This window comes from Vulpes vulpes, chromosome 8 (genome assembly GCF_048418805.1).
Source record: "Vulpes vulpes isolate BD-2025 chromosome 8, VulVul3, whole genome shotgun sequence".
Lineage (NCBI taxonomy): Eukaryota > Metazoa > Chordata > Mammalia > Carnivora > Canidae > Vulpes > Vulpes vulpes.
The window spans coordinates 73,137,761-73,207,515 of NC_132787.1; the positions used below are offsets into that span (position 1 = coordinate 73,137,761).

At 39.0% G+C, this 69,755-nt stretch overlaps 1 protein-coding gene across 1 annotated transcript; it reads left to right on the top strand.

Moving 5' to 3' along the window:
• The first annotated feature begins 6,286 nt into the window (after positions 1-6,286).
• On the top strand, positions 6,287-60,706 carry KDM3A (lysine demethylase 3A). The gene is made up of 26 exons (XM_025994399.2): positions 6,287-6,918; positions 7,549-7,764; positions 14,900-15,055; positions 16,123-16,233; positions 19,449-19,551; positions 20,397-20,521; positions 20,774-20,846; positions 20,960-21,048; positions 27,036-27,199; positions 29,187-29,701; positions 35,079-35,283; positions 38,940-39,154; positions 42,314-42,466; positions 42,595-42,690; positions 43,078-43,205; positions 45,651-45,846; positions 47,650-47,822; positions 48,192-48,428; positions 49,870-50,041; positions 52,403-52,490; positions 53,176-53,306; positions 57,098-57,217; positions 57,297-57,436; positions 58,646-58,822; positions 58,901-59,035; positions 59,990-60,706. The coding sequence occupies exons 2-26, from the start codon at positions 7,579-7,581 to the stop codon at positions 60,068-60,070; spliced, it is 3,969 nt and encodes a 1,322-aa protein (XP_025850184.1). The 5' UTR covers positions 6,287-6,918; positions 7,549-7,578; the 3' UTR covers positions 60,071-60,706.
• The last annotated feature ends 9,049 nt before the right edge of the window (positions 60,707-69,755 follow it).

The window sequence follows — 69,755 nt, forward strand, 5'->3', positions numbered from 1 at the left end:
TTGATCTCAGCAGATCTGTACTGTAAGATCTACTAAAAGTTCATCAGTATAAAAGAAGTGCTGGGCTCTATCTGAAGGGCATCAAAAACTAATCATTTGGTTATATTTACAATAAACCAAGTTAAACTTATTATGTGAGAAGAAAAATTAAGATCACTTACTTGAAAACAAAGATGAAGCCTCACCTTCCAACTTTCTTTCTTATTAGTTCCTTCCAAAGAAGGTCTTAAAGCTGTGACTGACATTTTTCTCATAATGAATCCTTACAGAGCATAGTTTAGCTTGTGGTAAGCACAAGGGGAGAGGAAGACATATTTAAGAGCTTTACTATCAGTATAATCACTTCTAGTTGAATGTTGGTCTCCTCTTATTCCATTAAGTCAAAACACAAATCAGCACTGCTACTCAGTTTTTAACATTTTTAAATGTAGTTACTTATGGAAAGTATTCTTCATACAATTGTATATGTATTGCTTATATACCTCAAGTTAAATTGATGTCTTTGGTGTATGTTCTAAAACAAAATGAATAATCCAAAAATTAATATTATTAGTTGTAACTGTGAGATGAGTCCTGACATCAGTGCTGAATACATTTTGTATCTTTCCCCTTATGTTCTCTAGAGTGTAGATACTCCCCAAATCATTGAGCTGCTCTTAAAAACAAAAAAGAAAAACAGCTTGACATTGTGTACATATTTTTTTTTTGTTGATCAAATCACACATATGGAAACCCCAGGTAATGAAACTAAGTGGAGTATATATCAATCTTGGCTTAGTATTATAGGTGGGCAGAATTGCACAGTGCATATTATTACATTATTCCTTTGATTGAACCTTATGCTATCTAAATTGCTGAAAAATCATTAATCCATTATAAAAGTTCTTTAAGCTGAAGAGAAATTATATTGGCCAAAAGTTGACTTTGAAGGAAGGAATAAGGAATAGCAGAGTTAAAATATAGAAAATATAAAGGCAGAACAGATAAGACCAACAAAAATAAAACTTAGTAGACTTAAAGTCAAACAGATTCATAATTATATTACCCATAATAGCCAAGAACTGAAAACTGTTCAGATATCCATCAACAGAGCATGGGTTTAGAAACTACGGCATATTCAGACAATGGAATACTATCAATGAAAGGGAGTAAACATCTTATAGATGTAATGACATGGATGGATCTTGAAAACATGCTGAGTAAAGGAAGCTAGGCATGAGAGTACATACTGTATTATGTCATTTAAATAAAATTCAAGAACAGGCAAAGCCAATTTATGTGGATATAAATTGGAACAAAGGTTACTCTGGGCAGGAGTATTGACTTGAGAAAAGCACTTAGAAACATTCAAGGATGATGGAATGTTGTCTACCATGGTTTGGCAAACTTTTTCTGTAAGGGGATGGAGAGTAAATATTTTAGGTTTGAGGTTCATGTGATCTCTAGTGCAACTATTTAACTTTACCATTGTAACATGAAATTAGTCATAGATAAAACATGAACAAATGGATTGGCTGGGTCCTAATTTTACTTATAGACACTAAAACTTGAATTTTATATAATTTTTATGGTCATAAAATATTATTCTGAATTTTTTCAAACCTTGAAAAAAATGTAAAAACCAATTTTCACAGGCTTTGGAGAAGTAGGTGGTGGGCCAGATTTAGCCTGTGGGTTGTAGTTGGCTGATCTCTATTCCATATCTTTTTAGGGGTGTAGGTTATAAGGATGTAGGCCTTTGTAAAACCAATGAAACTGTTCACTTAACGTCTGTGCATTTCTCTAGATGTGAGTGAACAGGAAAAGTCCTTATAAAAAAGAAGCAAGGAGCTTAGTACTGATGTTCTGTTTGTTTCATTAATTGTCACAGGTGCACTGCATTAACAGAAATAGCATAAGATATTTACATTTTCATATAAACACACCATTCTTGTCCTACTTAAGGAAAGAAGTTTTTTTTAATTTTTAAAATTTTATTTATTTATTTTTAGAGAGAGAGAGAGAGAGAGAGAGAGTGTGTGTGTGTGTATGCATCCATGAGCAGTAGGGGAGAGGGGCAGAGAAAGAAGGAGAGAGAATCTTACATAGGCTCCACACCCAGGGCAGAGCTGATGCAGGGCTTAATCTCACGATCCTGAGATCATGATCTGAGCTGAAATCAACAATCTGATGCTTGACTAACTGAGCCACCCATGTGCCCAAGGAAAGGAGATTTAGGCAGGAAATATTGTATTCTAATTGTTTTGCAGTTGAGGAATCAAGATCCAAATGAATTCTATATTACTAGTTGCTAACTTTCTTAAAGACTTTAAGAAACTTCTGATGTCCTTTGGGGTAAAAGTCAACTCAACTGGTTAGTGACAGGATTTTGACTGGAAGGTATATGTATGCTGGAGCTTATTAACCAGTAGAAGTGATTTCTGATAATACCTCCAGGCTAACATATGTGTTGGAAGTGTCAATAACCTGCTGCTCAGTTCTTTATCTGCCTTGACCTCAGCATATCTTTTGATTTCTCTGAATAGTTCTCCAAATTGGTATTCTGTCCTGCTTTCTTTCCAGGATGCCCTCTCTCCTGGTTCTCCTCCTGCTCGAAACATCTCTCTTGGTCTTCTCGCTGTCTTTTTCAGGTCCCTGTGTGAATGCTCTCCTCACTTTCCTTAGGCTCTAATACCCTGTGCCAGGCTTCCTCCCAATGTGGGTAGTCTCTTCACCCTGATTGGATTCTAACATATCACCCTAGGTGACTCCCATTCATGAATGCTCTCCTCACCTCACTTGGGCTCTAGATATTCTTTGCTGGGCTCACCTTCTGTGTGTCTACCTTTTTCACCCAACTTGGGCTCTCCCTCTCCATGCCAGGCTACTACTCTTTACTATTTCTAGTTGGATCATTCCATATAAGGCAACCTGTCCTTATGAAGTCATACTTTGCTTTGCACTCTTACTGCCTTTAGGACTGAAATGTCCAGGAAGAGGAAGGGAAAGAGAAGGGAGAAGGAAAGGGAAATAAATTTTAATTACTAAATTTTTATTTAGCTCTTTGATCCATATAACTTAAAGCATATATTGATTAGTTTATTTACACTCATTTGTAATGATGTATTAATCATAAACCAATTTTTTATATATGCATGGATCTGCTTATATATTCCCAACAATTTTATATTTCTATTTTAATTCTTTCATCATATTGTAGTTTAAGGAGAATCAACATTTTTACCAAGTCATATAAGGAAACAGAACTTTTCAAATCTTCTGTTATGCCTGTCAGGAAAGTCTTACAGTTTTCCTCATATACGTTTTATTGATTTCACCTTATGTTTTTCTTAAGTATTTTTAGTTTTCAAGATCATCAATAGTTCCTTTTTTCTCATTGTATGTTCCAGTAGATGCTAAAGAAATAGCAATTCTTTTGATTTTAAAAATTTTTTATATTGCACCAACTTTTTCACTCTTAATATTAGCTTTAACAACTTGGCATAAATGCTTTTGGGTGTTAATGTAGTAGAAACCATTCATAGGACTTGAAAATTAACTTTCAGGGGTGCCTGAGTGGCTCAGTTGATTGGGTGGCTTACTCAGTTTTGGCTCAGGTCATGATCTTAGGGTTCTGGGATCAAGCTTGTGGGTTTTCTCTCTTCCCTTGTCCCTCCTCCTGTTCATGCACTCAATCTCTCTCTCTAAAATAAATAAATCTTTAAAAAATTAACTTTCAAAAGCAACATGAATACATCTGCCTTACAAAAGTGAGAGAATTACAAATAATGCTAAATCACCTTTGACCAATACCCCCAATTCTACTGTGCCCCTCAACTATTATCATGAGGTTAAGTATATGTTTCATAGAACATATATACCATTGGTGCACATTTTCAAATATTATGAAATGCAACTTTCTTTTTTCATCCAAAATGTGTTTTGCTAATCTATCCTTATTGGTACATCTAAATATATTTCACTAAAAGAACATAAATATAATTCATTTCCAAATGCTCTACAGCTTTCTATTAGATGTATTACATTCCATGTATTCATTTTATTTATTCATTCCCCAACTGAAGTACATTTAGATTTTGAAGTTTTTACAACCACAAACAATGCTGAAATGAACAAACTTGTTGATGTCTCCTAGTTTACATCTGTGGATGTTTTTCTAGGGTAGATATAAGACTCTGGGAAGTTTAACATTATTTAAAAAAATCATTAGTATAACTATGTGTGTCTCTTAACATTCCTGACATTCTAGGTAGTTCAGTGTACGATAGGAATGTTTAGTCTTTTCAGCCTCTACTAAAATGAACATATGATTTTTCTCTTTTAACCTGATTTGGTGAATTGTAGTAATTTTCTAATCTTGAAATATCCTTGTATTCATATGATAATCCTAATTAATCATGGTGACTTAAAAAATACTGGTTTTAATTTGTTGATAAATTTTATTTTTTTAAGATTTTATTTATTTATTCATGAGACACAGAGAGAGGCAAAGACATAGGCAGAGGGGGAAGCAAGCTCCCTACTGGGAGCCTGATATGGAATTTGATCACAGGTCCCCAAGATCAGACCTGAGCTAAAAGCAGATGGTCAACCACTGAGCCACCCAGATGTCCCAGTTTGCTGATATTTTATATAAAAATTTTCCATCTATGTTCATGAGCCTCATTGACCTAAACTTTTCCTTTTTTGTATTCTCCTGGCCCAGATTTGATAGGAGAGTTTTGCAAGTTTTATAAAATGCTTCAGATATTTTTCCATCTTTCCTATGTCCTGGAATCACAAGTATAACATAGGAATTATATGCTCTTTGAACCTTGGTAGAACTCATCCCTAGTGATTGTTTTTCCAATTAATAGTTAATTATGTAATCAAAGTCCTCCATACCGCCACTTATTTTTAAAATCTGAGATACCTATTTCCGGGGTAGTTATATATTTGTATCTCCTGCTTCTATTACAAATTGTCAAAAATTTCCCATAATTTTAATATTTAGTCTTAGCTATGTTCTTAGAGTGACAGGAGTTCAGGTGTATATTTGTAGAATTTATCCTTTATTAATATAAAATCCAGGGATCCCTGGGTGGCTCAGTGGTTTGGTGCCTGTCTTTGGCCTAGGGCACGATCCCAGAGTCCAGGATGAGTCCCGTGTCGGGCTCCCTGCATGGAACCTGCTTCTCCTAGCTCCTATGTCTCTGCCTCTCTCTTTCTCTATGTCTACCATGAATAAATAAATAAGTAAATCATATATATATATATAAAAGATCCTTTTTTCTTTTGATTTTCTTTTCAATTATATTAACATTGATATATCCATCTTTTAACCTAGTATTTTCAAGCTTTCTGTGTCATTGTTGGAGCTTGCTTGCAGTCAAGTTATAGCTGGATTTTTTTAATCCAGTGTGTCTTTTTAATTTACGAGTAAAATTAACCCATTTATATTTATTGTAAATACTGATGTTTGGACTTACTTCTCTCGTCTTATTTTTTTCTATTTACTGTACTTCCATCTTGTTTCCTTTTCTCTTCTTGCTCTCATTTCTGACTTTTTTTGGACTGGATAGGTTTTCTTTGTTCCATTTCCCCCCTTCCTAATAGTCTGTGAATTATAAATCCAATTTAATTCTACAATTTGTATTTAGACTTAAAAAAGTATTGAATGTCATATAGTCAGAACATATATGTTAAAGGTCAACACCTGGAATTAGCCTGTATCTATAACCCCTTGAAAACCTTTCTGAACTTCTTCTGATTCCCAGTTTCACACTTGTAAAGCTGGGACCTTGAGTTATTCACTTAATTTTCATTTATCTTAAGGATTAAATGTGACGTCATGTCAAGCTCTAGCCTTTATTAAACAAGGGGTCTTCAATTCCTTCATTCTCTTTCTTCTTCATTCAGCCAAAAAACTTCGGGTCCAATAGACACAATCACCTTTTTTCTCCTTTGTCCTTCAAAGTCACCTCTTCCTATTTCTTGCATCATTATGGCCTTCATCTAGTCTTTCAGTTTCTATGTAAGACTCATAATATCTTCTCTTCCCTTTACATAAAAAAAAAAAAAAAAATCCCATTCTGCATTGTACTGAATGGCCTCTCTTGCTCTAGATTCAACGAACGTCATTTCCCAATGACTCCATGCCTTTCTTCATTTTTCCTTCAAAATGGCGGACTTCAGACGTTCCACGAATAACACCACGTGCGCCTGCGCCTCCCGCGGCCATTTCGCCCAGCAGCCCAAACTCCAGCCTCTGCTTCGCGAAGCGCCTGCGCAAGAGCCTCCAGAGCCCGGTGGCTCCTCCCCCTAGCTGAGTACGCTTGAAACCGCACGTTCCCGTCCCTTCCCTCCCCCGCTGACTCTGCACCGCCCTCACCCCTTTCCTGTGAGATTCTTCCGCCAAGTGGAAAGCCCATCTTCCGTCGACAGCCTACGCAACTGAAGAGCAATCCAATAGGCACATACAGCTCTGGGGCTCGTCATTCAGTCTTATCTATGCACCCCTGCAGTTTTCCTCTGGGCCCTAAAGTTGATAAGCGATTTCGCGGGACTCTTTTGCATACCGTAGGCAACAAATGGAAAGAATGGCTGTGGCGGAGGGATCTCTCGCTTACGCTCTGTGTACTTTAACCTAATGGGGGTCGTCCGGGAGTCGGAAGGGGGAGGGGAGAGGGAGGAGGCAGCCAAGGAATTGTTTTTTTCTCTCGCCCCGCCTGCGCCAGGCCGGCCAATGGCGGCGGGTTGTTTACCCAGGAGCCTCGCCCCGCTTCCTGGCCGGGGCCAATGAGCGGCGGAAGCGGCTCCGAGGGGGCGGACCCGAGAGGCTGTGCGTGTCTTGTGAGAGCTCTTGAACCAAGTCAGAGCTAGAGCTGGGCGGCTGGAAACGGCGGCCGCCGCCGGTGACTCAGGGAGGCAGGAGGCGGGGTAAGAGCGCCGCGGCCTCGGCTGAGGGGAGAGGAGGAAGAAAGATGAAGGCGCCGATCCCGCGGCCCCGCCGCCCCCGCGCCGCGGCGCAGGCCGGGGCGACGGACGCCCGGGGGTCGGCGGCCGGGAGAGCGCCGTGTCGGGGCGGGGCGGGGCGGCGGGGCAAGTGCGGAACCGCGGGCCGGCCCCTCCCGTGGGGCCGCCCGGGGCGGGGACGCGGCCGCCCCAGACGGGGCCCTCGCTTCGGGCCTTTTCTTTCCCGGAGTGGGGGGGCGGGGGGGGGCAACACTTTAAAATCCACTTAGGCTGCAGATAATTCTCCCCTCACTCCCTCCTCGTTTAGGTTTAAGGTTTTGGGAAAGCGAAAGTTGGGAGAACGAGGGTCACGCGGCGGTTGGGCCCGTGTTTGCGGTGGGGGAGGGATCCGGGGGGCGGGGGAGGACGCCTGTGGAGATCGGGTGTTGGGTCCTCCCTCGCACCGGCCGCCGCCGCCGCCGCCTGGGGTCTCGTCAGCCGAGCGGGATTGGGACCCATCCGTCTGCTCCTCCGCCGCCGCTTCCCCCGCGTCCTCTTTTCCCGACCCCCTCCCACCGGCAGCCCCCACTGCATTTTGTTTTTGTATTTTTGCAGGGAGGAGCCCTTCCTGCAGGCGTGGAAACCATGGTGCTCACGCTCGGAGAAAGTTGGCCAGTATTGGTGGGGAAGCGATTCCTCAGTCTGTCCGCAGCCGACGGCGGCGACGGCGGCCACGACAGCTGGGACGTGGAGCGCGTCGCCGAGTGGCCCTGGGTCTCGGGGACCATTCGAGCCGTCTCCCACACCGACGTTACCAAGAAGGACCTGAAGGTAAAATCAGCTCCCGGGCCTCAGCTGTCGGACGTTTTGTAGTTACCTTGGTAACGAGACAGCCAGCGGGGGCCCCCCCTCTCCCCTTTTCTGAAAGGGCGATCAGAAAGTTGGCATCTGATCTGAAGGTGCAGAAAACGAGACCTTGAAAGTCTTTGAAATGGTTGTGTAGAACCGAGGTGTGTTTGGCCTACAGTTGCCTGTGTTTAATGACGGCCTTGGGGTTGCTCAGACACGCTTCGCTGTTGCCCGCTCTGTGCCCTAATAGGACTGTATGGTTACTCCTCCGAAGGGGGAGTATCGTGAATATTAAGATTGGTCAGGTAGATAGATGACGTGAGGAATCATTAAGAATTGATGGCTAGCGCTTTCGGGTGGTTGGTTGGTTTGTTTGTTCCTCTTAATTTCTTCGGCCAACTTGTTAAACTTTCAGACTTGATGGAAATGAAGTGAATGAAGAGGGAGGAGCTTAGTTCTGTTTGGCATATTAGGGTGGGTACTTGTCCGTATATGGTGGGTCACGGTGGAAGTGGGTTCCAGGTCTTTTCAGTGAGGAGTCCGTAGGTAGGTGTGGGCTTTGACCATATATGGAGGGCAGGGGGTGGAGCCGACCCTTATATGGTGTGTTAGAGGAATGGCTTTGAAATATATTCCACTTTGGTGTTTGGGTGGAGGGAGAGAAACTAGTACAAGTGTGGACAGTGATTTTTAATCAAAATGACACTCAGAAGAACCTTTTTCAGTTACATCTTTTCAAAAAGAGGTGGAATTCTAATTGCACTGTCTAATAGAAAATTTTTGGTGGCAAAGGATTGTCTGGGAACAACCAGTAAGGAAGCTAGCTATTCTACCAACAAAGACTCCTTTGTGCAAAAATAACTGGAGAAAGGTCCCTAACAAAGACTCCAAAGTGGTGATAACTTGAAGGAAGCCTGTTAGAACAGAAGAGATTTCCACCCTGGGTAGTGGATATGTTTCAGCATCTTCACTTGGTCATTACTGCTTTTTCTTGAAAACTATATTCAGATTGGGAGGAAGTTTTAGCATTGGCAGTTGAATACATGTTGATTTCTGACACATCATTCATTTGAACACTTGAAGGTGACAGTACATGCCAAAACCAGGTTTAGTCTGCAAAGGATTGTTGGAAAAGAATATGTATTCATACATTTTTAAAGTTTTCAGCTTGTGTTGTCTTCATATTGAAAAGGAGTGACTGTTGAGCACTTATCCATATGCCAGGCATCATACTGATGGCATACTTCATAGCCATGATCTTATGAATCCTTACAGCAACTCTTCGGGAGTAGGTACTAATATTGCTGCATTTTACAGACAAAAATATCTGGCTTGGGGAGATTAAGTATCTTACCAAGGTCACATACCTAGAAATTGGCATAGCCTGTGTTCTCACCCAGGAGTTTTGTTACCACTATCTTTACCAGTATGCTCCCTGTGCCACAAAAGAACTCCTGTCATACACTGTGGAGTTTGGTTTTTCTCCTTTTCATTCTTCCCAGCAAATGGAGTTTTGTGGGCGAACCTATTTGCTTTAGGCTAATAATCTTTCTCCATAAAGTGGGCTTTGTGTACCAGATTTCAATCATAGTTGTTGTGGTTTATTTCACCTGCCAAGTAAAAATTTTTCTAGTGCATTTGTTTTTATCTGATTTGAATGGAAACAAGATTTGAGTCTTTAGTTCTTTGGCAGATGATGACAGACTAGGTGTTCTCTTCCCCAACAGGACCTAATTATAGACCTGTTGGATTAAGAAGGCAATCTAGGAGGTCCTTTTTGTGTATTCTTTTTAATTTCCACTTTTCTGCCACCCTCAGTCTTTGAGGTGGTGGTAATAACTCCCATTTGCAGAATGAGAAAAATAGATTTGGGAAAAAGAGTCTTGCCCAGATTTGCATAATTAGCTGCCCAGTGATGGAGGGAGAATTTGAATTTAGGTTTGGCTGTGTCTTTTCCATTGCACTAAGGTGCCTCACCTGATGATAAACAGGGATTTTCATTTCAAGAACAATTCTAGCTGTAATTGATTTTTGCTTTACCTGCAGACTTTGAAATTCAGCCTTCATGTAAGGTGGAAATTACTTGATTTCTTTTATGTAGTCATGATTTATCGTTACATTCCTTAATTGAGTAGCAGATGGTTTAAGTTTAAGGGCATATTGTATTAGCAAAAACATAGAATTTCAAAACTCTAGAACTAAATTGTGCTTGGGGAAATGCAGGCAGGAGCTAGTAACTTAAGACCGTGCTTGCACTTGAGCTTAAGGTATTGAGTTTTTGAGGTTGGAGTGAGACTGGGGTCTAGATGAGTATAAATGAATACAATTCCAGTTGTATGCAACTGGTTTGGTGTTAGAAGTACACGTTTGTCTAGTTTGATTTGCTATTAGTTGAAGATGATGTAATGAGGCCAAGGCTTGTTAACTTTGTTTCACCTTGAGGGAGAGTTTATAACAAAGTCACTCACTGAGATACAGTATGTTTACTTGTTGGTTACAGAGAGTCAAGGTGAAGACATAATGATGGTTAAGTGCTTATTATGTGGCACCTTATTTAATTCTGAAAAATATTCTAGATGATAAACCATATTTTTTAGTGTTAGAAAAAGAGGCTTGAAGAAGTTAAATAACTTGCCTAAATTTGTCTCTAGATTTTAAACACCAGGCTTTTTAATATTCAGGTAGAGTGAGATTAAAGCACTGTCTTTAGTGGGCCTTTATATTCTTAGCACTTAGAACACTGCTTGGCATGTAGTGTTCGCTGAAGTATTTGGACGAATAAATGGAAGGAATCAAAATTATCCTACATTGAAAATCAGTTTTAGAAATAATCTGATGGAGCAGTGGCATCCTCTTTCCCTGGAATAACAGCAAATCTTTATTAGGTGTGGTTATTAGAACCTCTTTTTATCCTATTCTTTCTTCTTAAGAGTGAGACAAGGGTCTTCATTCATTTTGCATGCTGGAACTGTCTTTCTTCCCCAGCTTGTCTGTTTAGGTCTCTTCCAATTCCCTTTCCTTTGAACCAAACTTATCCTTGAGTCTTCTGCTCCTTCTTAGTCCTTAGGGATATCCCTAACTAGCACACGAGTAGTACTAGCCATTTCTGTGTACCATTTTCTGCTGTTAAAAATTTCCTTTTTGGCAGTTGGGTGCCTTGACCAATGCCTAGCCTTTTCATCCCTACATACAATTGGAATATGAATATTGATAGATTCTGTTGCCAGTCGAACCATGTAAAATGAGAAATTCCTAGCAGTGTAATAAAGTCTGTTTACCCCCATAATTGAATGCTACCCAGGTACCCCTGTTGTTCTTTTTATAGAAATTTTTGCATAAGAGCCTGGGGGGGGGTGTCCCTGGGATTTTAGATAAGTATTTTATTTCGGTGTAGGAAGACATAGAAACATAAATAATTTCCTCATTTGTGGAGACTGAAATAAGTGATAATCTATGTTATAGTTCTGGGCACAGAATAGATAAGTCATTAAAAACTTGACTAAAAACTATGCCATTCTGTAAGTGCCTGCTTTTAAACTTGGAAATATTTTACTTGGCATTTCTGATGGTTTTCCTAATCATATACTCAGATGAGATTAATGTATGTTAAGAGTGAGAGGTTTGAGATTAGCTTGATTAGATACAATATTTGTGTATTAAAAATTTTTTCTGTTGGGGAAAATTAACTTGAAATAATTAATTTGAAATATTCAACATTTAGTCCAGATATGTATAGGCTAATAAGTACACATTTACAAAATGTCCTATTAGAAGAATGGCAAGTTTGGAAATTGTAGGTAGCGAATCATAATCAACCGGCCTCTCTTTGGGCTTTGGAATCAGACAATATAAATAACATCTATTTTGTGTACCAAAGGAACATGGGGGGAATAATACAACTTATTTTTAATATTTTCTTTGTCTGAGAGTGAGCAAGAGAGAACATGAACAGAGGGAGAGGTAGAGAGAGAGGGAGCAGCATACTCTCTGCTGAGTGGGGAACCTGATGATGTGGGGCTCAATCCCAGGACTTGGGATCTTGACTCAGGGTCTGCAAAAGGCTAGTGCCTAACCAACTGAGCCACCCAGAGACCCAGGAATAATACAATTTAAATGAGAACTAGTGACATCAATAAGCTTGCAGAAGCTTGGTCAGGTCACTTTAGTTCCCCATAATTTGAATTTTTTTTATTGGTGTGCCTTTTGGAGGGGAATGGATCAGAGGGAGAAGGAGGGACAAAGAGAGAATATTAAGCGGATTCCACACCTAGTGCTTGAGCACAGCGTGGGGCTCCATCTCAAAACCCTGAGTTCGGGCAGCCCCAGTGGCACAGCGGTTTAGCGCAGCCTGCAGCCTGGGGTGTGATCCTGGGAAGCCGGGATCAAGTCTCACGTCGGGCTCCCTGCGTGGAGCCTGCTTCTCCCTCTGCGTGTGTCTCTGCCTGCCTCTCTCTCTCTCTCTCTCTGAATAAATAAATAAAAAATCTTTAAAACAAAAACAAAAACAAAAAAACCCCCTGAGTTCATGACCTGAGTCGAAATCAAGAGTCCAGTGCTTAACCCACTGAGCTACCCAGGCACCCCTGGTGTTCTTTTTATAGAAATTTTTGCTTAAGAGCCTTGGGAGGGGGGGGTCCCTTATAACCTCAGGCTTCAAGACACAAATGGGAGAGACATTTGTGGTTATGATAGGAAACTTTTGAAAGAATGAAGAGAGTTCACAACTTGTTGGTTTCATTATATTTTTTAAAAGTCACCTTTTTTAAAAGTCAAGTTAAAGTGAGTTTTTGACCGGTGGAATCTAATACTCTGAAGCCATAAACTAAGTTATTTTTAAGGAGCTAAACTTAATTTTTGAATTATTAAAAATTGGGATATAAAGAAGAAGGGGCTCTGTCTAAATTTTGGTTTAGGGTTGATCATAAGCTTTATAGAGATTTGATAAGAATTGTGATGTTGCTTAAGTTTGGGAAAGCTACTGAAGATTTCTTAATCCTTTACTTTTTTTTTCCCCCCTCAATAGATATTGGATAATTTTATTTAGGATCTTCTCTCCCCCAACTGAACTGATACCCTGATAAATTAAGATTTGAATTACCATTGAAATCTTAAGACTGCCTAATCTCCTTGCCAGATACTTTATGTACCTTGTCTTAAAATTTTACCTAATGATTCAGTGAGAGGTAGGTGTTAGCACTTTCATTTTGTAGCTAGCAAAACTAGTTTCAAAGAACTTAGGTTTAAGCAAGGGTTCTTAACCTGGCATGCAGGCTAATTGGTTTTCTTTGTAATGCTACATATTTTATGTGGTTAAAATCATCCTAAAAAAGCTTCAGCATAGCTGGGATTCAAACCCAGATTTCTCATATATGCTTATTCCTCTTATACCGCATTGATGGGAAAACTCATCTAAAGCTAGTTTGGGTTTGAGGTTGATGTGATATGGAGCAGAAAGACTATCTAATTTAGGGGAGCTATCATAAGACCTGTATTCTGTGACTGAGGAGGCAGGAAGATGAACAGTCTCTAAACTCTGTGAAGGACCATTTGATTGGGCGTAGTGATGGATGGAATGCACAGAACCAAGGAGAGCGTACACAGGGACTTGTCACATAATAGGTACTTACACATTTATATGGGTTCTGTGATAACTGCAAGATTAAAAAGCCTGCCGTACCAAGAAGATATGCATATTGTGAGAGAAAGTTACCTGAAAGTTAGGGACACAGATTTTACTGTTGGGGGAGAAGGATGGGTTTTAAATTTCATTGATTTTTTTTAAAGATTGGTATTTATAAAGCCATAAAATTAGAGAAGATTTGGGATTAGGGCTAGTGGTATACCAGTTGGGAATGTCCTGCCTTCTAAATGTCTGAGAGTAACTGAAGGTAAGAGGCCAATTCAGTGAGGAAATTTATTCATTCAACAAGTATTTCAGTACTGACTGGGGACTGGATACTAGTGAAATACAAAGGTAAATAAAAACATATAGTTTGACCTATTAGAACTTACGTCAATCAGTTAGCCACAAATAAATAATACAAAGTGTGGGTACATGGTGAAGGAAAAGTATGGGGCTTTGAGTACATTTAACAAGGAGGAATTCTCTTTGGTGGGGAATGGAGGCTCTTTGGTTAGGGAAGGCTTCTTTGAGGAAAATATTTTTTGAGTTCTGCAGATGAATGGAAGTTAACTTATTTAAAGTTAAAGCTTGGAAAGGGAAGTGTGGTTGTCTATGAAATTATGAGAGGCTAACCCTAACCCTAACCCTCTTTAGTAAGAAAGGGGTTTTAAATAAAAATAGTGATTTTACATCAAATATTGAGGGAGTTTAGCTCTGGTGTCAGTTTATCAACTATTTGTTTCTATATTTAGCAAAGTAGACTTTGACTCCAAACTCCCAGTTTATTCAACTCAAAGGGATGTTGAGGATGTGCTGTCTTCTAGGCCTTGTAAGTCTGAATCCTATGCATACCAAAGGGATTCAAAACAAGGGATTATGGTGATGGGATGGTCTTCTTAAGCCCACAGTGTCATTTAGAATTACAATGACATGCAATAAGTAATTCTTTTAGGTTTCAAATTTCTTTCTTTTGATTCTCAAAGCTCTGATGTCTGACATGTGTAAAAACTTTCTACATGGGGGTTCTTTGGCTTTCTACAAGTTACTTTTGAGGCAGAGACTGGCTTCCAAAAGCCTTGACTGCCGCTTCTCAAAGTGATTTGGGAACCAAAGCTTGATGGTTAGATTAACATGTCTGATTGGTTTATTGTGGACTGGGAAGGGAAGTAAGAGTGGGAAAGAGGGACAAAATATTCAGATAAAAGATTGAAGTAGAGGGGCGCCTAGGTGGCTCAGTAGGTTGAGTCTGCCTTCTGCTAGGGTCATGATTTCTGTGATCTCGGGGTCCCGGGATCGAGCCTCGCATAGGGCTCCCCGCTCAGTGGGGAGTCTACTTCTCTCCCTGGCCTCCCCGCCACCTTATAGTGTCTCTCTCTCAAATAAATAAAATCTTTAAAAAAAAGATTCAAGTAGAATAATGGTATAATTCAACTTTGGTATTTTTCATGTTTTTTTTTTTGTTAATTGAATCTGCTTTTTTTCACTTCTGTTTAGGTGTGTGTGGAGTTTGATGGGGAATCTTGGAGAAAGAGAAGATGGATAGAAGTCTATAGCCTTCTAAGGAGAGCATTTTTAGTAGAGCATAACTTGGTTTTGGCTGAACGAAAGTCTCCTGAAATTTCTGAACGAGTTGTTCAGTGGCCTGCAATAGTGAGTACAACTTGAGGTTATGAGACCAGGGATTTAATCCATTATGAGTGAAACAAGGGAAACGTATATGTAATGCCTGTATTTGGCCTCTGGAGAATAGTACAGATAAGGAATCTCCTGTTAGCCCTGCTAGGAACCCTGTAACTCTGTGCCTTTGACTTTTCAGCCCTCAGTTTCTTCACTTGAAGAATGGGGTTGGAGGTAATGTGGGGGAATGTCTAGGTCAGAGGTGAGAAACAATATATATGTATATGTATATTTGGATTGATTTTCATAACATTTTAAGAAAGTTTGAGTTAGTCATCTACTTTTAAAATATGGAAAGTATACCTTAAAATCTGGCTGTTGCCTAGCTCCTGTAGGTGTTGCCAGTCTTGGCCTCATGATCTCTAAGGTTCTCTCTGACTCATGATATTCTTTGGCTCTGAAAGTACTGGCAGTCAGTACATGATTATGCCATTTCCACATCATAAATCTGATGTAGTAGATAAGAGTGATCATAGTGTCTGGAGAGGACAATTCAGGTTTTGTGAGACATAGGGCATAACAGTAGAAGGGCAAGATTTAGACAGAAAGGCTAGGAAGGTGGCTGAAAGGCTGACCAGATTGTGAAGGGCCTAGCATACTGTGCTAGCAAAGTTAAGATTTTGCCCATGGGTGAGAAGAGCTGCTGGAGGTTTTTGAGTGGTATAGATTTTGGTTAAAGTTGTATTTTTCTCTTTGTATCCCTCTCTCCCCCAGCTATTAAGAATTTGCCAAAAACATGGCCCTATCTCCCCCAGAAAAAATGTATACACACAGTTTTTTGCATAAATTTTGGAGAAGTCGTGTATCTCTGGACCCAGACCTATGTGTTAATGACTCCCAAATGTGTATCTGGTTTAAATGGTTTTGGATAAAAATTGTGTGATCGCGTTGTGGTTGCATAAGTAGTTGTTATTGAGATGCCAGCAGTAAATAAAATTAGTGGTTTTATCTCTTTCTGCATATGTGGAAAATTGCTAGTCACCATTTTCAGAATTATTCTGACAGCAGTTGTGATGTCAGACCCTTTTGTTTTGTTTTAGGTGTATAAGTCTCTGTTGGACAAAGCTGGTTTGGGATCCATAACCTCTATTCGCTTTCTGGGAGATCAACAAAGAGTATTTCTTTCTAAAGACCTTCTGAAGCCTATACAGGTAAAGCATAAAAAAAATATTAACCTCTAAAGATAGAAATATAAATTTTTTAATATGAGAACTAAAAGTATTGACGTTGATTGCTCTAATTCTGATAAATACCTAACACAGAAATAGACCCATCTCATTAGCAGTTAGTTGTTAGACATTACCCTTCGGTGTTAGCCATTGGGGTTGGTATTGTCTATTTGGGATTGGAAGTTCAGAAGTAGTACAGTTGATGATCTGTATTTATATATGGAAACACCTAGATGATATGAAAATAATTTTTGAAAGATTGACTATCATTCACATGTATGGCAGTCATTATTTATGTATTGTATAATGTGGGAAGTTGCCTACTTGTTAGAATATATTTGTAACCCCCAAATCAGTTCTTAGGCACTTTCATGGTCATTCATAGACATTGGCAGAGTGGTAAAAAATTTGAGTTACCTGACATATGTTCCCAGCTGAAGTCAAATAAGGTGACATTCTGCTGGCTTGTTTCCTCTCTCATTCTGTAAACAAGTGTGGTTTATGAGGTCTATTTATTAGTGCTGAATTTTTGTGATTTTTTTTTTTTTTTTTTTTTTGGGTGGTGGTGGTAGTTTCACTGTACCAAGTATAGTGCTGAAGTGCTCTCTAGTGTTCCTAAGTGTAAGGTCAGGATGTGTCTTAGGGAGGAAATATATATGGTAAATAAGTTTCATTGAGCCATGAGTTACAATGCTATTGGTTGTGATTTCCAGGTTAATAATGCAGCAGTATATATTTAAATAATGTGTCTTCCACAGAAACACACTTAACACATGGTTGTGTATAGGTTGGTTAATGAAACTGTGACCAAGAGGCTCAAAGGAACCTAACCCTATTTTTCCACTAGGGGCAGTGGTTCACTATTCACTAATTCATTGTTTGTGATGACTTAGTGAAACATAACTACCATAAATGATGAGAATTGAGATCACGTGTGTGTTTTTTCCAGTTGGCTTGCAAAACTCCCACCCTTTTCTGCATAACATTTAGGTTCTTGGGTCTTGCTTACATACAGTTATTTTCTTTAGGAAAATGTCTGAAGACCGGGAAGGAACACACAGATTATCTCTAGATTATTCCCTTGGAAATAATGTTGGTCATATAATACCATGTATCTTTTAGATGTAATTTATGAAACTTCATCCTTTTACCCACTTCCATTTGGTGACCTGTCTTGTTTCTGTGGACTGTACGAAACTTAAAGTCACTTATTTGTCATAAGGCAGTTCAGGGCCCATGGTCATTGCCATTGGTATGCCTGTATGGGAAAACCCAAAGCACTGGATTTTCCTCTACTTAAGTCTAATTTCTGTATCATGAAAGTTCTGAACCTTATTTTAATGTTTAACTAAATAGAACAAAGAAAGTGCTTTTGCTTCAGTTAATTTCAGGTGCAAGTTACCTTTGTGATGTTAGGTAGGAATATTGATATTTTTCCTAGCTTAAAAGAATGACTTGCTCTTAAGGACCAAAGAACATAGTGGAGGGGCTTTCGGATAACTTACTTTGCTTCATGAGAGTAGTTTTTACTTCTCACCATTGTTTTCTGGACAGTTCTGTTTCATATCTTTTGTGTGTCTAAACCTTTCAGTCAAAATTTCCTGAGGTTGAAAAGGCAAAATCTAGATCAGTTTTTATTTCTTCTCAGGGAGATGCACTGTGGCTATCCATGTGAATATACTATTAATTGAGGAAGGTTATGTGTGCTCTTGACTTTTACTGATGATGATAGTGCCAAAATTTAGTGCATTCTCCTATATATATATATATATATATGGATGATTATATCAGGGTTCTGCTGTATGAAACTATGTTTAGGGATATGATTATTATAGTAGAATGCTTGCCCTAAAAAATGCACAGAGAACCTGAAAATCATTTAGCATATATAGAAGTTGGAATTGAAACTTAAGGTCTGTTCTTTGGATTGAATTTGAATTATTTATCTGTGGTTAAAAAAAAGATGAAGTACTCAAGTCAGCTATCTGGCATTCAAACTCTCCAAGGTAGAGTAGAATTATTCTACCTTAAGAGCCATTTGTGGCTCTCCCCATTAATATGCTATTTCTTAGTAGGAATTAAAGCACACATTTACATTTTTTTTAAATTACAGCAGCATGAGGGAAAAAAAACCCCACACACGGGCCATTCTGATAATTAATGTTGAGCTCTTCTGAAGACCCTAGGTTAAGTCTAATGTTATTTGGCATAAGAAATGCATTTTTCCAGCATAGCATCTTTTTTCTTTTTTTTTTTTTTTTTTAAGATTTTATTTATTCATGAGAGAGAGAGAGAGAGAGAGACCAAGACACAGGCAGAGGGAAAAGCAGGCTCCATCAGGGAGCCCAATGTGGGACTCAATCCTGGGTCTCCAGGATCAGGCCCTGGGCTGAAGGCGGCCCTAAACCGCTGAGCCACCAGGTCTGCCCCCAGCATAGCATCTCTAAAGCACTATTCTTCCCAGTGGGAGAAATGGATGAACCATTTTTGAGCACTATGTATCCATTTCACAGTAGCACAAAAGCCTTAAAGGCCTGGTATTAGAAGGGCTTCTGTGCTATATAGCTTGTATTTGGCAGGCTATTCGTATTGACAGTCTCTGTATACATTTATCATAAGTTAGTGTGTGCACAAGGCCAAAAGACTATGGGACTGTGCCCAAAATGGAGCTCTTGCCAAAAACTGAGTGTTTCAAAACTGGTTTGCTGAAAACCTAGGCTGTTCATTCAGGTTTTGTCCCTTCCCATCCCCCCTTTACCATTTGTAAATAAGAATGCATTTGGAATGCATTTCTAGTCAGGTTAAATCAATCTGTGTCAAGTGATTCATTAAAAACAATTTCAGTGAATTTACACTACATAACTGTGTGTTTTTATGTATGTGTTTTCTATCCCTGGGAATTCTCATGAATTGACCAGCTAGTTTGTTTTCTTATATTTCCATAGTCAAAGTTGTGTTGTATTTAAAATTGTGCTTTGAGCCACTCTTAGTATTTGTCATCCTCTTAGCTTAGGGTGACTCCACTTTAGTCTCCCTTACATCTACTGTTTGACCTATTAATAAGTTCATTGGAGTTGCAGTGGTTTGGTGCCATCAAATGGCTAATGACAGTATTTAACATTAAGCTGATTGAAGCATTCACTAGAATTTAAACGACTCTTTGTTACCTTAAAATATAACGATCTTCCATTTTTCAGGATGTAAACAATCTTCGACTTTCCCTTATGGATAATCAGAATGTCAGTAAAGAATTTCAAGCTTTGATTGTGAAACATTTGGATGAAAGCCATCTTTTACAAGGTATGGAGTTTATTTTTTGGTGATAGTTTATGAGTTGACCAATGGTTAGCTTTGTAAGAAGCTGCATTTGAGTCCTCATTCTCCTATTGAGATTTCTAATTGTTTGGAGATTCCTTTTACTTTCCGCATGCAACTAGATGATTGATGAACTTTATTTTAAAGCATCTGAAATTTGGAAAGCTCAGGACCCATGTGTAAACTAGTAAGGTAGATATTTAAAAAGCTCGGCTGTATTTTGACATGGAATTTGATGTGTTTGAAATTTCAGTCTTATAAAACTGGTAAAACACGAATTTGGTACTGCTGATCTCCCTTATACTGTTACTGAATTTCCTGGTCAATTTCACAGTCACATAAGTATTTTATAAGACTTAGCAGTTCTGGGATCCCTGGGTGGCGCAGCGGTTTAACGCCGGCCTTTGGCCCAGGGCGCGATCCTGGAGACCCAGGATCGAATCCCACGTCGGGCTCCCGGTGCATGGAGCCTGCTTCTCCCTCTGCCTGTGTCTCTGCCTCTCTCTCTCTCTCTCTCTCTCTGTGACTGTCATAAATAAATAAATAAAAAATTAAAAAAAAAAACAGACTTAGCAGTTCTGTTGGGGTTCCTGAATTTGGATCCCCTAAAACTCTGCACAGGACAGTGAAGGCTCAGTGAGTTATCTGGTACTACTTGGTCTTATACAAATGCTGGAATAAATATATTGCTACTTTTTACTCCATTTTTCTATTAATTTACCTAAAAGTTTAAAATTAAAAGTTTCTTCTAGCTTTTTGCTGAAAATGTTGTCTTCTCATGTTTATAGCAATATCTTTTAATGTTTATTGTTGTCTACTTTTTTTTTTAGGTGACAAAAACTTAGTTGGTTCAGAAGTAAAAATATATAGCTTGGACCCATCTACTCAGTGGTTTTCTGCAACCATTGTAAATGGAAACCCAGCGTCGAAAACTCTGCAAGTCAACTGTGAGGAGGTAAAAGATGATGCTAATTGCATGTAAGATAATTTGACAGAAAGAGAATTATAAAAAAGAATTATATTTTATAGGATCTAAAGCAGTTCTATTATCTTGATTTTAAAATATTAGAGTAGAAAAAAGAAATGCAGTGATTGTTTTTAAAAGAAATTATTTTTAAGAAGCTTCCTTGTATGTTAACAGCTCATTTCTGGTATGTTTCTGAGCATTTTTAAGTTTTCTAGTATCTTTGTTTTATTTATTTTTAAGATTCCAGCACTGAAAATTGTCGATCCATCACTGATTCATGTTGAAGTTGTACATGATAACTTTGTGACATGTGGTAAGATATATTATTTGATTAAAGCCTTTGTTCTCCTTCCTATCTTTCATCTTTCTCCTTTTCATGTTAAGAAAAATAGGGAAGCCAACCTACCTATTTTTTAAATATTCTAGGTAATTCTACAAGAATCGGAACTGTAAAACGCAAGTCTTCTGAAAATAATGGAAGCCTAGTTTCCAAACAAGCAAAATCTTGCTCTGAGGTAACCTGATTAATGTTTGTCACTTGTGTAGTTTCCTTAACTCTAACGGTGTGTGGCCAGCTTTGTTAGTGTTTATAGAGTTCTCTTCTGTGCTCTTCTTTGCTATCTTGTCTACTCTTTGCTGGTTCCAGATCTTGGCCATAATTTCTACACTCATGCAGATGGAGATAATATAAGTTTCTGATCAACTATTTTTTTGTGTAAAACATGTTTTATTTTTTGATAATGCTGAAAATTCTCAATAGATTTGACAATTTCACCCATAAGAAGTGTTTTTGAGGTAAACTGAGTTGTGTTATCTAAGTAGAAGAAAGCCTGGCATGAGTGGAGGGGGAGGAACCTTAGAAATCTGAGTAGGTATTGAAATAGGACTCCCTTTTCTCAGTAATAGAGAGGTTTGATTGATAATTTATGACAGGTTAAACAAACATACTAGTTTTTTAAAGGAAGTGGTTGGTTTGCCATTACTAATTTCTGCCCAGAACAGGATAGGTTTGTATGAATCCCACTGTGAATTCAAGTATTGGATTTAATTCTATTCTGAAGTGATTAGGATTTAGATCAAGAAACTTAAGGCTTTTAGGTGGGTTGAATCCTTAGGGCCTATTACAATACAGATAAGTTTTTTTACAACTTAGATATCCAGATGCACTTGTGAAACAGTGACAAAAACACTTTTAGGATGCTCTGCTCCAGGCTGGAGTTGAGAATTTTAAAACTGATCAAGTTGGTGTTAAGATTGTTGGAAGCACTTTAGAGGGAACTTTGGAGTCTGTGGGAATAAGGCAAGGAGAAATGGTGTGGGAATGGGCCAGAGTCAGTTAAGGAACCTAAGGTTCTGGATCAGAGCAGACTGGACTGCAACATCAACTAGAACCAAAGTAAGCACCGTGCTACGCAAATATATATGAATCTGAGTGGGTAGGATAATTGGCTTTCCTGAGTCTTAAGCCTCTGTATAGGCAACAGGAACTTTGTCACTTGACCAAAAACTTTGTTAAGTGTGTAGGCCTGACCTCAGGTGGTTCAGGAAAGAATAAAGAGGTTATTACTTGAAATTAATATTACTACTTTCATTTTTACCTTAACAAGGGAGAAATAATATAGTAGGAACTGTAAAGTGAAGATGTCAAGTAAGTGATTCTTGTGTCTTGGAGTTAAGCTCACAGAGAATATTTTCAAGTAATCCACAGTATCAGATGCTGAGAAACAGTCGAGTAAGAACTTGTTAGGTTTTGACATCGGATAAATTGTTAGCGATCTTGAGTAGAGGTAATAAAGCCCAATTTGGAGAAGTTGATTGGGTGTATCCTGTCATGAAAAATGCATCAGTTTAAATAGTTGGTGAGATGAAAAGGAGAACCACATGACATATTGAGGAGGGGGCCAGAGAATAGAAAATGGCATCCTGATGGATCATTGAAGAATCATCCTAGGGTATAGTGTGTCCTAGGGTATAGGCAGGACTGGGGTCAGGGATACTCCTATGGAAGAAGGTGCCAGTTCTTCACAATGACAAGTTTATCAGTGATGGGACACATAATTGAGCAAGTAAATGTATAGCCTTCCAAGAGGCATGGATATAATGTAGTAATATATACAGTTATGAGTGACCCCCTCTGCTTGACTCATACTCTTCAAGGGCAGGGAGCATGTCTTTTTGATCTCTTATCATTTTGTCCAGCTCAGTAGGTTTGTCTGCCACTGAACTGATTATTGGGCGGGCACAGTACAGGCTATTTTTGAAAAAAGCCTAAACTTTGGCTAGGAGATAAGTTCCCATAACCTATTTGAGCCTTATTTCTGCACCTAAAATGAGAAAGTAAATTTGATGTTTTAAGAATGTTTCAGCTCTTAAACTGTGTACTAGTCAAATTGTTATTCTCAGGATGTTGAGATGGTAGATTTGGCTGGAGATGGGTATTGGGATTTTTTGAAATTCTCTTTATTGTTACTGTAAAGGTTATACTTTATACTGCATTTATTTGTCAAGTAAAGATTCTCACATAAAACAGTTACTCTCATTTTAAAATTTTTAGTTAACATAAAAAACAGAAAAGGAAAAGAAAATTGCTTACAGTCAGACTTTTCACAGACTGTCACTCTTCACATTTTGGAATACCTGTCTTCTTCCTGCCCACCCCCCCCCCCCCCCAGGTTTTTCCTGTATAACCATGGAGGCCTTTTAAAAAAATACAAACTAAAAACTATACTTTTTATAGCCTCCATGATTCCAGTATGTTGTGAGTATTTTTCCATATTAGTAAATGTTCTTTTTTATCCTGGGTGGTTCTAGTAATCAGGCGAATTTTGGAAATGCTGGTTGGGGCTAGATTCAATAGCACTAGAGAGGTAAAGGAAGAGGTAGGGAAGGAAAATTCATTTAAATATGGGAGTGAAAGGTGAGTACAGTAACATACTTGGCACACCTCACTATTTGCACTTCCCAGATGTGTTGGACTGGCACGGAGTTTGCTTTTAGGGTGGTCTTTGGAAGGCAGGTGTTTGGGATTAGGTAGATAAGATTCTTAATTGCCTTGGTGAATACTTTTGTGTAGAATAAACCTGTTTGCCAGTAACATTGGTTCCTTGAAGGTCTTCTCTGCCTAGCAGACTATTCCTCAGAGTTAGGATGTTGCTTGGTTAATTGAGAGAGTCTGCTGAGTAGTGTGAGCCAGCAGTATCTTTTTTAGAATACCATCATACACTCAATTATATTATCTCCGTCTGCTGGCAGGGAGGAACTATTGCCATGACTGGTATAGAAGACCTTCAGGGAAAACTCTTCAGGTAAGAAGAAACCTTGACCCTTGGCAAGTCAGAGGCCAGTGCAGCGGTGTGCACATGAAGATGGGTTTTGGAATTGGAGCCCTATCCTTGTTGAGCTAACTCTTAGAAATTTCTAGAGTGATATATCTTGTTTCTAAAAGGAAAAGCATGCCAAGTTACACTACTTGTAACACATGGTGACTGACTGAGACAGTTTTTGTATTTTTCTGCTTTGAGTCAGCTAATCTATGTGCCAGGCAATGTGGTAAAGCACAGCTCCATAAAGTATGCTTCATTATTTTCATTTTACAGTTGAGAAAGCTGAACTTAGGGAGAGTTTAAATAATGTGCTAGGAAGTGTCAGAAACCAGATTCCAACCAAGGTCTGCCACCAAAGCCCAGTACTCTTAAGCACTGTGCTGGTGTTGCCACTCCTCTCTAAATCTTCTTGGTATGTATGGTGAGTCACCATTGTAAAAACCACAGATTCCTACTTCCTTCCCTCTATCCTTCCATCCATCTTTCCAACAAATATTTATTGAATATGAAATATATGGTAGACATTGGTGAGCATTATTGTCTGGCTCTTGACATAGGACTGACATAGCTATTTTGAAATATTAAGTGCTAAGAGCATTCATTCATTCATGCTTTCTGCCAGTCTTGCACATCTGTTATGTGCCTTGCTTTATAAGGTATAGCAGTGGACACAAGCAAGGTCTGCCCATAGGAGTTTACGAATCATTGTGAGGAGGTTAACAATAAGAAAAGTAATTTAAAGCATAAGTGCAGCATCATGATGCAATGACAGGTATAAACATAGTAATATGATAAAGATAAGGGGATGCCTTGGGGGTCATTCGTTTGGAAACTGTAATCAGAGATTGTGTGAGGAGGTGACAATAGAGCAAATTTGAGTGAAGGGATGGAACCAACCAACCACACGAAAACTGTCCAGAGAGGGAATAGCAAATACAGAGGTGCAGGCCAAAAGAGTTTAGACCATCTGAAGACCAGGAAGGAAGCTGATATAGTTGAAGCACTGTGAACAAGTAGAATGAGATGAGTGGAGATGGTTGGCGGGGACCAGACCACATAGAATTCTTGTAGGCAATGGAGTGCCATGATCTGATTGATTTATGTTTTATAAAGATTGCTCTGCGTTAGAATACATTTTGGGTAAGAGACAGAACATTTAGGTAGAAATGGAAGGAAGTCAGGCCAGTTAGGAGACTCATGGTAGTCTACAGGGAAATTGGTGGTAGTGGTGGCATGGAAAGAAATTGGCTAGATTCCATAATTATTTTGGAAATAGAGGCAGGATTTACTCTTTCATTGATTGGCTATAGGAAATTAGATGAAGGAATTTTTGACTCCAGCTCAGTCGCTGTTGTGCAGAATAAAAATTTATACAGTCTGAATTTCTTGAGTATGTTACTCTAGGTTTGCCATCAAAATTTCTTGAGTAGGTTACTCTCAGGAAAGTAATTTAAGAAAAGGTATTGTATGTATTAGTGGATCAATTTTAAACATACTTCAGAACAAGGAAGGTGACCATGAGGGAAGATGCTTGGTGAAAGTGAGTCTTTAGGAAGCATTTTGAAAGGACTTGGCAATTCAGTTTTTGAAAGGTAATCATTTTATAGGTGATTACCAGAATTCTAAAACAGTCAAAAAGGACTTTAGGACTAAACCTCTCTAATTTTCTCAGCTTAAGGATTAGGAAACTGAGTCCCAGAGAGCTAAAGTTGACCATCCCAAGGATATTCTTGGAATAGCCAAAGTCTCCCCCTCAAAAATATTTTTCTGGAGAACACTAGGTTAATATTTAACAAAAAAAAACCCATTTTTTTTTAAAGATTTTATTGACTTACTCATGAGAGGCAGAGAGAGAGAGAGGCAGAGACACAGGCAGAGAGAGAAGCAGGCTCCATGCAGGGATCCCGATGTGGAACTTGATCCTGGGACTCCAGGATCACGCCCTGAGCTGAAGGCATGTGTTCAACTGCTGAGCCACCCAGGCATCCTAATATTTAACCAAAATCGAGTTGATTAAAATAATATGTAATATGATAGTTCTGTATTTTAAAATAGTTTAAGCTATACCAAAACTTTGGTTGTGATGAACTAAATTCTTATTTTTCAGATACATTTATTTAGCATACACTAGGCAGTCTTTTCAAGGCTTCCAAAGTTAAATGAGAAAAAGATTCTTAAGTAGACTACATATAAATATATTCGGAATTATGAAGTTTTAAAACTTACTAAGTTTTTAGGTCAGGTTCTACCTCAAATTTTAGAAACTAATTCCGGGAAGATGAAGAAACTTTGAAGATTCTTCAAGTTTATTTGTTGGTAAGATAAATGTAAAGGTCATTGAAATGAAAGAGTTACAGTTGGGAAGGGGCACAAGTTTTAAAGTTTAAGCATGTACAAAGAGGCTGGTGAAGAGGGGGAATGATTTCCCTTGGTTGAGCTGAAAACTACCCATATAGAGTTGAGTTTTAGCCTCTTCCTTCTTTTCACTTAATGGGAAGTTTAGTTTTGTGGTGTAAACTGGGAAGAAACAGGTCCATTATTTATATTTTTGTGAAGATAAAACTATGACAAGAGAAGGTGTACCAGGTCTGTCCCATAGGCTCGTCATGACTTGCTATTGTTTGCAGCTTGGGATGGTCTTTGTGACTTGAAGAGCCATAGAGGATCAAGAACCATGTTCTCTATTGCATTGTAAAGGCTTATCTTGGTACATAGTGGGCACCACTCCCTGCAGGAGTCCTAGTGGTCTGGTCTGCCAGCCTGTGCAGTGGGTACATGGTAGACACTCAAGTAGTGCTATACTGGGATCGTGTGAAGCTGCTACCACCTGAAGATGGTCAGTTGAAAACACACTTTTGTGCATTGTATTATTAAAATAATTGCCACCTGGCTGCATTTTCCTGCCATAGTGATTCAGAGGTCTGTAAAAGATCAGCTGATGATCTTTCATGAGAAAACTCAAGTTTTGTGAAAAGCTGGCATGATTTATTTAACTGCCTTCAGATAGAAATCCTTAATTTTGTGATTTATTGCTTATTTTACTGTTCTGCTCTTATTTGGAAATGATACTGTGCTTGTTTTGTACTAAACCAAGCCAATATGTTTGAATTTTGCTAGGACTTCATAGTTCCCCAACTAGGGACTTTCCTTTGAGTATCTTTTGGTTTGGTATCTTTTAGGCCTCTCCCAGTGTGTGTCCTGTACAGTCTGTTCCCACAACAGTTTTTAAGGAGATACTGCTTGGCTGTACTGCAGCAACTCCACCTAGTAAGGACCCAAGGCAGCAGAGCACTCCCCAGGCTGCCAACTCTCCACCTAACCTTGGAGCAAAAATTCCTCAAGGGTAAGTAAAGCTGTGTATTAAAGATGTTTAATCATAATATAATAAGAGGAAAATGATTTTAGCTATGGTTCATCGTGTCTGAGCTTAACATTGCTTAGGTGGCAAGGCTTAGCCTGTATTTGGTGTTTCATTGAGAATTAGTATATTTGGTGTAATGATCTGCCATTTATCACATCTCAGGTTGTCCAGGGAGGTTTTTCAGTAGAGTTTTCAAATTGGTCAGGTGCTTTCAGCGGTAAAAAGGGTGATAGGCATACAGAGCAACGTGAAAATGTTTTTTAAAAATTGAAGATGTGAGGAAAGAGCAACTTCCTTGACTTGATAAAATGAGAATAGTCCATTGAAATACTGTAGACAGTTGTAGAATAAATGTCTGCTATAATGAAAAGGGAGCAGATTGGTTGTATGTAAAAGACTGAGGTCAATGAGATTGTGGAGAACAGGGAGACATGGTGATAGTGAGTGGTTCTTATCAGTCCAGACCTCAAATATAGATGAGAAACATGGTGGTAGAGAAAATAAATCCTAGATGAGGATGTGGTAGCCATAGGAAGACTAGTTTACTAATTTATAGGTGAAGAAAATGAATAAAAAATGTAACATGTAACCAGAGACTTGAAGTGGCTACAAGGTTACAGAGACCAGAGTTTTAAGGGAAGACTCTCTCAGGAGGAGTGGTGGCCTGGGCAGGCAGTTGATAAAGGCTTAAGATGCAGGTCAGAGAGACAATGATATTAGAAAGGTGGGTTTTAAAGAGCACTTCAGTGAGCGTGGGAAGAGTAGCTGGGCACATTGCTTCACTGGGAGGAAAGTGGGCTGTCTGGGATGGGCACAAAAGCAGTCAGACGGAAGGAGGAGCAGTCTTCAGAGTAGAAAGAAGAAACAGTAAGAAGTACAGTGTTCCCAAATCTAATGTGAGTACTTTTATTTTTTAATTATATATATATATGTAGTTGGGAGTTCAGTTTGCCAACATAGAGGATAATACCCAGTGCTCATCCCATCAGGTGCCCTCCGTAGTGCCCATCACCCAGTCACCCCAACCCCCCCCCCCCCACCTGCCCTTCCACTACCCCTTGCTCATTTCTCAGAGTTAGGAGTATTTCCCACTCCTTTCTCCTTTATTCCCTTTCACTGTTTTTTATATTCCCCAAATGAATGAGACCATAGAATGTTTGTCCTTCTCCGATTGACTTGCTTAATGTGAGTACTTTAAATGAAGAAATTCTTGGGGCACCTGGCTGGCTCAGTCGATGGGGCATGAGACTCTTGATCTCAGGGTCATTAGTTCAAGCCCCAAGTTGGGCATAGGGCTTACTTAAAAATACATATTTTTTTCTTTTCAAGGATGAAATCCTTTATTAGAGGCATGGGAGAAAAAAGTTTAATAGGAAGAAAGAACTTTGTATTTTTCTGGGGAAAAAAACTTCAGTTTGAATTTCAGAGAAACAAAAATTCTTTAAGGATGCCCCCTATTAAGGTAGGGGATGGGAGGAATATCAGATTATTCTATGAACAAGCAAGTGATCAGTTGGCTTTTCAGGTGCTTTGGGTCCTGATCCACTAAGCAAACAAGAATGAAATTATCCAGTGTCGGGGCTGGTAACATGTTGTTTGTAGCCGGACCAGGTTTTATGCTGCTGGTGGTTTTGGCTCCATATTATACTCAGTTTGTTTTGAGGGAAAGCTAAGGTTCATTATGCTGTAATATATAGAACTAACTTGAAGTAGTTCAGGATTTATAAGAACATACAAATAGGATTTATGGTTATATTTTTCTGAGTGTTGAAGACATTTTTACAGAGCCATTACTGATTATTTTTAACTCCAACTCACAGGACTCTGTCCTGTGTTCTCTCATAACATAAGCAATTTATTCCCCCTTCATATTGGTTGCCTTAGGATACCAAGCAATTGTTCTTGAAAGATAGAGGAGAGGTAAAAGAGACCTAGATGCTAGTTTTCCATTTTCCATACTCTGTTTCAGATGTCATAAACAGATTTTACCAGAAGAACTTTCTTCCTGTCTGAATACAAAGCCTGAAATACTGAGAACAAAACCAGATGTCTGCAAAGTAGGATTGCTGTCTTCAAAGTTCCCTCAGATTGGAACAGGAGACTTAAAACCCCTTAGTGAACCAAAAGATAACTGTACCCAGCTGAAGACCAACACTGATAAGGAAAACAAATTGGAATCTGTTTCTCAGTCATCAACTGGCCTTCCTAAGGAGGGCGTACCTACAAAGCCTTCTACAGCAGAATTGGAAATTGCCAGTACACCTGAACTACAGAAGCACCTAGAGTATGCACCTTCTACATCTGATGTCCTTTCAAATAAGCCAGAAGAGAAAGCTGGTGTTGTTAGTAACAGCCCTAATAGTTGTGTGGAAAAGAAGATAGAACCTTCAACTTTAGGATGCCGGTCACAGACTTTGAAGGAATCTTCAGTAAAAATAGATAATGAAAGCTGTTGTACAAGAAGCAACAATAAAATCCAGAATGGTGAGTGTTTCTACATGTTTTTATTGGTAAAAGGTAAGAGATGGTAGTGGGTACGTATGTATTTTCTTACCTTATGAGAAAATAATATGAAAATGACTATAGAAAAAGTTCATACAGGAGCAACTGAGTGGCTCAGGTGGTTAAGTGGCCAACTCTTGGTTTTGGCTCAGGTCATGATCTTGGGGTCTGGGGATTGAGTCCCATCTTGGGCCTCTTGCTCAGTGGGGAATCTACTTGAGGATTCTCTCTCTCCCTCTGCCTCTCTCCTGGCTTGTGCACACTCACTTGCTCTCTCTCATAAGTAAATAAATCTTTAAAAACAACAACAAAAAAGAAAGTTCAGGGATCCCTGGGTGGCGCAGTGGTTTGGCGCCTGCCTTTGGCCCAGGGCGCGATCCTGGAGACCTGGGATCGAATCTCACGTCGGGCTCCCGGTGCATGGAGCTGCTTCTCCCTCTGCCTATGTCTCTGCCTCTCTCTCTCTCTCTGTGTGACTATCATAAATAAATAAAAATTAAAAAAAAAAAAAAAAGAAAAGAAAGTTCGTACAATTGGAAAAGTTCAAAGGAGAAAGTAACATCCCCAATCTCCTCAGAAATGATTACTGTTAATATCTTGGTGTACCTGGTTCCATGTATATTAGAATTACAGATAAACTATTACACAAATGCATTTATACCAATAATTTTACCCAGTGAATTAGTGTAGGTGTCTATCAACATTTTAAAGGCTTCAAGGAAAAAAAAAAAAAAAGGCTTCAAGGATTCCATTATATATGTGTTTATCAGATGACTTAATCGGTTCCTATTAGTTGGGTAACTAGGTGGTTCCCAGTTTCTGGCTGTAAGAAATAATTTTAAACAAAATCTAAAGTTACCTGATGATTATTTTATCTTTAGCTTATCACTGATTTTTGTGTGATAGAAGAGCTGGAGGGGCATCTGGGTGGACCAGTCGGTTAAGCTTCCGACTCTTGATTTTGGCTCAGGTCATGATCTCAGGGTCGTGAAATTGAGCTCTGTGTCAGGATCCACACTGGGCATGAAGCTTGTCTGGGATTCTCCCTCTCCCTCTGCCCTTCCCACGCCCCTTCATTCCCTCCCCTATCTAAAAAAAAAAAAAGAAGGAGAAGGAGGGAGAAGGAGGAAGAAGGAAGAAGAAGGAAGAAAGAAGAAGGAGAAAAGACAGAAGAGATGAAAGAGATGATTGCAGGTAGTTCAGATCTGCAGATTATTTTTTTGTCAAAGAGAATTATGCCACCACCTCTAGAAAAGGGGTTTTTGGTTAAAGATTTTAAAGACAGTGCTGAAACACCAAGTACAGTTTCTTTGTCTAAGGGGAAGTCCTACTGCAGCCACAATTTAAAAAATATGTACAAGCATGCCTCATTTTTATTGTGCTTTGTAGAAACTGCATTTTTTGCAGATTGAAGGTTTGTGGCAACTCTGTCCAGCAAGTCTGCTGGCACCATTTTCCCAACAATATTTGCTCACTTGTAGTCTCTATGTCACATGTTAGTAATCCTTGTAATATTTCAGACTTTTTCATTTTCATTGCATTTGTTCTGGTGATTTGTGATCTGTGATCTTTATGTTACTGTTGTAACTATTTTGGGGCATGACAAACTGCCCCCATAAAAGATGTCAAACAGCTGATAAATGTTGCATTTGTTCGGACTACTGCTTCACCAACCAATCATTTCCTCATCTCCCTCTCCTCAAGCCTGCCTGTTCTCTGAGATGCAAAAATACTGAAATTAGGCCAATTAATAACCCCACAATGGCTTCTAAGTGTTCAAGTGAAAGGAATTTCAGGTCTCTCACTTTAAATCAAAAGTTAGAAATGATTAGGCTTAGTGAGGAAGATGTGTCGAAAGCTAAGATAAAGCTAGGCCTGTCATGCCAGTTAGCCAAGCTGTGAATCCAAAATAAAAATTCTGGAAGGAAATTAAGAGTACTCATGAACACATGAATAATAAGAAAGTAGGACAGCTTTATTGCTGATTTGGAGACAATTTAGTGGTCTGGATGGAAGAGCAACCAGCTCCAACATTCTCTTAAGCCAGAGCCTAGTCTAGAGCAAGGCCATTACTCTCATCAGTTCTATGAAGGCTAAGAGGTGTGAGGAAACTGCAGAAAAGTTTGAAGCTATCAGAGGTTGGTTCCTGAGGTTAAGGAATGAAGCACCTCCATAACATAAAAGTGCAAGATGAAGCAGCAAGTGCGAATGTAGAAGCTGCAGCAAGTTAGCCAAAAGATCTAGCTAAGATAATTAATCAAGGTGCCTATACTACATGGCAGATTGGAAGACGATGCCATCTCTGACTTTCATGGCTAGGGAGGAGAAGTCAATACCTGGCTTCAAAGAACAGGCTGACTCTTGTTGGGGACTAATGTAGCTGGTGACTTTAAGGTGAAGCCAGTGCTCATTTACCATTCTGAAAATCCTAAGGCCTTTAGGTTATGCTAAATCCACTCTGTCTGTGTCTATAAATGGAACAACAAAGCCTGTATGACAGCACATTTGTTTATAACATGGTTTACTGAATATTTTAAGCCCACTGTTGAGGCCTACTGCTCAGAAAAAATAAATTCCTTTCAAAATATCACTGCTCACTGACAATGCACCTCTCCACCCAAGAGCTCTGATAGAGATGGACAAGATTAATGTTTTCATCCCGGCTAATGCAGCAGCAGTTCTGCAGCCCATGGATCAAGGAATAATTTTGACTCTCAAATTTATTTAAGAAATACATTTTGTAAGGCTACCATAGATAACGTTTTTCTGATGGATCCCAGACTGTTAGACACTTAGTAGACTGCAGTATAGTGTCAGTATAACTTTTATATGCATCGGGAAACCAAAAAATTCATTTGATTAGCTCTACTGTGATACTTGCTTTTTTGAGGTGGTCTGGAACCACACCTGCTGTGTATCCTCAAGGTATGTCTGTACCCTTTAGAGAAAACGGTACACTGTATTTCATACTGCTTCTGTCAAGTTTGAGGATTCATTCCACTGCTGGTAGTTAACAGGAGTTCTCCTATTAGAATTAGTAGAACTAAATGGCTTCGGTATGTCAAAAGGTTCAGAGCTATTACAATTTAAAAATACCTTTTGATAATTGTTAGTTGTGTGGGAAAATTAGCATGGATTTTGATAGCTTTTAAAAAATTTAATAAAAAACACTGTGCACTTGAATAAGTAGGAAACGAATGTATCCACAATTTAGCTTTTACTTTAGACCTCTGAAGCTAGAGAGAAAATGGATGGATTTGACTCTTGGCCTTTGGATGCGGAGTTGGAGGAGTAGGAAAACCTGTCTTTGCCTAGTGATACTTCTAGCCCAGCTTCTATGTTCTTGGGCTTAAGTTGATAGGGCTGTTAATTTGCATAAAATTAATTGCATAAGATTATACTGTTCCTCTTGAATTATATAACTTCCCCCAAAAAGTGAATATTCATAACCATATTTCTGTTCTATTTTTTGTTCTTTTTGAGTCATCAGGCCTTACATTCAGCTAGTTTTTGAGGCAAATTACTTTAATATTATGTAAAGAAATAGTAAAAATTCTATATCGATAAGCACATTTAGACATATAAATGAGTTACGGAGTCTCTCTTTGTCTTACTTAATATGTTGTACAAGTATGCACCAGTTAAAGTGATTTTTAGAGAAATTAAAAACCTAGTTAAATATCCTGGTGCATGTTATTTACGAGGATCACAGTAAATAGCATGGTTGAGGAGTGAGTGTGATCAGGGTTTCTGTACTGTGTCCACTGGTACTGCTTGTAGGTATGGAAAGATTCGACTGGAAGCTATTCTGTCCCCTGTGACCTTCTCCAGTTAGGGGCTAGAAAACAAAAGCAGACTAAGTCGATCTTAGAACAGCTGCGTTTTTTTTTTTTTAGGTAGATGTGTGACTCCTCAGAAGTTGGCATTGCTTTTTTTCCCTTGGCTGTACTCCAAGTTGTGAGAATCATTGATTGGGTCAACTATTGCTCTCTTCACTGAAGAGCTAGCTTTAGGTAGTTCAGCTTGCTTATTTCTACCTATTTCCTCTTGTATGTGAGAGCAGAACAGATAACCTTTGGACTGTTTGCCCATGGTTGGTGAAAACCTGGTCCAACCTAAAGGGTGATGTTTTTTCAGTATTAAGTGATTAAAATTCCATTCTTGAACTACTGATCTCTTTATTTTCTGTTCTTTCTTGCTGTACTTTCTTTTTCACTATAACAGAATAACAATGCTTAGGGGATCATGGCCTGACAGCATCCATTTAGCATTTTACAGTATGCTCTGGCTCTGTTTTAAAAGAGAAGATTAGAATACTGATGAGGTCATTATTAAAGATGCTTATTTTATTTAAAGCCTTCTTAGCTTTGATATCTTCCACTCTCCTCCACAACTACTAACCTCTCCTAGCTGTCTCTCAACTGGTTCTCCAAAAGTTATTTCCTGGGTTTTGTTTTTGTTTGCCAAAGAATATACATCCTTGCACCCTTGGACCCCGAGGGAAGGTCTTTTCTCTTGGCTTCATGTGAAATACTCCTCAAGTCTCTTGAAGACTTATAAATAGATTCATTTCTGTGTTGAGTTGATGTAACTGATGCAAAGATCACTCTTTTCTGTCAAATCTTTACTTTATCCACCTTTTCTTTAGAAACTGTGTTAACATTTAAGTTCTCCTGCCCATTACAAGTTAAATGTTAAAACGTGTGTTTACTTAAAATCATAATCCTGACTTTAGTCACTGCTTTTCATCCTGAATGGAACATATGTGTGAAGTAAATTAAAGAAATATCCTCTTGGAAGCATTTAGGAGATAGCACTTATTTTATAGACCCAGGGGCCTGTGTGGGAAAGCTCTTTGGTTGTTACTATATTTAGAATGGTTAGCTTTTACAGAGTGCTCTAGAAAACACACTTAAACCAGCCTTTGAAAAGTAGCAGAATTAACTTGCACACAGATCTTTGTTGAGGTAAACCTATCTCTGTGCATTGCTAATGTTGCAGTGAGTTTAAGTATCTGATTTGGAAGTGTCTTCCTGGAATATTTTTATCAAGGGCTGTGAATGGAAGTGTACACTACCTTGGAATTATGAGTCAAGTTGGTGAATTTAGAGGTTTAAGTTGCCTTGCCAAATGGATTTACCAAATGAGAATTATTTTATAAAGTGAGTAAAGCTTTCCAATTATTCTGATAGTTGTTTTATGTTAAGCCAGCTTTAGAAATTACAGTTGAACCAGTATTTAAGGCAGTATTTAAGGAGTTCTCCTTTTGGGAAAACTGGTCTTTGGAATAGAATTCAGTCAGATGTTGAGGCGACTTAAAAATTTCAGGTCTCATTTCTTTAATCTTCTGCTTTCCCAGCCCCCTCTCGGAAGTCGGTTTTGACAGACCCAGCCAAACTCAAGAAGCTGCAGCAGAGTGGTGAGGCCTTTGTACAAGATGACTCCTGTGTGAACATTGTTGCACAGCTACCCAAGTGCCGGGAGTGTCGCTTGGACAGCCTCCGCAAAGATAAGGAGCAACAGAAAGACTCACCTGTGTTTTGTCGTTTCTTTCACTTCAGGAGGTAAGGCATTTGGGGAAAAAGCTCAGATTATCTGAGTTAATCTGGGCCCTACAGCATACTTATTTTCCCTTCCCTCTTCTATCAGCAGTAAATCTAGAACTACAGAGAGTGAAGACTGTTTAATCTCTAGCTTTGAGCATCTAGATCTTATCCCATGTTATTTCCTTCTTGGTCTCCCTTTCAATTTGTTTTTAAAGTAGAGGAGCCTACACATACCAACTTCTCTTCCTAAAACTAACAAACATTATAGAAAAATGCTGAAATTTCTAAAAACCACTCCAAATAACCACTGTTAACTTTGCAGTGCATTTTAGTGTTTGTATGGTCATAAAATACATTCAAGCATACCTACTTGGGTATATTGTATATACTGCTTTGAATCTTGCCTTCCCAGTACATAGTAGGACCTACTGGGTCATGTTACCTTTTTTCTGCAAAAACTTTGAATAACTAAGCAGGAACTCCTCTAACAGAATTTAAAAATTCACTTAATTTCTTTTATTGGTGTTGAGATTGTTTTGTGGGGTTTTTTGTCACTGAAAATAATACGGAAATGATCATCTCCTTGTCCCTATCTCTCCTTCTTTATTTTGGAAGGATTACTGGAAGTGGCATTACTGGGTCAAAAGCAGTGTGTGTTTAAGGCTTTGATACATATGTTCTGCCAAATTGCACTAGAGGAAGGTTGCACCTGTGTCCAGGCCCTCTGGCAGTGTCTAAGCATTCCTATCTCTGTGTACTTTTGCTAACAGGAAGAGACATATCTTCTTAAAAAATCTTTTCTAATTTTATAGGCAAATACTTTGATTTTTATGTTGTATTTTTTAAGTCAAATTAATTTTCTCTGAATTCTTTTATTCTTAGTGAAGAAAAAGACCTTCTTAATATTGTCGTCATCTTTTTGATAAATGAGCAGTGTTGTTTTGGGTATAGGTTAACTTTTTAGGTATGATTCACTTTCTCAGAAATGTAGATACTTTCAGGCTCAACTGGTTCTAATCATGAACAGAAGTGCTGACTTGAATATCTTCCTATTTATCTCCTCCCCTTTAATTTTATCAAGATAAAAGAGTGCTGAAGAACTGAATTAGGGACACTTGGGTGGCTCAGCGGTTTAGCACCTGCCTTCGGCTCAGGGCGTGATCATGGATCCCAGGACTGAGTCCCACATCAGGGCTCCCTGCATGGAGCCTGCTTCTCCCTCTGCTTATGTCTGCCTCTCTCTCTGTGTGTCTCTCATGAATAAATAAATTTAAAAAAAATCTAAATACAAAAAACTGAATTAAATGCACAGGTATTTTAGGTCATTGATTATCTCTGTTTTTAGTAACTTTCAGAATCAGGCTTATTTTAATGCACTCTAGAGGTTTTTAGGTGGTAGTTTGACCCATTTGTTCTGAATAAATTGCAAAAGCACTGTGATGAAGTATGTATCTACTATTTAGAACTGTGATAACTGCTAGAATGTTAGCATACTTGTATATTAACATATTGTCAATACTACATGGCCCAGAATAAGTTCTTAATAAGGATTAGTTCTGTTTCCTCTCTGGAGAATTTTTTACACAGGTAAGTGTGTTAAGATGCATATGTTTTGGGTTCTGACATAAGTTGAAGAGAGCACAAAATGTTACGCTTTTTACAGATCTATACATTACTATTACACACTTGATTTCATTATGGTTCCTCTGCTCTGAAGGTGTAAGTGGACTGGAGGGGAGAGATTGTTTGATTTTGGTGTAAGTTGCAGAGGCCTTTGAAGGGAGAGATACTTAATTTTTTCTTTTAAATATTACTGGGGCTTTTTTTAAACCACTATTTTGTAACTATCTTGAAATCACTGATTTTATGACAGCTGTTTTCTCATTTTTTATCTCATTGAAAAGGAAAATGCCTTTGCTTAGTGTTGCAAAGTAGAAACCAGTCTTGTAGAAACTAGAACAAATTCACTACTTTGGTAAAAAGAGTGTTATAATTTAAGGAATAGAGCCATCCCCCCACCGCCCCGGTGTTTAGCGAGAGGATTAAGGTTGTCCTTAGCCTTCTCCTTGTTTCTCATTAAATTCTGTAGAGGGGCACCTGGTGGCTCAGTTGGTTAAGCATCTGCCTTTGGCTCAGGTCATGATCCCAAGGTCCTGGAATTGAGCCCCACATTGGGCTCTGTGCTCAGTGAGGAGCCTGCTTCTCTTCCTGCCTGTTGCTCCCCCTGCTTGTTCTGTCTCTCAAATAGTAAATAAATTCTTTTAAAAAAAAAATTGTCCTGTAGATAAAATAGGAAGATTTGGGTCTCAGTACTAAAGTCCAGTTGCCAAATCCTATTTGCCATCTTCCCCTTTAAAATAGCTTTCAAATTCATTTTTTAGTATTAAGACTATCTCTAATTTGGGGTATCAGTTAAAAATTTGCATCTCTCCTTTTGGCTGCCTGAAATAAATTTGCATGTGTTAAGCAACTCCAGTGTCCTTCCAGTTCATTCTACACTCTTCTGGACAAATTTTTTTTAAAAATACAACTTTAGGAGTGTCTCATGGGCACAAAGAATTGGTAGCGGGCAGTGACCAAGGAGAAATCAAGATCCCTGTATTTTTCTTTCTTTTGTATGAAATACTGTTTCCTTGACATGCTTTCTCTTAGCGAATGTCTACTTTTTTTTTTTAATTTATGATAGTCACAGAGAGAGAGAGAGGCAGAGACACAGGCGGAGGGAGAAGCAGGCTCCATGCACCGGGAGCCTGACGTGGGATTCGATCCCGGGTCTCCAGGATCGCACCCTGGGCCAAAGGCAGGCGCCAAACCGCTGCGCCACCCAGGGATCCCATGTCTACTTTTTTTAATAAGGCCAGTCATAATCACTGCCTCTACCATGAAGTCTTAATATTAGCCCCACAATGCTCATAGTCAGTACTTCCTACTCTAAAATTTAATGATTGTTATGAGATCTGTCATATCCTATTTCACTGTGTATTTTATGCCTACTTCTGTATCTTCAACTAGATTAACATATAATGGCATTTTGAATGAATTTTTTAAAAATTCGAAACTAATACATAGCTTAGGGAAAACAGATGCCAAAGATATTGAAAGAGAATCCTGATAAGTATTCTGCCTTTTTGCTCCACCTTAAGTAGTTAGGTCTGTCTTAACACTGCCTCTCATTCCAGAAGCTTACACAGTAATTTGCAGCTAGGATTCATATGGAACCTCAGTTCCTCATGGATCTACATGGTCATGGCTTCAGTGACTGTTTAGGGTTAGCTTTCCTTTGCTGAGCATTATTCTAGAAGGAGTGGTTGTATTCAAATCTGATCAGCTTATCTTACCACCTTCTGTTCGTTTTCCATTTTCTTCTGTGATTGTCCTTGCTGTTAAGTCTCAAGTCTGAAAGGTTCAGCAGCTGCCCCTGGAGGCAGTATGATTAGATCTTGGTTGAAGTGTAAAGCATCTCTCCTTGCCTCCCTCCCCATATCTTCTAAGGGAAAATTTGGAAATTTTAAAATTTTTTAAATCTTCCTGCTGACATTGCCAAGTAACAATTGGCTGTAATTAGCCATGGAGATTATAGAAAACTAGGAAGGAATTTGTTGATTTAAATAGTAACTATAAGATATAAATCAATTTTTTTTGTGTGTGTGACACTTTTCCTCCACTTCTTCTAGGTTACAGTTCAACAAACATGGTGTGTTGCGGGTAGAAGGCTTCTTAACACCAAACAAGTATGACAGTGAAGCAATTGGCTTATGGTTGCCTTTAACTAAAAACGTTGTGGGGACTGATTTGGACACTGCAAAGTATATCCTGGCCAACATTGGAGACCACTTCTGTCAAATGGTGATTTCTGAAAAGGAAGCTATGTCAACTATTGAGCCACACAGTAAGAGCATCTCTTAGGGGGTAGGATTTTTGAGTCCAACTTGATTTTGTTCCTAAATGACACCTAAGTTCTAATTGCATGGGTTTCATTTTCACCCAGAAGTTTGGAAGACTTTGGTATAATGAGGTTGTGTTTTCCATTTTATAACTGCCTGTTGGTTTCATCAGAGTCAGTCACCTGTCTGTGGGGTTTATTTTGGGACAAGTACTAAAGGAGTGGAAAGGTGAAGATGAGGTGGTAGTGGAATTTGGGCAGCCTTTATCAGCAGAGTGGGCTCATCAAAAGGGGTTGAGGCCTCAGGTTGGGTTATTTTAAGACAAAGGTTCCTAATCAGGAACGCATTTCAAGAAAATAAGAATGGACAGGCTATGTTCTAGACCAACTGAATCAAGAATCTGGAGGGCTGGGTCCCAGGTATGAGAATGAGAATACACTCAGATGAAAAGGATTGTTAGAGTCAGGGTTTTAACAGGATACTTGGAGGTTCCAGCTGGGTGAGTGCCAGTATCTTCTACTCTCTGAGAGTACTCTCACACTGATGCGGCAGCATAGTAAACCACAGGGATCAGTGTGGGTGACACACAAGAACCAGACCTCCCTCATAACATCTCAAGGTATGATGTCCGGGAGAACAGCATACCTCTGTTTTTTATGCCTGTGTAGAAGTGAAATGCCAGCCAGAGGCACCTGGGAGCAGCTATTTTTAAAGTCTTATGCTTCCTTCCATCATTGTATCTTTCCCAAATGGTTGAAACTTAAAAGTAAAGCCTTTCATTTCTCCAGATATCTTTTCAGACTTTGCATAACTAAATATGTTTCAATTAGCATGCACACATAACCAGTCTTAAGAATTTTTGTTGTAGGTACAGAAACTAATTGAAACTAGCTTCACAAAGGTAATTTTTTGGATAAGTATGAATAGTGTTAAATTTCCAAGTCCAAGGAATGGAAACTGAGGCATTCTGAGGAGCAGGAATTCAGAGCTAGAAGGAGAATGGGATCGTGAACTCTGGGGCACAGCCAAAGTTGTACTAAGTAGAGAGTAGCCGTAGAATCACTCCATTCTGTTGGAGTAGCAGAGACTTACAAATCAAGGATCTTACTGAAGTTTTTTTTTTTTTTTATAGTCTTCTATTTAGGATAGAAGACTGGTTTCTATATTTAGTAGAGATAAGGAGTTTCCTAATTATATACATTTAAGTAAAAGTAGTGAGGTTAAAGAAAAATTCTTAAGTAACTCATCTAGTAGGTAGGCATATAAATGACTGGAATATAGAAACACTTCTTTGGAATATATTAGTAGTTTCATCCTGAATTAGCAGGACTTGTTACAAGCAACTGATGTTTGTTTCTTTGCTCAAGGGAAGTCATCTGAATAGCATACAGAAAAAAGTACAGATAGATGTCTTTTAAGAGTATAACTAAGGGGGATCTCTGGGTGGCTCAGCAGTTTGGTGCTTGCCTTGCCTTCAGCCCAGGGCGTGATCCTGGAGTACTGGGATCGAGTCCCACATCGGGCTTCCTGCATGGGGCCTGCTTCTCCCTCTGCCTGTGTCTCTGCCTCTCTCTCTGTGTATCTCTCATGAATAAATAAATAAAATCTTAAAAAAAAAAAAGTATAACTAAGAAACTCTGTCCTTGAAGATTTAAATAGGATTAACCTTTCCTCCTTGCCTTTTTTATTCTGTTCTTCTCTCTCCTGTGACAAGCTGGTCAGTTGAAGAGAGGAACTCACTGTGAGTGATATTGACAAATGCCACCATAAGGTGTTTCTAGAGAGGTTACCCTCTGATCCTGAGATTAGGAATCAGGTATCAATCTTTATATGTTTATCCTGTCTTTTCAATGACAAATTATCGTTAGATGGGTGGCTAAAAGATCTAAGAATAGTCTCAAATAGTCAATCCAAGTGACCAAGGAGAAGTTCATAAAACTTCATTTGCAAAATGCCTAAAGCTCTCTGTATTATGTACTGAGCTATTACATTACAGTGAAATGGCAGTTCACTTAGCAGTTGGATTAATTTGGTAAAAAACTGAAGTTGATCATTCGTATTTTGGTCAGTTGGAAGAAGGAGTGAAGAAACCACAGACTGGATTAAGAAAAAAGATATTTTCCATAAAACAAGAATGTGATAGTATTGATCCAGTCTTGTTCAGGGGAGAGAGACAGAAAAGAAATTTCTGATTAACATTGAGCTTTTCTGTGACCCAAGAAAATGTCACATACTTTGCCACATACTCCTTGAAACTTTCTTATAACCTGATTTGGCACTCCTCCATACTTGGGGGAAGAGTATGATGTCCTGGCCAGTCTTGGAAGACCCCTCCAACTAGTTTTCAGGGCTTGGCCACTGCCACAGAAGACACTAGTTTGTAGAATCTTGGATTATGCTTCAACCGGTTGGTTATTTGGTTAGTGTCAGTCCTGGATGCCTTCGTCACTACTGACACTAAAAAAATCAAGTTTCTGACTCTGGCCCATGAAGGAACCAACTGTACTATTAAGTTAATACGCTGCTCCCTCCAGGTTCCCTAACCCCTTGGAGTTTTTCATAGGCTGTGTGAGTAGATTCAGGGCCTGTGTGACTAACGTACCAATCTATATTGACTTTGTGTATCTGAGTAATTTTTTTTCCTTTGGAGAAATCATGGTCCACCCGGTCTTTAGATTCTGAAAGGGGCTCATGATCCAAAAGGTGAAAGAGCTACTGCTGTATAATACCTGCTGTTTAGGAGTCTAAGCTACAACTCCTGTAATCACTGCTGCTTTTTTTCATTGATTTACTTAGCAGTACTTAGTACGTACCAGCACTATGCAGAGTGGGTGGGGGACAAGGTACAGCCCAAGCAGGGATGATGCTTGTACAGAGTTTAATCTCCTGGGGAATGGTAGAACCATACCTGACAGCATACAGTGTGAAGAAGCCCGAGTCCGAAGTACAAATACAAGTTGATGAGAGTGCTGAAGGAATCCAGGAAAGCTTCATGATGGAGGGTGAAGGGGTTGGGGGAACACTTGAGATGGTCTTTAAAGGCTAACCAGAGTTGATGGGAACTCCAATAAGAGGGGGAAATGATATCAGTTTCCCTGCCCTTTCATACTTTATTTCAGAAAATCTCTCTTCCCCAAGACTAAGTGATTTATTGATTTTTGTAGGACAGGTTGCTTGGAAGCGAGCTGTCAAAGGTGTTCGGGAAATGTGTGATGTATGTGACACCACCATCTTCAACCTGCACTGGGTGTGCCCTAGGTGTGGGTTTGGAGTTTGTGTGGATTGCTACCGGATGAAGAGGAAGAATTGCCAACAAGGTAAGAACTTGATTCTCTTCCAAGCCCCCCTTACAAACTTAAGCCTTTATTGATTTGTGGTTGATGGATTTCTTAAGCATGGGGCCAGGGTCTATGAGGAGCAGTTACTATAAATTATTTATTTGTAGGTGCTGCCTACAAGACTTTCTCATGGCTAAGATGTGTGAAGAGTCAGATACATGAGCCAGAGAACCTAATGCCTACACAGATCATTCCTGGGAAAGGTATTTCATGTGATGCAATTATTTTCTTTCCCCCTTGTTTTGGTTAGCTCATAGGGGCTGGTGGTTTAATTTTACTTTATATAGTGTAATTACTTTCTAACTTAGTATGTACCATAAATTGTCCAAAGATGTATTAAATAATACCCCCAAAACTTTTTAATTAAGATCTTATTAATACTTTTGTGGAAGGAAGGAAAATAATGCATTGCAGAAGAAGGCATACCTAGGATGAAAAAAAGAGATCCAAAGCACCATGTTGCTTAAAAAAAAAAAAAAAAAAAAAGTAATCCTGTTGGAAATACCAGTTTCTACTTTGTAATGTTGAGGTTGAAAGTACCTAATACTCTTGTTAAGATGCTTGTTTCTGCCCTTTTTCTTTTTTTTTAGCCCTCTATGATGTTGGAGACATTGTTCATTCTGTGAGAGCAAAATGGGGAATAAAAGCAAATTGTCCCTGTTCTAACAGGCAATTCAAACTCTTTTCAAAGCCAGCCTCAAAGGAAGATGTAAAACAGGTATTACTATTTATGCTAGATTCACCATCTTTGAGATTGTTGTCTGTCTTTTCAAATAACCCAAGGCTTTCTGTAGTATATTTGAAAGGAACATGGAGACATGGTCAGTGGAAAGAGACAACTCCTACATTTCAGGTAACACTTCATGGACGTATTCTCACTTTTCACATTTTTGTGGACCTCATCTGTAGTCTCTTTATAGTAGATTTTAATTTTTGTTCCTTGAAAAAGCAAAAATGTCTTCTATTGTAGTTTACTTAATGAGTTGCTGTTGAGTTTTATGTGGGCTTAAAAAAAAACTTTTCATGTTTTACAGAGTTAAGACAATCTTTTAAAATTATGAGTGTAGGGATGCCTGGGTGGTTCAGCGGTTGGGCAGCTGCCTTAAGCTCAGGTCGTGATCCCAGGATCTAGGATTGAGTCCTGCATCGGGCTCCTGTGAGGCGCCTGCTTCTCCTTCTGCCTATGTCTCTGCCTCTCTCTCTCTCTCTCTCTCTGTCTCTCATGAATAAATAAATCTTTTAAAAAATAAAATTACCGAGTGTATATTACCTATATAATATATATTTGAAGAGTTAAAGGAAAGAATATTGAAATGAACCTTTATATACCCATCACTCACCATAAAAAATATACATTTCCATGGTGCCTCTTCCCTGGTAGCATCCCCTTCACCATCACATCTATTCCCCTCTCCCTGCTTCCCCTTCACCCCAGTATATTCTTCTCCCACATTGTATTTGATAATCAGAATTTCACATTTTCATAAAGCTGTGATGTCAAACAGTAGAAGTGTGCTCTTTAGATTCAGAACTGAATTTGAATTCTTTTTCTGCCACTTTCTAGTTGCATAGCATTGGTTCATATCAGCTGATTCACATATGCTTCCACTTTCTCATCAAAAACAGAGCAGTTGAGGCTCCTGGGTGGCTCAGTCTTAAGCATCTGACTCTTGATCTCAGCTCGGTGTTTCAGGGTTGTGGGTTCCAGCCGTACATTGGACTCCATGCTAGGTATGGAGCCTACTTTAAAAAACATAAATAGGGCAGCCTGGGTGGCTTAGCAGTTAAGCACCTGCTTTCAGCCCAGAGCGTGATCCCGGAGTCTCAGGATCGAGTCCCGCATCAGGCTCCCTGCATGGAGCCCTCTTCTCCCTCTGCCTATGTCTCTGTCTCTGTCTCTCTCTGTCTCTCTCTCTCTCTCTCTCTCTCTCTCATGAATAAATAAAATCTTTAAAAAATAATAAAAATAAAAAACATAAATAACAGGAATAATAAACAATACTGAGAGTTGAGTATCACAGAAATCCATCATACATAAAAGGCTGGGACCACAGTAGGAATTTGGCTTTTTCCATTTTTTGTTTGTATAAACTCATCAGCTGAGTGAAGGCAGTTTTTAAGTAACAGAAAAATAAGTGGTGTGCTCTGTGTGGTTTTTTTAAATGTTTGAGTACTTTTAAGAGCTGTTTATCTCATTGTTTATCTCATTCTAAAGCCTAGTATGCTGTGCTAAAACAAAAGAGCATTTTTGTCTCTTCATCTCATTTCCTTCTGAAATCACAGCAGTACCTTTCCTACCCTGCCTCACTCACTCATTCATTCTGCAAATGTTGTGAGTGTTTACTCAGGGTACTATGAGTTCACAGGGGAGATGGGCACAAACTGGTCATTTTATTTATTACTTATTTTTTATTTTTACTTTTTAAAGATTTTATTTATTTATTCATGAGAGACAGGGTGGCAGAGACACAGACAGAGGGAGAAGCAGGCTCCATGCAGGGAGCCTGATGTGGGACTCGATCCCTGGTCTCCAGGATCAGTCCCTGGGCTGAAGGTGGCGCTAAACCGCTGAGCCACCTGGGCTGGTCATTTTATTTTATTTTTTATTTATTTATTTTTTTTATTAAAGATTTTATTTATTTATTTATAGAGACACAGAGAGAGAATGAGAGGCAGAGACACAGGCAGAGGGAGAAGCAGGCTCCATGCAGAGAGCCCGACATGGGACTCGATCCAGGGTCTCCAGGATCACGCCCCGGGCTGCAGGCAGCGTCAAACTGCTGCGCCACCGGGGCTGCCCGGCTGGTCATTTAAAAACTGGTCATTTTAAAGTAGCATGGTAGGTGGAGTGATAGCGATAGGCATGAGCAGGAAATGATTGGTTAAGAGGGAGGGATAACTTGCTGTATTTAAATTCTTAACATGTCTTTTATTTTCACCAGTAATACTTAGAAGCTTAAAAAAAAAAAAAATCTTCTACCTTATATAGTTCTGCTCTATTATTATAAGATTAATGCAGCTGTGGTGATATCAGTCCAGAGCTATTAGGTGGTACCGTTTGGAATATTTATCTCTTACTGGTGAAGCTGTTAGGAGAGAAGGTAAGAGAAAGGAAATACAATGTTTCAGCTTGTGAAAAATTCTCCTTTTATACTCAACACAGACTTCCTTCGCTGGAGAAAAACCTAGCCTTGGTGCTGTGTTCCAGCAGAATCCTTTGGTGTTGGAGCCAGTGCCCGTGGCTGGGGAGGCTGCTTCCAAGCCAGCCAGCAGCATGAAGCCTGCCTGTCCAGCCAGTACATCTCCCTTAAACTGGCTGGCAGACCTAACCAGCGGGAATGTCAACAAGGAAAACAAAGGTGAGGGTTTCCTGCTTTCCTGCTTTCCTGTGGGTTCCTGAGAACTTTAATCCATGAGGGGATCGGCAACCTCAGTTGCTGTCAGAACAGTGTGATTAGAAGTGTGTGGAATGGAAAGTGGTGGTTCCCTGTAGTCACCAGCAAGACCTGACAGAAATGCAAATATTTTTAAAATGCAGTCCCAAGGGGGCACCTGGGTGGTTCATTTGGTTAAGCATCCAACTCTTGGCTTCAGCTCAGTTTTTGATCTCAAAGTTTTGACAAGTTCAGGCTCCGTGTTGGACTCCATGCTGGGTGTGGAGCCTACATTAAAACAAAAACAAAAACAAAAACAAAAACAAACATACAGCCCCAAAACGGAGAACTTCTGACAGTAGAACTGTAGGTTGAAATTGTGTTTGGCAAGAAAGGAGTAGGCTGAGACTTGTGTGTTTTAATAAATGATTTCCACATTACTGTCCTTAACCCTATTTGTCATTCCTGTTTTGTCTAATTGCAATGTTTTGGCTTCAGTTTTATTTTTCTCCTCTATGTTGTTAGGGTGCTTGATGACAGTATGAAGAATATGGGCTTTGGAGTCAGGTAGTTAGAGTTTATGTGATTCTGCTTTTTTAGTTATAAGAAAGAAAAATTGCAGGTTGATTTCTTTCCTGCAAAGATCCTAAACAAAATTTTATTCAACAGAATTCAGCACTCTAAATAAAGGAATTCTATGGCATGACCAAAGCAGGGCTTAAGAAATGCAGTATAGTTTAATATTGAAAATGTAGGAGAAAAGTCATGTAGCAAGACACAAAAAGTACTGAAATTTAAATTCACGATTTAAAAATAACCCTTTAATTGGGAACAATAATGGATTTCTACAATAAAACTGACAAATATCATAATGACTGATTTTGTTTTTAATTGGTTGAATATTTTTTTAACAGTTTGCCTCTGTTCAGGAATAAGAGGATACCTGTCATCACTGTTTTGTTAACATTGTACTGGAAGTCCTGGCTGTTGAAGTAAGGCAAACAAACCAAAAGATACTAAGATTGGAAAGAAAGCAATAAAGCTGATATTTTAGACAATCTGATTATAGATGTGAAAAATCTAAAAGTACATTTAATAAAAATATATTAAGGTTGCTAGTTACAATGTTAATTTACAAAAATAAGTTGTATTTTGTGTACCAAACAAATAGAAAATGGAAGTTTAAAAATATCATTTGGATCATATGATTTCACTCATCTGTGGAATCTAAAAGAAAGAAACAAATAATAAAAAGTGGAATCAGACCTGTAATTGCCCAGGTGGGATGTGGAGGGATGGGTGATAGGGAGGGGAGATCTAGGCTTTAAGGTATGGAATGAGGAAGACATGGGAATAAAAGCACAACACAGCAAGTCCAGTCAGTGATACTTTAAGTGTCAGTATGGGGACAGATGGGACCTGCACGTGTAGTGAGCAGACCATAACATATGGAGAAGTTGAATCATGATGTCGTACATCTGAAACTATAAAGGAATGTTGTGTGTCAGCTATACTGGAAAGAAAAAAAAAACATTAAAAACAACAACAACAAAAAAACCTTTAATGTGACATCACCTTGAATGTTGGATATTTATTGTTTTAATACCGGTTGAAAATCCTTGTCTAAATTGATGATTTCATTAGTATCTATCCTCTTAAGTTTTTTGGTTCTAAAGTAAAGGAAAATGAAGTTCCAAGATAATTCTATTAACGGACGGTAAGTAAAGGATTTACCTTTCAGAATGCTTTTCCGTCTTTCCATCTGGATGTTTTTGGTTTTGTTTCTAGAAAAACAACCAACGATGCCAATTCTAAAGAATGAAATCAAATGCCTTCCACCCCTCCCTCCTTTGAGCAAATCCAGCACAGTCCTCCACACTTTTAACAGCACAATTTTAACACCTGTAAGCAACAACAATTCTGGTTTCCTCCGAAATCTCTTGAATTCCTCTACAGGAAAGGTATAAATTTGTTTTCTTGTTTGTATTCCACCTCGTAAAAATAGAACAGGAAGAGACTAGAGAAATTGAAACAGATAGTAGAAAGAAGATAAGAATCTTAGGCTTTCTTTCATGGGTACAGGTTTCATTGGCAGGTGGGCTTCACAGGATTATAGTACCAAGCTGGGCCATTTTCTCCTGTTAAACTTTTTTCTGTACCTATTTCTGTGAGTTGTAATGTCAAGTGAGGGAAAGGGACTTAACCTATTTGTCTTAGGATCCCGATTTGGATTCTTTTGGATATGTGATTCTCATCCTACCATTATAGAAATGAGTTTTTTGATGGTACGGAATGACCTATTTAACACTTGTGTTCTTTCTCAAATTCAGACAGAAAATGGACTGAAGAATACACCAAAAATCCTTGATGACATCTTTGCCTCTTTGGTGCAAAATAAGACTTCCTCTGATTTATCTAAGAGGCCTCAAGGACTGACCATTAAGCCCAGCATTCTGGGCTTTGACACTCCTCATTACTGGCTCTGTGATAATCGTTTGCTGTGCCTCCAGGATCCCAACAACAAGAGCAACTGGAATGTGTTTAGGGAGTGCTGGAAACAAGGACAGGTAAGTGTGGCCTCTGCTTCCCCAGCCCAATTCAGATCCCCTTTCTCAGATCTTTTGGCAGGCTTCTGACAATCCCACCCCACCCCCACCCTTCCATTGTAAGTGGTACATACTTTGTCTGCTGTTTTTGTACTTTATTGTTTAGGCCGAATATAATTGGGGCACTATAGCTGTGAATCTTATTTTTTACAACAGATATTCCCAAGCACACTTTCAGTGAGGTTTTGCTTGCTTCTAAACCAGTCATCTTTAGGTTTTGATGAATGCTCTTGGCTCAGTGATTCTTGGGTGACCCACCTCCACAGGAGTGAGAGACAGAGGCTGATGGGTTTTGGCAAATGGACAAAATCAAAATCATGTCTCCCTCTTCCTTGAACTAAAACCCTGATGCTGAAGGCAGTTTTAGGTGGGCCAGAGCCTTGTGCTCTCTTGGAATTGGTGTATAGTCCCCCAGGGTTCTGCATTGTTGGATATTAGGTTGTGGTTGATGGTTTGAGAGATGCATGGGTTTGTAGACCTGCTCCTCTGCTTTCCCATTTTGTTTGTTGTATTCTGGATCTTTGGCTTCTCTTGTGGGCCAAATGGATCCTCACTAAAGGAACATTGTGCTCTTGGACAAGGCCAGGGCTTGGAGAATTACCAAATAGAGAAATGTACGTATTTAACCAAAAGAAAGTTCTTACATTTCTTTTCAGCTCTGTATACTAACTAATAAGATTTGTTCATGATGATGATGACGACAGGCTAAATATGATACACCAGCCGTGTTTTGTTTGCGTTCCTCAGTGTTTAAAAATACTGAACTCACCAATATTTTAGTTAGGCTGTTTCCCATAAAGATTGGGATTTCTGGCTTGTCTTGGCATCTGAGGTCCAAGTTACTGCCTGGCAGCAGTAGGCTGGAGACCAGTGGCAGCACCCTTTTTAGACAGGACACTCCCACCACCTTCATCTTTCCTTTACATTCCCTGCCCAGTCCTGTGCCTTAGTGGTGGTATTCTGTGAGGAATGGCATCTGAGTCAGAAGATGTGATCCTGGCTTCTAGAAGCTTACTAATGTAGTTAAGAGAGCAAGGAGTATGTGAAGAGTAGGGCACCTGGGTGGCTCAGTGGTAGAGCATCTGCTTTTGGCTCAGGTTGTGATCCTGAGGTCCTGGGATTGAATTCTGCATCAGGCTCCCTCTGGGGAGCCTGCTTCACCTTCTGCCTGTTTCTCTGTCTTTCTCTGTGTGTCTCAATGAATAAATGAATGAATTTTTTAAAAAAAGTAGTACGTAAAGATAAATGTTGTGGGAGCTCAGGACACTGCTGTCATTTCAGGATCTGACATTGAGGACCAGCCACAGAAAACCAGACAAGTAGCTGTTTGTAAAAGGGCTATCACTGGTTTGGGGACAGAGCTGGGGGAGTTCAAACTAAAGCCTTCATTCTCTTCTTTTAGCCAGTGATGGTGTCAGGAGTGCATCATAAATTGAACACTGACCTTTGGAAACCTGAATCCTTCAGGAAAGAGTTTGGGAATCAAGAAGTCGACCTAGTTAACTGTAGGACCAATGAAATCATCACAGGAGCCACAGTAGGAGACTTCTGGGATGGATTTGAAGATGTTCCAAGTATGTATTTAAAGACCTTTTAGGGGAATGAGGATGTGAAAGGAGGGCACAACAATAGCAGGAGTCTGAAGCCCTTCAGTGGCAACAACAGCATTGTCCATGATCCTGGAGTTTAAAATTTGTGTCTTCTTTTTCACCTTCATTTTTAAAAGTATGCTATCGAACTGAGGCATATTTACTTTGTAGTTCCATAGAGAGGTGAGGTTTTCATCATCTGTTCTTCAGGTAGCTTCATGTCTGTCCTGTGACAGAAATTCTCTGCTTCCACTTGAGCCCAGTGGGAAGGGCAGCACAGAACTGGGGTTTGTGACTCCAAAGCTGATGATTTTATGCGTGTCTTACCTTCATACATCCTTTTTACTTTAAAAAATTTTAATTACTGTTTAACAAGATAGGTAGACCTGAAGATGTCAGGAAATGTGAATTTATTTAACACTGGGTATCCTGGTCGCCACCGAGGCACTAAGGAGGTTTGTGTGTCTAATGCTGAGGCTGCCCCCTCTGTGTATCGGCCAGTCAGTAAACTGCTTCCAGGAATGTCAAGTTCATGCTGGGTTCAGGGGAGTCCCATTAGCACAGATACCCATCATCAGGCCCCCATCTCTGCTGGAGGGTTTGGCCAGTTCATTCTTCAGACTCGAAGTCATTCAAGTTCACTCATTTATCACTCTCATTTCTTTAGACACACACATTTTCATCTATTGCTTCCTTATTCTTTTTACCCACATTTACAGATTATAGCTCCTACTTTCAACAAGCTTTATATTTACAGCAAAGTTAAGAGCTTGAGTCTTTAATACAAGGCATGATGGGGTTTTCCACAAGTAGAAGCTGAGATGGAGTTTCAGACCGAAGCTGGCTACTTAGGGACCAGCGTCTGTAAAATGGAAGGAGGAAGTGAGACTGCTCAGGACGAGGAGTCATCTGCAGTGCAGATGCTGCAAAGCCTTGGCCAGTCTTGCCAGGGGTTTCTGAGATGAGGATTGCCCTTCATTGTCTCAGATTGGGCTGAGGTGGGAAATGTCAGGGCCTTTGTCCCCCTACCTCCCTCAGTCTTTAGAGACTGGGGCCCCAGGAAAGACATGACCTAGCAAGGCAGTGCTGTTCAGCTGAAGTGGACCCTAAAAGCTGTGTCTGGGCAAGAAGTTTTCTGAAGCTTTCCAGTTAGGCCTGAGTTCAAATCCTGTCTTTTGATATGTCCTTGTGTATATGAGTATGGTAACTTAATTTTTCTGGGACTCAAACTCCTTCATGCTGGCAGATGGTGAAAACAGCTCCAAGTCAACTATAGCTTTCCTGTTCTATACTGATGATTCTGCTGCACACACCCCCAGCACACCACCCACACAGACATACTGCTGGTATTCTGAACATACACTGTACCTTGTTTTTTCTTTGTTTCTTTCTGGAGAATGCACTTATGTAAACTAGGTTATGGGACAGTACTTAGTTGACTACAAAACATACAGATGTTAGTCCTCAAGAGTACAAGGTCTGAAGTTAAACCTGGATTCCAGTTCCAATTCTGCCCCTTAGTAGCTGGATGACCTTGAGTGTGTTTGTCAGTTTCCTCACTCCCAAATGGGAATATTAAATGGTGGCTAGTCTCATGGAGTTGTTGGGTTGAGTTGTAAGGATTAAATGGTTAAGACACTTAGCAGAGAATGGAACACAGCAAGAAATGAAATAATAGTGGTTATTGCTTTTGATCATAATCATCAACATCTTTTTTAATTAGAGCTCCTTGGTTCTTGGTTCCTTGCCATTACCTGGGTAATAGTTCTGACTAATAGTTCTGACTAAACCACGTGGTACTACTGGCCCTCCTCCCTGGATAGAACATCAGGTAGTTTCAGTCTCTCTGAGCAAAACAAGTCATGGTAGCCTCAGAAAATCTAGTCTACTACACATCTGTGGCCTCTGATTATTAAAGTGCATTGCTGTTTATCAGTTAGGAGCTGCTCACTTCTTTCAGAACACTGTATTAGAGGAAGATACTGGATCTGAGATGGACAACTGTCAGAACACCAACCATGTGTAATGGGCAAAAGGGGGTGGCTAAAATCTCAAAGAATGAAAACCAGTTTAATAAGCATCTAGAAAAGATCAGTTGGTAATTTTTATTTTGGTATCCCTGTGCTACCCAGGTATGAATGGGTTTCTTGGCAGTGTAGAAATAAAATAGTTGGTGATTGGCAGGAGGGGAATATTAAAAATAATATTTGTGTACTAAATGTATGGGTTATGAAGATTCTGCAAAGAAAAATTTTATTTGCATTATTAAGCATAAAATGCCATTATATTTTGGTCTGTTTCTGAGCTGTGAACAGTAACAATTCAGTAATTCTGGTTACCTTTCAGACCGCTTGAAAAATGAAAAAGAACCAATGGTGTTGAAACTTAAGGACTGGCCACCAGGAGAGGATTTTAGAGATATGATGCCTTCTAGGTATGATTAATTGGCGGGGGGAGGAATGATTTTGTACTTAAAATTCTTTTTAAGGTGGTGAGAAAAGAGTTTTCAAAAGGAAAAGATGAAATATGGAGTAGTGTTACTGGTGCTATCTTATTTGTAGACTATAGTCTTTGGAGGTATGTGTTTTAAATGAGAGAAAGAAGTGATTGATTTTGAGATCTGGCTGAACTAATGAAGCTTCACACATTTCCACTGTTAGTGCTCTGCCAGAGAAAAGGCCAGATGAGGTGTGCAGCCTCTGACTTAGAGGCAATACTGGGATTGTACATTTCAGGGTTCAGTGTAATGATATTGCATTAGTAAGACAAATGAGTTGGTAGTTCCATTTTCCTGATTTGAGCTTGAAATTTGGAAAGGATCCTTAGAACAAATGAATAATACATTCCTGAGTGTCACTTCTCATCAGGAAGTTACTGCTCAAATCTTTTGTCTGAAGGATTCCAGGTCATTTTGATAAAGATGTGTGCTGTATGAGAGAAAGAAGACATCTTTGTTTATAACTCCTATAATTCTAATCTTAAACATTATTCAAGGAAAGCTGTCTCCATCTTTATAAGCACAGATGTATTTATCCTTTTAGGTAAGGAACAGAACAGATCAGTGATGGATTACATCTAAGGCAAGCTTATTTTGTAAATGCTTGGTTCTCTTGTCCTAGGTTTGATGATCTGATGGCCAATATCCCATTGCCTGAGTACACAAGGAGAGATGGCAAACTAAACTTGGCCTCCAGGCTGCCAAACTACTTCGTGAGGCCAGATCTCGGTCCGAAGATGTATAATGCTTATGGTAAGGAAGAAATGGCTAACTTAAAAAAATTACAGTGGAGATAGAGCATGTCAGAATGTCTGGAAAATTGCTTTTGGGGTAGGTAGAGATGGAAGACCTCTGTAGTCCTGTTACTTCACACAGCAATAGGCTTTATTTTCCCATATTTCCTTTCATTTCTTCTCATGTATATTTCCCTTTCATAGTAGGGCATGTGCAATTTTTTATTTTTCTTTTTTCTGCATTTCATGTTCTATTACACAATCTTTATGTTGCTTAATAGTTTATAGTGTGATAATTTTTGATGGTTGTAGAGTAGTTCATCATATCTGATTTTGTTACTCATTTTAAAGTCCATCTGCTAGCATTCCAGTTGTTTTTGTTTTTTTTTTAAGATTTTATTTATTATTCATAAGAAACAGAGAGGCAGAGACCTAGGCAGAGGAAGAAGCAGACTCCCTGTGGGGAGCCTGATGCGGGAAGCCTCACAACTTGAACTGAAGGCAGATGCTCAACCATTGAGCCATCCAGCTGCCCCCATTCCAGCTGTTTTAACATCTGCCACACTTAAATATCCCTTTTGGGGGTAGTAGTTTGTTACTTAAGTTAGTATTGGAAGCATCCTTTGAATTGGATTTTCATCGTGTAGATATGACCCAGTAAACTATCCAACATGAAGGATTGCATAGGAATAGAGATTGATTTCCTTAGTTACCAGGGTCATATTTCATCATTATTACTGTGACCTTAACCAGTTTCATGTTGAGGTTTTAGTTAGGTCTTGATTATAGTTGACTGTTTTGAAGGAATTGTTACCAATTGATTGTTGAATGAAGTTTCAGTTTGGGTCATTTAGTGATTTTGCTTTAGTTTTTTATTTGAACCCCATTTTTCCAGTCCTTCTAGAAATTACTTCTTTGATTTTGTTCTGTCCTCCCATAATTACTCTAAACTCCAGCCTCTCAGACCTGAGGATGGCAGAGTCTTTCGGCATCTTTGCTGTGTTCTCCAGTGACTACTGGGGGACAAGAAGAGCAAGGGCTTAGATCTCAGCCCCACAGTTCTTCTGTTATGGTGGAGTCAGTCCAGGGATACACCTGGAATGAGGTCAGGGAGCATTTCAAGAAGGGAGTTGATGTTGGGAAACTCCCATGATCTAGATGCCTGAGATCATTCTGCCAGGTAGGGTGAGAAGTGGTCTGTGGGAGAGAGTACACAGCAGGCAGAAGCCCCCTGACCTATTCCCTTTATATTTTGGGTCTCAGTTTAGAGAGCCCTGCGTATGCTTTGGAGCTGCAGCATGTTCTCTGGCTGAGTTTCCTTCCCTCAAGCCCTAGAGAGCAGCTGGTTAGTTGGGGGTCTCAGGGCATACTGTCTTTCCAGCAGAGACTTAACAATGAATTTATGTGAATGAAAATATTTTTTCTGCTGAAATAAGTGATGTAATATTACACATAGTAATTATCCCTGCTTTGTAGGCCTCATGAAGCTTATGGGGTAAAAGTGATTATCTGAGAAGTTTCAGAATAAATTGTCTGCTTGGATTAAATATTAGTTTGGCAGCATAGACATCAACAGATAGGTGGCAGTATTCCTCTGTAAAAGCTTTATCTCTGACAAAATTGTTCCTATCCAGAGTAAGCAGTAAGGGATTAAAAAAATGAAAATATGTTCATTTTCAAATACTTAGACCTTATCATAAACATTAGAGAATGATCACTTTCAAAGGTTGGGTGACTGACTGAGCTGGGACCCCTTAGAGTAGAGTGAAAAGCTCTGTGGAGACATATAGTCAACATCTCTCTAGCTCCAGGACACCATGAGTTTCACAGATGTTGGCAGAGACAGTGACCTGCTCAGGATGTATAAGGGGCAGTCAGTAGCAGGTCTGGGACTAGAATGTTCGGTCTCCTGATTTCCAGGCTAGTTCTGCTCTTCCCCCAACTCCAGTGCTGTCACCCAGCAGCCCCTGTTGTGTCAGCTCATGTGCTTTTCATAAGTCGGTGTTATGTTCCAGGATTTTCTATTTTCTGGGAATCCTTCCCCCAGGACCTTTGTGTTTTTATGCTCTTGGTCCTGTTGGAGTTCAGGCTTTCTCTGGTTAGAGACTATTTTCTTAGTGTGCAGTCATCTGTAGCTGTATGTGGTTGAGTGCTGGGCTGGTAGCTGGGTAGGTGTCACTTCCTTCATCGTTTGGCACGAGTCTTTCCACCTGTTTGGCACTGGCCAAAGACCAAGTGGCCTGACAAAGTTTTGAGACTATTCACCCTTCCTCCCTTTCCTCCCACCTTGTGCCCTTCCTTCCTCCCACAGTGTTAACTGCTGGCCTGTGGTTTGTGTTTATCATTCCCTTATGTTTGTAAGGCTACTATATATACTTGTATTCCCACAGAATATTCTTTCAGTTTTAACCTGTGTTTGAGCTTTATAGAAGTAGAATCAGACTTTTGGATCATCATCCATGCTATCATTTATAATTGTCTATTTCATTCATTTTTCCTTTTATTGCTTTTCCTTCTTAAGTTTTAATTTTTTTACTTTTTATTAGTGAATAACTTCCAAATATACCCGTAACTTGAGAATCTAATAGAGTGACTCCCCATATACTTGTCGCCCAGTTATAGCAGCTTTCAGTGTTTTGCCGTGATTGTTTCATTATTCCCTCCTGTCCTGTTTTTCCTTTACAATTTAAAGCAAATCTCCTTTGATACATCTACTTTAAAGCATATCCTTTGATTTTGCCTAAATACTTAATGTTTAGCCCTCTCCTAAGACTAATATTTCAGCCAAATGGAAAGAAAGGAAATCACTACACTGCTCTTAGGGCCATAGTCCCAGGTTGAAATAAAGGGGTGGAGGGGTACCCTCTCCTGTATAGAGCTGCTCCTGAAACTGCAAGGCTCTGGCAAGCTGGATGGAAGTCCCTTGGCTGCCTCCAAACAAGACTGCTGGAGGGTTAACAAACAGCTTCTGTTTGCCCACTATGAACCATGCTTCCCTTTGCTGCCCATTCAAGAGTCTTCATGTCAGGGAAGGCCATCTACGGTGACCACAGGGCTCAATGAGCCTCGGGGTGACTGCGAGCAATGCGAGTCTTTTCATGGGGGTAAGAGATTAAAGTTTCAGACTATGAGCACCAACCAGGATCTCATACTATAGCTCACTCCTTCATTCTGTTCCCCTCCCCCCTTTTTTTAACATTTGGAGGAACCAAGGACTGCATTGGGCAGTGTCCTCTTTTGTTTTCAGTGTTATAGCCAGTTGAGTTCCCAGCTTTCTGTTAGACTCCCCATCTTGAGTAGGCCTTGGGCCTTAGGTTGTGCCCAGAGCACTCTAGGCTATGACAACCAAAGCTTAAGAATTGGCAGAGCACATGTCCTTTTGGCAGATTCCAGCTTTAGGAGCCACTTTACCATTCCTGAGTCTTGCTTTCTCGTTTTTTTGGCTTATGAGTATTTAGTATTTCTTCTTTTCTTGCCAGCACACTGATTCATTAAAAAAATTTTTTTTCAATAATTGCATCCAGGATTTTTAGTTATTCTTAGCAGAGGATCTGTCAAGGACTTATTTTGCCTGTCACCAGAAACAGAAGTCCTAGTAGTATTAGGACTTCGTTTTTTATTTTCATAAGTATTTGAGATTATTTTCTTTCAAAGTTGAAAGGATAACATAATTTAATATTATATGTTGTTCCCTTACATGATTTTGAGAGGCACCTTTTAAATTTTGTGACCAGATATCTCCTAGGAAGTGGGAAAGACAATTGGCAGCCTTTATCATCTCCATAAATTTAAAATGTTTTCTGTTGGCAGGATTAATTACTCCAGAAGACAGGAAATATGGAACAACAAATCTTCACTTAGATGTATCTGATGCAGCTAATGTCATGGTATATGTGGGAATTCCCAAGGGACAGTGTGACCAAGAAGAAGGTAGGGTGCTAAGTGTAAAAGTGGGTCTTACTCTCTGAGCTGGAAACTGTGGTCTGATACTTGCTTCTTCTTGCTCCAGAAGTCCTTAAAACCATCCAAGACGGAGATTCTGATGAACTCACAATAAAGCGATTTATTGAAGGAAAAGAGAAGCCAGGAGCCCTCTGGCACATATATGCTGCGAAGGACACAGAGAAAATACGAGAATTCCTTAAAAAGGTGTGCTTTCCACCCTATGGCTTATGAAGAGAGATATGGAGAATAGCACTGTTAGAAATTACTCTGTGTCAGCAACTGACTACTGAGAAGTAATCACCACCTCAAAAGTTTAATAATCTCTGCATGTCAGATTGACTAGGCTGAAGCCAGTTGCTGAGGAACAGAGATTCTAAATGATCAGGTTCACATCTCTGAAAAGAGGGGGACTTGTCTTATGTCTTTGTTTTACATTAGAGCACATTTGGAGATTTTTGTGCTCTTTCAGCTTAGTTCCTCTGATTGTCTGTTAGCATCTATTTGTTTTTGTTGCCTTGAAAAATCTAAAGACATTGTAATTCCTTGGCCCTTGATACCTGTGTTCTGAGTGAGTTACTTAGGTCCCTGGGGGTTTGTCTAACCTCATGTAGTAGTAGGTCAGGGAAGCCTCAGGTATTATTGTGGCCATTAGGTTGCAAAGGATCATTGGAAAGGGATACAGGGATTTTTAAGATGCCAAGTTTCCAGTAGTTCTCTGGTTGTTCAGCTAGGCTGTGTGTGGAAGTTCTAGGCAACTGGAAAGATGTTGCATTTGGTTTTTATCAGCATTCAGGCTTTATTTGTGGCTGTTACTCTTCAGTTGTTCATGAGGACATGTGAACACTCCTAACCTATTGCCTAGTACCAAGTAAGTCCTTAACCAGCACTGCTTTGAATCAAGGTATTTCTGACTTAGGATCATTTGACTCTTCCAAAACCTGCTGGTCACTATATTGGTTCTTTGATAGTGTCTCCCTGAGTATGTGAGTCTGTGCTACCATTCTGTCTAGAATCAACAAATGTAATCTTTGGGACTGCTCTGTAACGGAGACTGTTAAGTGAATACAGATTGTTAATAACTGCAATATAGCAAGTCTGTTTCTAAGGAACTCAAGCCTACTTTATGTTCAAAAGTCTAGACCAAAATACTGTCCAAACATAGTCTTTAGAAAAATATGCAAACTGCCAGAGATTACTGGAAATGACAGAAGGAAAACCACATTTTCTTACAGTCTTCTCTTGTTTTTCAGTTAATGTCTTTGAGCATTACTTGTCTCTTTGTGCCAATGAAGTACCTATAAAAGAAGGCCTGATATCTTCTGACTGTCCACACTATTTGAGGGTGGGTTGGGAAATTCCCTCATTGGGCTTTAGTGTGTTACTCAGTTTCATAATATTTCAAATGTATTCCAGGTATCAGAAGAGCAAGGTCAAGAAAACCCAGCAGACCATGATCCCATTCATGATCAGAGCTGGTATTTAGACCGATCACTAAGAAAGCGTCTCCATCAAGAATATGGAGTTCAAGGCTGGGCTATTGTACAGTTTCTTGGGGATGTGGTATTTATCCCAGCAGGAGCTCCACATCAGGCAAGAAACATTATTCTTTATTCTCTTTACACTAAGAATTTTTGCATATGTGTTACTGATGTAACTTGTGTTTTCCAGGTTCATAACTTATATAGCTGTATCAAAGTGGCTGAAGATTTTGTTTCTCCAGAGCATGTTAAACACTGTTTCTGGCTTACTCAGGAATTCCGTTATCTGTCACAGACTCATACCAATCATGAAGATAAATTACAGGTGAAAATAGCACTGATTTTTGACATTCTGTCTCTGGCTTCATGGCCCATTACTGACCTTATAAAAAGCGTCAGTGAACTTGGCCATGTCACACTTGGTGCAGTGAGTTGATGAAGTGGCTTCATGTGTAGTTCCTTTGTCAACCTAGGCCAATGAGGAATGAACATAGAGGAAGTCTCTCCTTGCTATTGTTTAGACTCTAAAGGACTATGCCCCAAGAAAAAGACTTTAGTACTGAAAATGAATAGGTCTTTGGGGCACCTGGGTTGTACATTGGTTGAGTGAAATCCAATTCTGGTTTCAGTTTAGGTTGTGATCTCAGGGTTGTGAGATTGAGCCCTGTGTCAGGCTCTGCAGTGACTACAGAGAGTCTACTTGGGATTCTCTCTCCCTTTCTGTCCTGTGTGCAAGATCATGAGTGTGTATGCACTTTCTCTCAAACAAATCTTAAAAAAAAAAAAAAAAAAAGGAAAGGAAACAAATAGATCTGACTTCTGATCCTGGCTCAACTGCCAGACATTGGTCTTGAACAAAGACTTACTGCTGTGTCGTTCTTATCCTTGAGTAGAGCAGGACAGAATCTCTGGGATCCAAAAAGGATCTCAGAGAGTGGGTTTAAAGATGCTTTCAGTAGTGAATTATGTAACATAGTTTCATGTTTGGAAAACTAGGAGAACATGGAAGTTTTGAAAAATTGTATGTTGGGGCTAGCCTCTCCCTGTACTCACCAGGCTCAGGGTCGTGGGACATTAAAACCTACCGAAGCAGGAAGAGGAGGCATGAGTCTAAAATGTGTATGAAATACTGGCCTGAAGGAGTCTAGTGGCCTTTTAAGTATTGATATCTTGAATACTGAGTTTTAAATTTGGAGAGATTGGTAGAGGAAATGTTTAGTCTTAGTGACAGATTTTAAATTTAGTGGAAAACTGACCATATTTTCTCCTGTTCTTTTAGGTGAAAAATGTTATCTACCATGCAGTGAAAGATGCAGTTGCTATGCTGAAAGCCAGTGAATCCAGTTTTGGCAAACCCTAAGGGTCCCAGAGACGCCTTAACCCCTGTACATTGGAAGTGAATTACTGGCAGCTGTTCAAACTCTTCAGGCAGGATTCCTGTGGACTTTGAGATTCATGTTACCTCATCTTCTTTTTTAATTGTACCCAACTGGTAAGGGTACTCTGTCTAATGTATATTTCTAGTGTTTACACACACTAAATGTGTATATGTAGGAACTATTTACAGAACATGCATCCTTAAACTGTGACTTTTCACCTAGTGCAGAACTTCTACCATGCTGTAAAAACAAAACCTCTTATCAGCTCTGGAACAATATCTGCAGTTATTCTCCAGCTGTTGGGTTGGACAGCTTAGTCAAAATGGGTTTAAAACCATTAGAAATCACTGCACAGTTTATTTGGTTGTATTTTGTTTTGTGTCTGTCTGAGTACCCTCTCCCTCACCCCATAGGGTTCAGATGAGCAATGGAGGAAGTGACAGCTAACGATGCAGTTCCTGCTGTGTTGCATTAGAACTGGCATTATATAGCAGAAATCAACTACTGTACAATTCTTGGGTTTAACCATCTTTATTTAGTTCAATGGAGTTTTAATTTAAATGAAGCTTTGCTAATTTTAAGTGTTAAGCATTTTGCATTAAAGTATTCATATAATATTTTGACTCCACTTACTCCTCTGGTTGTGCATTCAACACACTTTTCTCAAATGTCACCAGGTGTAAGAGTTTGCTCTAGGAGCTCATCTTAAAAGCAGAGAAATTAGATGCTATAGTGATTTGTGAGTGATTATTATAATGTTAACCTGAAAATAAGTTTCTTCTCAGCCAAGTGGAAACTTTGTCATACTTTTGCAAAGAAACACCACCAATTAGCTAAATTTGGAGAAGTTAACCAAAAAAAAAAAAAAAAAACAAACAAACCAAATAGTGGCTGGTTAAATGGTTGTAAAAAGGTATTTCAGAGATTGTAATACGTTGTCTTTCTTCAGGCCTTTCGTCAAGTATGAGTTTACAAATGAAAAGGAAATTATTATAAGTTTTAGAATAGTAGTATCTAAAACAATCCTTTCTAATGCAAGAAATTCATCAAGAAGCCACCTTTCTGTACCTCCCTGATTCTCTTAGATAACTATAGTTATTATAAATAAAAGGACTAAAATTGAAATCAAGTAGTGGAAACAAGGCCTAGAGCCTGGATTTTTACTGTGTGCTCAGAGTAGGAAGTTGAAGATACCTGCCTAATTCCAGCTGCCTCTTCAAGCCAAAACCTTTAATGGATGAACTTTAAAAAACATAAATTTTTTGAAAAGAGTAAGTAGAAGTATCTGCCCAATCTCAGTGGGAAACATATTCCCTGGGAATTCATCAGAAGCTCCTTTATACAGGTTTGGCTCTAGAATTGGCACTGCTACTTAGAAATTTCCCTCAGCTGAAATAGAAAAACTTGGATTCCTCTCTAGAAGAAACCAGTTTCAAGCCAGGCCTCAGGGGAGTGACAGTTCCAAGACTGTTATTCACAATCAAATACGTTGTAACAACAAATATGAAAACTAAAAGCCACCAAGAACAAGAATGAGCAATAACCTTCAGACTGCTATATTAAACCTGCAGAGATTTACAGACTGAAATGATCCAGTGTTATTTTATATTCTGAAATGTTTACTCTGTTAAAAAGAAATGAGAGTGAGGCACCTGGAGGGCTCAGTGGTTGAGCATCTATCTGCCTTTGGCTCAGGGCATGATCCTGGGGTCCTGGGATTGAGTCCCACATTGGGCTCCCTCTGCCTATGTCTCTTCCTCTCTGTGTCTCTCATGAATTAAAACAAACAAACAAACAAACAAACAGAAACCTTAAAAAGAAAGAGTATAGGAATACGATGGAGGAATGAGATTTCCAGAAATTGACCAGATATGGAAAGAAGCTAAATAGAACTTATAGAAATGAGACATGGTTAAAATTAGAAACTTAGATGAGTTGAACAACAAAAAAGGTTTTTATAAACTGAGAGATTGGTAAAAATACAGAATAACAGCATTGAATAACAGGAAACTGCAAAGAGGTGTTAACTGATAAGCAGGACACCAGGGACTGAAAGCCAAAAGGATGGTGGGAGGGAGATGCTGTCAGAGACAAAATTTCCCAGTACTCACGACATGATCAGATTGGAGAAGCCCACTTAAATCAAGCAAGGTAAATTAAAAATCCACATAAAATAAGTTAAAGAATATGCAAACAAGTAGATTCTTAAAAACAGCTAGAGTGGGGAAAACAGCAGCTAGAGTGGGGAAAACCCAATCCTCAAAGAAGTGACAGACTAACAGGTGACTTCTCCACAGCAACAGTGAAGGTTAGAAGAAAATAGACGTTCTCACTGTGCTGAAGAACAGAGCCCGAAACAGAAACACAGACAGCCAAATTCTTTCCCCGTTCTTTATGGAAACTTTCAGACAAAAACCAGAATTTATTTTCAGGCCCTCACTGAAGGAACTTTTAAGAACATCCTTAGGAAAGAAAACCCACATCATGGAAGAAAAAAATTGAGGACAAGGGGAATTACAAAGTCCTGGATACATTTAAACAATAATAGCATTAAACAATATTTTTAGACCTCAGGATGATTTTCCTTAAAATGTTAAACAACATATCCAGCAGCTCCACTCCTAGGTTTACTCAAAAGGATTGAAAACGAGGATTCAGATACCTGTATGCTCATGTTAATGGCAGCATTATTCACAAGAGCCAAAAGGTGGAAACAACCCAAGAGTCCATCAAGATGAAAGGAAAACAAGATAGGGCATATACATGCAGTAGAGCATTTTTCGGTCTTAAAAAGAAAATTCTGGCACATGCTGCAACATGAGTGAATAAGCCATACCCAAGATAAATACGTGATTCCACTTACATGAGAAGTAATCATATTCTTAGAATAGTCAAATTTCATAGAGACAAAGTCGAATTAATGGTGTTGCCAGGGCAGGGAGGAAGAGGTAATGGGAGCTCCTGTTTAATGGGTAGAGTGTTTATATCTGTCTGGGATGATGAAGTTCTGGAGATGGATGGTGTTGATGATTGCATAACATTGTAAATGTACTTACCCACTGAATTGTACACTGAAAAATGATTAAAAATACTCAATTTTTTATTATGTATATTTTACCAAAATAAAAATCAACTCCCAAGTAGGGAAAGCCTTTGGAGTTGAATGAGAAAATGACATTCTTGGTTTTTAAAAATGGATTAGAAAGGCAGAAAAGGAACAAATGAGGCTTTTCTGAATACTCCAAATGCAAGATAAAGATGGTCTGACTATGATAAAAGACTTGACTATATGCTGCTTATGAAAGATACAGTTTGTAGGTTAAAAGAAGTACAGAAAAAATTATACCATGTAAACACAAGTCCTAGGAAAGTAAGTATGGCTATATTGATACCAATTTTAAGATAGAAGAGTATTACTAGAAAGTTTTTCATTTGTTTGGATTTAGAAAAAAAATTATTTGCTTATAGTTGACACAATGTTAGATTAGTTTGAGCTGTACAGGATTGGATAACTCTATACATTATATATGCTCACTACAAGTGTAGCTACCATCTGTTACCATACAATGCTATTACAATATCATTGACTACATTCCCTATGTTATACCTTTTATTCCTGCGACTTAATCTTTCTATAACTTGGAAGCCTGTATCTCCCACTCCCCTTCACCCATTTTGCCCATCTCCCACCTCTCTCTCCTCTGATGATCATCAGTTTATTCTCTGTATTTATGAGTCTGGTACCCCTTTTTGTTTTTTTATTCATTTGTGGTTTTTTTAGATTCCACGTATGTGTGAAATCATAAGGTATTTGTATTGAGAGAAAAAGTTTTAGCAATCATAAAAGGGTCAACACTGTGGGAAGTTCTAATATTCCTGGGTACACACCTAATAGAGAGCATCAAAAGAAAATGAAGCAAAATTTGACAGAATTAAAGGGGAAAAGAAATTCACAATTGGTGGTTTTGCCTCTTTCCATAATTATTATAAGCAGACATAAAACCAATGGAAGTATAAAATAATTGAACCTATCAAATGAGGATTTATTAGAACACTAAAGCCAATACTGTAAATAACACATTTCTTTCAAGTGCATATTGATTGTTCACCCAGGAAGACCATACACTGTAAATACATTTCAAGGATTAAGTTTCAATTATAAATTGAAATTGTATAAGTACGTTCTTGATGTGATGATAGTGGAATTTAACTAAAAATCAGTAAAAATATAACTGCAAAATTTCCAAATGCTGAGAAATTAGGCAGCATACTTCTAAGTAACCCATTGATCAAATAAGAAATCAGAATGGAAATTAAATAGAGACTGAATAATAAAAATACAACACTTTTTGGGATGCCTGGGTGGCTCAGTGGTTGAGTGTCTGCCTTTGGCTCAGGGTGTGGTCCTGGAGTCGCTGGATTGAGTCCCACATTGGGCTCCCCTCAGGGTGCCTGTTTCTCTATGTGTCTGCCTCTCTCTGTCTCTCATAAATAAATGAAGAAAATCTTAAAAAAAAAAAAAAAAAACTTCAAAAATAGTGGGATTCAGTCACAGCAGTGCTTAGGAATGGTAGTTTTCAATGTCTAAGAAAAAGAAGGCTTAAATTACACATAAGTAATATATTTTGGAGATTTTTGCATCTTTGTTAGTAAAGGGTATTGGTCTAAAATTTTGAAATGTCTTTGTAATGTCAGGTTACAATATCAAAGTTACAATCTCCTAAAAAAGGTTGGGAAATGTTTATATCTAATCTCTGAAAAAAATATATACAGTTGGCCCTTGAACAATAACCATTGAACTGCACACATCCACTTACACATGGATTTACTTAGTTATATTGGAAAATTTTTTGGAGATTTGCAAAAATTTTTTAAAACTCAGATAAATCCTGTAGACTAAAAATACCCCCCAAATTAAAAAGGTATGTCATAAATGCATAAAATATATGTAGGTATTAGTCTTTTTACATTTATTACCATAAAATATACACAAATCTATTATGAAAGATTTTTAATAAAACTGAAGCACATAAACACAGACTGCATTGGGCCATTCCAGTCAAGAAAAGTAAATAGATGCAGTATGAAATAACTGCATAAAATTAGTATATTGTACTACTTTAATAATTTCATAACCACCTGTTATGTCAAGGTGAGCTCAAATAAAACACCAAGTGACTAGTCATCTCTGCATGAGCAGTTCATGTCTTCAGTAAATTACATATTGTATTAAAAGTGCTCTCTTGGAGTTGTCATGTATTTTTGTGTTTAGGGCAATGCCACAAACAGTAACACCAGGGGACCTATATGAAGTGCTGCTAATGATGCTGGAGGTGCTCCCAAGAAAAGTCAAAACCTTACAAGAAAGAGTTGAATTGTTTGAAATGTCCTGTAGATTGAGATCTGCTGCTCCAGTTGCCCACCATTTCAAGATAAATGAATTCAGCTTAGGAACTGTTTGAAAAAAAATTCATCAAGTTATGGTTGTGCTACACCAACAGGTGCAAAACATTTTCTGTGAAATACTTTTTATCTTCTTGAAAATAAGCATTTGTGTGGGTTCAGGATTCCTGTAAGAAAGGCATGCCTATAGATTAATATCATTTGACAAAAACTTAAAGCAAAAGGAAGGCAAATAATTTAATGCTGGAGACTTTAGTGCCAGCAAAGGATGGTTTGGTACTTTTAGAAAGGTTTGGCCTAAAAAATGTCAAGATTTCAGAGAAGCAGTTTCTACTGACCAAGAGTCAGTAGAGTTCCCACAAGCCATTAAGAAAATCACTGAGGAGAAAGGCTATCTGCCTGAGCAGGTTTTTGGTATAGATGAAAGGCACTATTCTGGGATATGCGGGGTTGGGGGGGCCACAAAGGACACTTATTAGGAAGAGAAGCAAGTACCAGGGTTTAAGGCACAAAGGGATAGATAGGCTAACTCTACTGTTATGTGCAAGTGCAGTCAGATTTCTGATCAGGACTGCCCTTATCTTTAAAGCTGCTAACATTCAAGCATTGAAGGAAAAGATAAATATTAACTGCCAGTGTTTTGGTTGTACAAGAAGTTCTGGACAATAACTTTTTCTGGATTGGTTACATTCATGCTTTGCCCGTGAAGTTAGGAAGTATCTCACCAGCAGAGGACTCTGTTTTAAAGTTCTTTTGATACTGGGCAATGCCCTTGGCCTCTCAGAACTCTGAGTTTAGCATTGAAGGCATTGAAGTGTCTCTTTGCTGCCAAACACAACATCTGTAATTTAGCCTCTAGATCCGGGAGATCATAAAGCCATGTATGGCTCATTACACATGACACTATGGAAAGAATTGTCAGTGCTATGGAAGAGAAGCCTGATTGAACATCATAAAGTCTGGAAGGATTACACCATTGAAGATACCATCATTGTTATAGAAAAACCTATGGAAGCAAGCCATCAAGCCAGAATAAATTCTTGCTGGAGAAAACTTCAGATGTTGTGCATGCCTTATCAGGATTTATGACAGTTAAGGAAAGTATGAAAGAGATTGTGAATATGGCAAACAGGGTAGGGATTGAAGGGTGTCAGGATATGGGTGTTGGAGAAATTCAAAAGCTAACAGACCCTGCATCAGAGAAATTTTTAAAGACTTGATAGGAATTACCAGTGCCAGACATTGAGGAAAAAGATGTAGAAGAAGCAATGCCAGTAAACAAAATGACATTAGACAATTTGGCAGAAAGGTTCCAATGATTCAAGACTAATTTTGACTTCTTTTATAACATGGACCCTTCTAGGATACAGTCATTGGAACAATGAGGGAAGAAGGGTTGGTACAAATTGAAACATTTAGAGAAATGAAATAAGATACATTATGATGTATGTCCATGAAGTTATTCTGAGTATGCCTGCCTCTCTTGCTTCCCCTTCCACCTCTGCCACCCCTGAGAGAACAATAGCAACTCCTCTTCCTCCTCCTCAGACAACTCAATATGAAGCTGAGAATGAAGACATTGATGATGATTCATTTCACTTAGTCAAGAGTAAGTAATCATGCCATACAGTTAATAAGCTTATCTGTTGTATGTGTCTATTTGAAAATATAATAACTTCATGGCAAGAATTAATTGTATGAGGTGTTCTTTAGTCATCATCAAGTATGTATTGTGTAAGGCATCATGTGTAAGACTTGTGTGCAAGTGGACAGCCTATGCTTACATAAGCATAAGATGAGTGGTATTTAATATAAAATTAATAGGTGTATTTTACTGTTCTATAACTGCTTTCAAAGAATTATATTACTGTATAGTATGCCTCTTGTAATTTGAGAAACTGTATATCAGCCCATCATCACAGATGAATGGTTTTAATGTAACATTCCCAGTACTGGGGAATCCCAGCAAGATGGCAGAAGAGTAGGGGTCCTCAACTCACCTGGTCCCATAAACTTACCTAGATAACTTTCTTTTTTTTTAATAATAAATTTATTTTTTATTGGTGTTCAATTTGCCCACATATAGAATAACACCCAGTGCTCATCCCGTCAAGTGCCCCCCTCAGTGCCCGTCACCCATTCACCCCCACCCCCTGCCCTCCTCCCCTTCCATCACCCCTAGTTCATTTCCCAGAGTTAGGAGTCTTTATGTTCTGTCTCCCTTTCTGATATTTCCTACCCATTTCTTCTCCCTTCCCTTCTATTCCCTTTCACTATTATTTATATTCCCCAAATGAATGAGAACATGTAATATTTGTCCTTCTCCGATTGACTTATTTCACTCAGCATAATACCCTCCAGTTCCATCCACGTTGAAGCAAATGGTGGGTATTTGTCGTTTCTTATGGCTGAGTAATATTCCATTGTATACATAGACCACATCTTTATCCATCCATCTTTCGATGGACACCGAGGCTCCTTCCAGTTTGGCTATTGTGGACATTGCTGCTATAAACATCAGGGTGCAGGTGTCGCAGCATTTCATTGCATCTGTATCTTTGGGGTAAATCCCCAACAGTATAATTGCTGGGTCGTAGGGCAGGTCTATTTTTAACTCTTTGAGGAACCTCCCACACAGTTTTCCAGAGTGGCTGCACCATTTCACATTCCCCTAGATAACTTTCAAAACATCCTGAACACCTATGAATTTGACCTGAGATTTAAAGAGAGAACACAGGGATCCCTGGGTGGCTCAGCAGTTTAGCGCCTGCCTTTGGCCCAGGGCATGATCTTGGAGTCCTGGGATCAAATCCCACATCAGGCTCCCTGCATAGAGCCTGCTTCTCCCTCTGCTTGTGTCTCTGCTTCTCTCTCTCTCTCTCTCTCCTCTCTCTCTCTCTCATATGAATAAATAAAATCTTTAAAAATAAAATTAAAAAAATAAAGAACAGCCGGAATGCTACAGAGAGAAAAGTTTTGCTTCTAACAAGTATTGCAGGTTTATATAAATTTGGGATTGAGCATCTTCTAACATACAGAACAAAATACACTCAGAACCAAGAGGATCAGCCTTTAAGAGCCCTCAGGGTGTATTTTACTTAGCTCATGGTTGGGATTTTTGACTCAGCTCACTCATACAGCTACCCTGCACTGGACAAAAAGACTAGAAGGAAGAATTCACTACAATAGAAAGAACCGGAAACAGTACTCTCTGCCAGAGTTACAGAATATGGATTTCAATATGATGTCAGAAAGCCAATTCAGAAGCACAATTATAAAGCCACTGGTGGCTCTAGAAAAAAGCATAAAGGACTCTAGATACATTGTTACTGCAGAATTGAGATCTAATCAGGACAAAATTAAAAATAGATTAAATGATATGCAATCCAAACTGGATACCCTAACTGCTAGGGTTAATGAGGTGGAAGAAAGAGTGACATAGAAGACAAGTTGATGGTAAGGAAGACAGCTGAGGGAAAAAGAGAAAAACAAGAGACCATGAGGAAAGGCTTAGGGAAATAAATAATAGCCTGAGAAGGAAGAATTTACGTATAATTGGGGTTCCAGAAGAGGCCGAGAGGGAGAGAGGACCACAAAGTGTATTTGAACAAATCATAGCTGAGAACTTCCCTAATTTGGGGAGGGATACAGGCATTCAGATCCAAGAGATAGAGAGGACCCCCCAAAAATCAGTAAAAACCTTTCAACACCTTGACAATTAATAGTGAAACTTGTAAATTCCTTTTCTCCGCATCCTCTCCAACATTTGTTGTTTCCTGCCTTGTTAATTTTCCCCATTCTCACTGGTGTGAGGTGGTATCTCATTGTGGTTTTGATTTGTATTCCAAAGATAAAGTCCTTAAACCAGCTCAAGACAAGAGATTAACTTATATGGGGAGAAATATCAGATTAATAGCAGACCTCTCCACAGAGACCTGGCAGGCCAGAAAGGGATGGCAGGATATATTCAGGTCCTAAAGGAGAAGAACATGCAGCCAAGAATACTTTATCCAGCAAGGCTCTCATTCAGAATAGAAGGAGAGATAAAGAGCTTCCAAGATAGGCAGAAACTGAAAGACTATGTGACCACCAAACCAGCTCTGCAAGAAATATTAAGGGGGACCCTGTAAAAGAAAGAGGAAGCCCAAAGAAACAATTCACAAAAACAGGGACTGAATAGGTATTACCATGACACTAAATTCATATCTTTCAATAGTTACTCTGAATATGAATGGGCTAAATGATCCCATCAAAAGACACAGA

Excerpts from the sequence above, each read along its gene's own strand:
- KDM3A (XM_025994399.2), top strand. The coding sequence starts at position 7,579 with ATGGTGCTCACGCTCGGAGAAAGTTGGCCAGTATTGGTGGGGAAGCGA. Across the intron at positions 16,234-19,448 it reads ACCTTCTGAAGCCTATACAG|GATGTAAACAATCTTCGACT; the intron begins GTAAAGCATAAA and ends TCCATTTTTCAG. Across the intron at positions 53,307-57,097 it reads GAAGATGTATAATGCTTATG|GATTAATTACTCCAGAAGAC; the intron begins GTAAGGAAGAAA and ends TTCTGTTGGCAG.